The 72,089-nt window shown below is 37.2% G+C and overlaps 5 protein-coding genes across 9 annotated transcripts; 3 read left to right on the top strand and 2 right to left on the bottom strand.

The window, feature by feature from the left end:
• The first annotated feature begins 4,911 nt into the window (after nucleotides 1-4,911).
• Nucleotides 4,912-6,261, top strand: LOC142538758 (uncharacterized). The gene has a single exon (XM_075644056.1). It carries the CDS (start codon nucleotides 4,912-4,914, stop codon nucleotides 6,259-6,261), a length of 1,350 nt encoding a protein of 449 aa, XP_075500171.1.
• Nucleotides 6,262-7,309: 1,048 nt separating this feature from the next.
• On the bottom strand, nucleotides 7,310-10,398 carry LOC142539160 (uncharacterized). The gene is made up of 9 exons (XM_075644439.1): nucleotides 9,767-10,398; nucleotides 9,034-9,686; nucleotides 8,839-8,937; nucleotides 8,712-8,768; nucleotides 8,535-8,633; nucleotides 8,407-8,463; nucleotides 8,165-8,338; nucleotides 7,611-8,075; nucleotides 7,310-7,511 (listed from the first exon to the last, which is right to left on the bottom strand). Exons 2-7 carry the CDS (start codon nucleotides 9,506-9,508, stop codon nucleotides 8,274-8,276), a joined length of 852 nt encoding a protein of 283 aa, XP_075500554.1. The 5' UTR covers nucleotides 9,509-9,686; nucleotides 9,767-10,398; the 3' UTR covers nucleotides 7,310-7,511; nucleotides 7,611-8,075; nucleotides 8,165-8,273.
• Nucleotides 10,399-22,237: 11,839 nt separating this feature from the next.
• Nucleotides 22,238-25,231, top strand: LOC142541133 (protein GRAVITROPIC IN THE LIGHT 1). Its single transcript, XM_075647733.1, has 2 exons — nucleotides 22,238-22,916; nucleotides 24,311-25,231. Exons 1-2 carry the CDS (start codon nucleotides 22,289-22,291, stop codon nucleotides 25,096-25,098), a joined length of 1,416 nt encoding a protein of 471 aa, XP_075503848.1. The 5' UTR covers nucleotides 22,238-22,288; the 3' UTR covers nucleotides 25,099-25,231.
• Nucleotides 25,232-36,471: 11,240 nt separating this feature from the next.
• LOC142541132 (uncharacterized) lies at nucleotides 36,472-48,504 on the top strand. 5 transcript variants are annotated; one of them, XR_012819241.1, is made up of 10 exons: nucleotides 36,472-36,629; nucleotides 37,683-37,931; nucleotides 38,013-38,228; nucleotides 38,316-40,695; nucleotides 40,809-41,569; nucleotides 41,715-41,899; nucleotides 41,968-42,079; nucleotides 42,183-42,233; nucleotides 46,501-46,592; nucleotides 47,027-48,504. XR_012819241.1 is itself a non-coding variant. In XM_075647732.1 (8 exons), exons 2-7 carry the CDS (start codon nucleotides 37,725-37,727, stop codon nucleotides 42,047-42,049), a joined length of 3,831 nt encoding a protein of 1,276 aa, XP_075503847.1. In that variant the 5' UTR covers nucleotides 36,472-36,629; nucleotides 37,683-37,724; the 3' UTR covers nucleotides 42,050-42,055; nucleotides 42,183-48,478. The 5 variants fall into 5 exon arrangements, 2 of the variants coding, with proteins under 2 accessions (XP_075503847.1, XP_075503846.1); XR_012819242.1 differs by having other exon boundaries at nucleotides 41,968-42,055; nucleotides 46,501-48,504; XR_012819240.1 differs by having other exon boundaries at nucleotides 46,501-48,504.
• A 13,288-nt stretch (nucleotides 48,505-61,792) lies between these two features.
• On the bottom strand, nucleotides 61,793-63,834 carry LOC142538757 (uncharacterized). Its single transcript, XM_075644055.1, has 3 exons — nucleotides 63,288-63,834; nucleotides 61,972-63,215; nucleotides 61,793-61,849 (listed from the first exon to the last, which is right to left on the bottom strand). Exons 1-3 carry the CDS (start codon nucleotides 63,832-63,834, stop codon nucleotides 61,793-61,795), a joined length of 1,848 nt encoding a protein of 615 aa, XP_075500170.1.
• Nucleotides 63,835-72,089: the final 8,255 nt, after the last annotated feature.

The raw sequence follows: 72,089 nt of genomic DNA, 5'->3' as shown, positions 1-72,089 counted from the left end.
ATTCTTCTGACATTTGTACACTGTAGACTCTGAAATGCGGCGTTCCACTACGAGTTGCAGTTTTTTTGTACTATTTGTCGGTTGTCATTCTCAAGTGATGATGTGTACAGCTGAGAGATCAGCCTAAAAAACACTCTGCTGGAAAGCTCATAACTGATTGATTCAACTGATCAATTTCCAATTGATCAGTCAGTTTGATTCTGCTCAACTGATCAGTTTCCAACTGATCAGTTCGACGTAGATAAGATTCAGCTGGCTTCAGTTGATGTTGATAATGTACACATTAATCTTTAGCTATTGGCAACTATCAGTTGTATGTTTTTAGTCAGTTAAGTTCATACTCCTTTGATCAGTTATTCCAATAAGTTTAAACTCTTAGTTTGTCAAACTCTTGAAGAGCTGCGATGGTCTTGAGTCTCTTTGCTGGACAAACAGCTAACCGCCTTGGACATGATCTCTGTGTTGCCAAGCTGGTCAAGCTGATTCAAACTGGACTCAGCTGATGTTGAACCGCATTGATCGTCTATTTGATCTGATATGGCAGTTAAGCGGCGGCATACTGCTGATGATTAAGCTTCACTTTAATCATCCAACATCTCAACATAACTGGGCTTCGTCTGTTGATCAGCTTCAACTGGTAGGCTGGCAGCTGAAGCCTTGTCTTCCGATCAGTTTTGTTGAATAGGCAACAGGTAGGACTCATACCCCTGCAGGCTGATTAAAGCCCAAAGCTCTAAGTCTAGAGAAGTGGCTACAATGTTAGTTGCAGAGCCAATCCTCTCAACTCATTGCAACGAGCGTTAGATAAACATTTTCAAATAGTTTTGAAAATAATATAAAGTACTTTTAAATAGCATTTAAAACTATTTTAAAGTAAAATAATTTTAGTCAGTTTTCAAATTTTCTTCTTAGAACAGCTAGCTCTGATACCAATTGAAGGATCGTGTGCGGGCACCTTTGAGGTACTTCAAACACAATATTCTCCAAGAGCTGCAATAGCTTGTGTTCTAAGAATGTGTACCCCAATGAATTAGATCGAGTTTGGTGTCAAACCAAGCGGAAAACACTCGAAATAATTCTTCGTTAAGAAAAACTGAGAGATTTTAAAAGCTTTTAACTTGTGTAAACTGATCGACTGAAATACGGGGAATCAGTTGTGGCTTCTATCAGTTCAGCTATGGACTTAACTGAACTAATATCAGCTGAACTGATCAAATCAGTTTAGAATACATTTAAACAGTTAATACACAAGATATGTTTATGGATTTTTTTAGACTTCAACTGCTCCTACATCACCCCTTCTACCACCTCGGGTAGGTTCCACTAGAAGACTTTGATTTATATAAAATCTTGTACAAACCCACCCAGCTTAGGACTTACCCAATTCCTAACTAAATCTTAGTCTAGACTGAAGGCAACACCTTTCAGTTAATACTTGTTTAATGTCTGTGTGTCAAAGACTACATACACAAATTTTACGTCTTTGTGCAAGACTATATTTGAGTGGTGGTGTGTGTGTGAGAGAGAACTGATCTCTGAAAACAACCCGAAAGTTGTTCTCACACACTAAAGGAAATAAGCTTCTATACTAATATGATACAACTTGAATTGTTCCCTTGGCTGGGCTGATTGCTTCTTTGTAAGTTGATAAGCAATAAGTGTGCCATTTCTTTTGTTTTTCCACTATCTTCTTGTTGTTGATGGTCTTGATCTGTATTTATAGCAGCAATGCGACCGTACATCAAGACTCATCACATGTGATCGTTGCAGTTTGAATGTGTTCCTTGAAATCTGTGTCTCGACTTTTCCGACACCCATTCTGGTACATTTTGTCTTTAAGTTTTGCTGCAACGTCCATTATTGTACTATTGATTGTACAATTGATTTTCCTTAAAGTATGCAGCTGGATTCCACCTTTGATAAGCTTGTCGTGTTCTGCAAATTGATTGACTCCAAACTGAAGCTTTCAACTGGTCAGCTGAACTCGTCTTGAGCTGGTGAGGTGAAATCAGTTGACTCGTCAGCTGAACTGATTTCATTGATTCAGTTGAACTGGTTAGTTGGGCTCTTCGTCAGTTGAACACTTCATCAGTTGGCTGAGCTTCTGAAGGTCTTCTGCTGAACCACATATCAACTGGACAATCAGTTGAACTGCTCTTGATACTTCAGTTGTACTGGTTCAGTTTGAGCGATCAATTTGCGCTTTCAGTTTGTGTCTCGATAGCTTCAGTTTTGGCTTTGTAACTGATCAGTTCGAGGCTTGATCAGTTTCAGCTTCCTGCACACTTAGGTAGATCTTTATTAACAAAAATAACAAGTTTTGTTAATTTCAAAATCAAGATTGCGAACATGAAATGTTCTAATACAATGGGTGAAGGACCATACCAGTCACGATTTCCTCGGGGACCACACAAAAAGAGAAGATTCTCTTATAAAACAAGCATGTGATCCAATCACTTTATTAGTCGATGATGAAGCATCAGTAAAAGACGATTCCAGTAACTAGTAAAAGACAATTCAACCACCCATAAAGACAAGTCACTAACTAGTGGTCAAAGGATGAACACTCACAAGATGTTGTCGACTACAACTGGCAAAATAATTAACAAGATTTGAACTCCAAATTTCAAATCTGCCAAGACTTTTTATATATATTAAGACAAAAAAAAAAGATGAAGACATCATTAAACATCTTCATTTTTATCTCAAAATAAACTTGTAATAGCACAGTTCTTCTCATATATCATTTTCAAATTGAACCAGTCTACTAGATACCCTAAGGTAAGAAAAGAAACAGGGTTGTGTTAGGTGTTTTTGAAGGAATCTACGTCAGGAACCATCTATTGCGACCGTGGTTGGACTGTGAGGAGCAATTTATAAAACTCGATGGATACCGATGAGACTCCGCTCAAAAAGATAAACTGTTTAATTTATTATCTGGAAGCATGATGAGTCATTTAAAAAAATCAATCATCTGAAATATGATATACGCAGAAATTTTTTTTTAAGTTGTATGTTTTTGAACTATACGTTGTTAAGAACATGTTCGATAATCTAACAATGTCACGGAAGGATGTTTTGAAAAAACTTTAAATGATTAGAAAATTCAAATAAACATTTGGAGAAACAAAAAAGAGGAGAAAGTTATGTTGGAAAAAAAATAAATTATTAATAGTTGGCCCAAGTACGGATCCATTGTAAGATATAATCTCCTCCTTCTCAGTGGGCCAATTAAAAAAATGGGATTAAGACATGAAGGATTTAAAACATAAGGAGTCTGACTTTTTAAAAAAAAAAGAAGAAGTTGACTCTTGATTACTAAATTAAACCTTAATTAAACTTCTAACTTCCTAAATTAATTGTTCTCTTCTCTTTCTTCTCATTCCATGCACATTTTCCCCAATTATCAGCTTCCCAAATTTAAAGAACTCATCTACCCCATCTACTGCTTCCGTGTTACATTAAATCGAAATTGACCAGTGTTGTTGCTCAGGTGTTGTTGCACTCATTCCTCAGATCCAGATCTAAATCTACTCCCGCATATCTTGCCCCATTCGTCTGTATTTGAAGACCAACTCGTAAAAAAAATCACAGTAAGTTTTCTCCGTTTTCTTTGAACCCAGTTCATTATTTTCTTCATGCAGCGATCGACCAAAATTAAGATCAATAATTTTTGTCGTTCATTGTTTTCTTCATCGACCAAAATTAAAATGAAGATTTTTTTTCCAACCAAAATTAAGTTGGTCGATCAAGAAGAATTATTCCTGGTCGATCAAGAAGAAATATTTTCATGGTCGACCACACTCTAATTGATCGACCAAGATTGGTCGATCTGGTCGACCAAACTTTAATTGCGGTCGACCAAGAAAAATTTCTTGATCGACTTTGATTTTTCTTGGTCGACCAACAATGTGCGGACAAGTTTTTTTTTTTGTTATTAAAAAATTTTGCCCATTCTAATTATCATATTTGTTGGTGTATTTTGTAGATATGCCAATAGTTATTGTTGTTTATTTCGATGGGAAATGGGAAGTGACGGAGCGCTTGGTATATAAATGGAATCCAGGGCCCAATGCAAAGTTTGTTGCTATTCCAGTGGATGATGATATTTGTTATTTTGAAAATTTAAAAAGTGAACTATATAGAGCTGGGAAAATAGAAGACACTGCCAACTTGTGGTTGAGTTATCTTCTAGATTTGCCGTGCAACATTCAACCAATTTATATAGAGAAGGACCATGATTTGAAAGCATATTTGTATCTTGGTTGTCCGAGAAGTAGGACTGTGCTTCAAGTTGAAATTTAATGTGTTGCTTCTTTTGATTCTTTTGATAATGTGCACGCATATGGTATTGATGAAAACAATTGCAATATTAACGAACAGAGGCATTTTGATGATTATTTTCACTTGAATATTGTTTTTGTGGATCGTAATAACAGCAGTGATTTTTTCGACGAAGCACATAATGTGGATGCCATGCATGTGGATCGTAGTAACACAGACGAGTTATATGATGAAGCACGTAATGACGCAATTGAGGTCGAGGCAAATTTGGTTCAAAGCAATGACGCAAATTTGGATGCGGATGTGGATATTGATAATGACACATTTTCATTCACGGATGGTTCAAACTTGTTTGTTGGTCAAGAGTTTTCAAACCGAGAAGTGGTGAAGAAAGAGCTAATTAGAATAAGTTTGGAAGCTTGCTTTGAAATTGAGACTGTTAAAAGTAGCCAAAAAGTGTACGATGTAAAATGTGCAGTGTCTGATTGTAAGTGGAGAATCTGGACCTCTTTGATTAAGAATGATTCACGTGCATTCTCCGTTCGAACATATTGCAATACACACACATGTGGTTTGACTGGGAGATGAAAGAGAATCCGTGGAGCGAGTTCTGCTGTTGTTCGTGATATGTTGGTGGATAATTTCCAAGGTCATCCAGTGCCAATTGTACCAAAAGCGGTGATGACGATGATGCGCAATAGTATGAATGCTGATATATCATACTACAAGGCTTCGAAAGGGAAAGAACTAGAAGACAACATGTTGAAAGGTGATCCTACGCAGAGCTTTACTAAATTGACTTGTTATTTGCACATGGTTGAGCAGATGAATCGAGGAAGCATAACAGACATATTTGTCGACGAGGAAAATCGATTCAAGTATATGTTTCTTGCTTTTGGTGCATGCGTTAGAGGATATCGAAGTATGCGAAAAGTTGTATCAATTGATGGTATGTGGTTGAAGGGCAAGTATAATAGTGTTTTACTTGTGGCATCAGCACAAGATGAAAATTATCACCAATATCCTTTGGCGTGGGGAATCGTAGATGTCGAGTGTACTTTTTTGTGGAGTTGGTTTTTAACGAAGTTGTTAGAAGTAGTACCAGACGAGGATGAATTGGTGATAACTTCTGACAGGCATCAAGGGATCATTAATGCGGTTTCTACTGTCTATAAAAATGCGTATCATGGTCATTGTACGTGGCATTTATCCCAAAACATGAAGACTAGATGCAAAAAGAAGGGTGCAACCGAAATGTTTTTGCACATTGCAAAAATTTATAAAACTTTCGAGTTTGATATTGCATACAATGATTTTAGGAACAGATATCCTGAGGCAGCGCAATATTTGGACGAGAGAGACTCACTTGATAGATGGACTCGAGCATATTGTCCGAAGACCCGTTACAATATTATGACGACAAACGGGGTTGAGTTGATCAATGCTAGACTACTTGAAGAAAGAAAGCTGTCAATCATTGCACTCTTAGATTCTTTGCAAAAACTGGCCTCATCTTGGTTTGCCCGATATCGCCACGCATTAATTGCAAGTAATACTAACTTAACCCCTACGATCGAGGGGATTCTTCGTAGCAGGTTCACAGATGCCCAAGGAATGCAAGTTTTTGAATTAGGACGTCTGGAGTTTGATGTTAGGAGTCATGGACATTCGGCCATAGTGGACCTGGAATCAAAAAGATGCACATGTCGAGTTTTTGATATTGATAGAATCCCATGTGCTCATGCCATCGCAGCCAGTTGGTTAGCGAAGATTGATTTATATGATATGTGTTCAGAGTACTATTCTACAATGTCATGGTGCATGGCTTACTCAGAGACTGTGTATCCTGGTCCGGAAGAAAATGAATGGCCACGCAACATCAATTTTTCATTGGTGTTGCCTCCTTTGTTAGAGAAGAGAGTTGGCCGAAGAAAACAAAACAGAATTCCTTCGATCGGTGAATTCAGCAAGAGATAGCTTGAGGGTCGACCGAAGTTTTTTTTTTGGTCGACCATGAGCCTAATGGTCGACCATTAGCTTGATTGTTCGACCATTAGGCTGATGGTCGACCATTAGCTTGATGGTCGACCATTAGTTTTCTTTGATCGACCATCAAGCTCATGGTCGACCATTAGGTCGACCATTAGTTCTTTTAAAAAAAATTGATATTAATAATTTTCGAAAATATGTAACATAATTGTGAAATCAGGATAGTTGTATGTAAATTAAAACACATAATCCTGAAATTACGATTCATATTTTTTTTAATGTAACTTAGTTGTGAGATCGTGAAATTTCGCTTCATATTTTTTGAAATATAACAAAATAGTTCGCTTATGATTCCACGATTAATAGGTACCTTAAAACATATAACATAATCATATTTTTTAAAACGTAACAAAATACTGAGATTGTGATTTTGTAATTCATATGTAAATTAAAACACATAACATAATCCTGAAATTACGATTCATATTTTTTTTAATGTAACATAGTTGTGAGATCTGACACGTGTCAATTATTACATATAACATAATCGTGAAATTGCGCTTCATATTTTTTGAAATATAACAAAATAGTTCGCTTGTATTTTTTGAAATATAACAAAATAGTTCGCTTGTGATTCCACGATTAATAGGTACCTTAAAACATATAACATAATCATATTTTTTAAAATGTAACAAAATACTGAGATTGTGATTCTGTGATTCATATATAATTTAAAACATATAACATAATCTTGAAATTACGATTCATATTTTTTTAATGTAACATAGTTGTGAGATCGTTACACATTTGGTTTTTTAAATGTAACATGTTTGTTAGATCGTGAAATAATATTATATGATGAATCGTGAACCCTTAAAACCTTAAACCCTAAAAACTAAAGCACAATGGTCGACCAAAAAGACAGTGGTGTTCGACCAACAAAAGCGGTTGGTCGACCAAACAAGCTATTGGTCGACCAAAAAGCTAGTGGTCGACCAAAAAGGATAATGGTCGACCAACAAAAAACCCCAAATAATTACATAAGAAATAATGTTCCAATAATTACATAAAATTGTCCGATACATCACAATAATGACCAATCATTAAGGAACATATTACAAGCTAAAAAATATCTAAACTCATATACTAATCTATCATCTAAAGTTAGTACTACTTGCGCACTCTTCCTAGACAAACAGTATCCAGCAACTGCTAACACAAATGCTCCAGAATCTTCACTGTGAAAAAGAAAAGAAAATGAGAAGTTAATATTTACTGTAAAATAAAAAAAAATATAAAGAAGTTATTATATTATAAATAGAAAGTTGACAACGTACTGTATAATCTTAGCACGGAATTCATCATGTAGTTTTATATTCCATGTCCTCTCGGGGTGTGGGTTGTTCCCAACAATGGATAGCAGACGAGCAACGTTTATAAGTATAGGCTCTATTTCTTCATTCAGATCTTTGAATTTGGGATCGTGCTTTCGCTGCAAGTCATATATAATGCACTTATTCACCCCTGTAACGAGTTTTAGCAAAAACCAGCGCCCATCTCTGTCGACAGGGATGAGAATTCTTCGTGCCTTTTCCCACGAGAGACAGGGCCATTTTGGATCACTACCTTTGACTTTGCTCACAATCCCTGCCAGATTTATGTTGAAATCGATATCTTTAGCTTCGGCCAAAACTGAGATCGCAGTGTAGAAATGTCTGTCCATCAACGAATCATCTAGCGACATCACTTCAGGATGTCGGATCTGCATCTAAAGCAATCCACCGGAGAGCTTCGCCGATGTGCTGAATTCAACATAACAAAAGTTTTTCATTTTTTTAAAATAAGTTCTCTAAAAATTTAAACGTTATAAAAGGTTTTTTAAAAATCTTACAAAGATAGTGACATGCGAGTTTGTGATCGCCATGGGCCCGTAGAACGACTTCTCATATTCGGCATAAAAACCTCGAATCCTACTTGGCGAACGGTCGAGCATCGATGCCCTAACTCACGCCAGCGAGTTGTTTACCTTCTGTGTCACGGTCTCCGAAAGTGGCCTCATTGTCATCTATAAAATGATCAATTGTAACAACTTTAATGCAAATATGAATAATAAACAAGGTATAGTGTAATAACCTCTCGACGTGATCGCCTCGCCTCCTGACATACGCGCATCTGGAGTCACTTGAATATCTAAAAACAAAAAGTATATTGTTTAATATACTATCCATAAATATAAATATAAAAAAAGTGCATTACCTCACCTTCTGCGGACTCCTCTGTAATGCCTGGAATGTTAGGCTCAAATATCTGTTGAGTTTGGCTATTACTGCCAATTTCCCTACCCAAATTTTTATCCACACCTAACAGCGTACATTAAACAAATTAAAATAAGAACAACTTTAATGCAAATATGAATAGACAAGGTGTAGTGTAATAACCTCTCGACGTGGTCGCCTCGCCACCTGACTTACGCGAATTCGGAGTCACTTGAATATCTAAAAATAAAAAGTTTGTTGTTTAATATACTATACATAAATATCAAATCAAAAAAGTGCATTAACTCACCTTCTGAGGACTCCTCTGTATTGACCGGAAGGTTAGTCTCAAATATATGTTGTGTTTGGCTAGTACTGCCAATTTCCCTAGCCAGATTATCATCCACACCTAAAAGCGTACATTAAACAAATTAAAATAATAATGAGAATTGTACTAAATCATTCTATTACATAAACATAAATATAATTAATAAAATTAACTCACCAAAATCTGCCTCGGATGATTTCCTCTTCTGCCCTCTGGTATAGGCTATGCTATAATCTCTGTCCTGTTGCACTGGCATGTTAGACCTCATCTCAGCAAAACCAGCTCTAATCTGTTCAGTCAAACTCAATCTCAACTCATCGAGACCAAGATTGAAACTCGGTTTCAAGTCAACTAGAGCTTGATTTATATTCCTGATAGACGCTCTGGTCTCAATAAATAAAGATGAGATGTTAACATGCATAGACGTAACGGAATCCTCCAACGCAGTCAATCGCCGCTCGGAACGATGCTCCAAGGGTGATGGGCGACGGGAAGGATTGAGTCCAAAGTGGACTCTAGGACCCGTACACATAGGAAAACTGGTGCTAGAGCTGGATCTATTGAGATCACCAGGACGGGTGCCGGAAACGTCAGGAGATTCATGTGCAGGAGGCGTGTACTGGACATAAGGAGTTGAATGTGCAGAATGCATGTGGCTGGACTGAGGGAGACTCTAGAGGGTGCTCGCTACATATGACTGTCTGACCCTGCCTCCAGAGCTCGAGTACCCGAGTGATCACCGCATCAGGCGCAGAATCAACAAAAAGCCCGGTCGTATAATACGGTGAAACTAGCTCCTCAGGAGTAGGAGTCAAAAATCCAAGACAATCCTGCATATAATTAATAAAAGATCAAATTAATTAAAATTAATGTCCACGGTTATTTTATCAAATCAATTCATATTACTTACATCTATAGCACAATCACCAAAGGCTGCAGCGATTTCAACACTAGTTGGGGCACGGTTTGACGGCCACGTGTTAGTCACCCACGGAAACATCCTGGGCAATATCAAACCGTCCACATCTCTTCTCCATGCAAACTTTTGTGTCACGCTCGGATAACATTCATAAGCGAGGATCCATAACATAAATTTCAAATAGTGTTACTGGTACAAATAAAGATAACAAATCCACTTTAACATTCAAAAAATAATATATCTGCAGAGGCAGAACAAAACCACCGACAAGGAAGCTGCCCTCAACTTCTTTCCGGCCCTGTGCCTCGGTGAGGTTATTATATCGCCCTAAAAGGTTCTTCTTCAAACATCGGACCGCATCCCGATAGGCTACTCTACCTCAAGGATAATGGTTGAACCTATCCAAATCATCTACAAGCCTCAAGTATTTAGGGTCGATCTTCATCGTCTTTTTCATAGTCGCCTCACCGAATACGGCACAACAAAAGTATAGACTAGCCATATTTATCTTTTCCATGTATATAACAGTCTCGTTCTGCTCTTGGACAATAATTGTAGAACCCGTAAATTAGACTACGTATAAGTCATGCATAATTCTAGTGTTTTAAATTAAAATGATTTTATTGCATTAGTATTTAAATTCTTTCCTTTAAATTTAATTATTTTACGCAGTAGTTTAATTGTTGCCTTTTCATTTAATTAAGTGAGGCCAGACTGGAGTTGGAGTTTTGAGATAAAATTTAATATTAAGAAAACATTCCCAGAGTTTATTTTAGCTAACTAGTAAGTTAATTTAAGGTAAAAGAATGTTTAAGGAATTATTTAAGCAACTTGAGTTAAGTAGGAAATAAGTTCATTTATGTTCCATAATTAATGTGTTATTTCACAAAATTATTTAATGGGTAGATAAGGCTCTAAAGATTTAAAATACACTAACTAAGCAATATTTTTCCCTTTTATTTTACTCAATTTTCGGCCACCCCTAGTTGATATAACATTTCTTTGACAATTCACCACCTTTGACTCATTCCTTGTTATTTCTTAGTATGATAACCCTTCATTTTTTTTAATCACCATTTAATTATTAATCCATCATTATCCTAGCCTTGGTTGCCATGAAGAATCGGTCCTTTACACCTCCATTATCCCTCAAAGAATATTTGATATCAAACCATTTCAAATTCAAAAGGGAGCAAGACTTGGTCATGCCATTTGAATCCCTTTTATATTGCAACTCCCCTCCAACTCTCCTAACCATTATTCCCCCTCCTCACCACCGAAATTCAGAGAGAATTGAGAGAAAAAAATCGTGAGAAAGCCTTAGGAAAAAAAACAAGAGAGAAATTGAGTAGAAGCAAGAACAAGAAGATCACTTTGTCTCCTCCGCGCCGCGTCGTCGTTTCGTTCGTTTTTCTTTCAAAACGAAACAAGGCATGTATATGTTTTTATTTACTCTTCAATCAAGCCATATTAATATTTTAAAACATCATACTCATGATTTCTTTGAAGCAAAAACCGAATACATAAGAAGCATTTTTCGAAAATCATGTGCAGAATTTTACGGTCACTTCATTGCTTCACGGTTTTGGGTATTGTTTGATGGTTTCAAGTAGTTGGCTCGTGTCCAGGCTCCCAAGGCTGCATCTAGACATGTGCTAGGACATGTAAGGATGATATTGGTCCAATAGTTCAAGCCCATGCATACTGGAAATCGGATATGACAGCAACTCCCTCCTAGTGTCACTTGTGGTTCGATTTTGTCACCTTTCTGTCAAGGGGAGAGTTTCTGATCTTGGCTGCCCTAAGGGCTTATAGCCATGGTTAGAACACCCCCCCTATCATGTCTAAGACATGACCAAGTCGCCCTTTCGAGGCTTGGTCCATGGTGGAATCGGTTTTCAAATCAAAACAAGAACAGCCCCTTCGATCCCCATTTCATTTCTGCATGTGTCCCTCGGTTTTTGGTGGTTTGGAGTGGACCTTGATTGGCCTCTGGCCCTTAGCCCTGGTTCAAACCATACCCCATGATGTCTAGATCAAGCCATGGTCAACCATATGGCCACTGGTATGATGCATGACAGCAACAAAACAAAATTTCATAAACATCACCGTACATATTTTTGAGTTCTCGGTTGAAGCTTGGTGTTGTTCTGGGTGTTAGATTGGATTGTGGTTGGCCTAGGGCCCTTAGCCATGGTTCACGCCACACCTTAGGAATGTTGGTAAGAGGCTTTGGTCGGTGGTTCAAGCCCCAATGACCAATAGTCTCGCAAACGAAGCGATGTAAGTACAGGTGCGGTTGCTGGAATTTCTGGACAGCAACTTGCTGCTTCGGTTCAGAGGCTCGTTCGAGTTCTTGGTTGGCTTTTAGCCTATGGCCTTGGATTGGACAGTGCCTCATCGAGTTATAAAGGTCATGTTTTTGGCCGTTTGTGATTCGGTTAAATTTAGAGGTCGTACGAGAAATTACAGTGCGATGTGCCAAATTGACTCTCGAAAGAGCGTTTCATGTTTTGGCCTCCATTCACTAAAATTTCAACTTGCATCATTTTTGGAGCATTATTTCATCATTTTAGATGTATTTTAATCATGACTAAATGATGGTTCGGTGTTGGTTCGGGTTGGCACGGAGTCATGATTAAATACAAAGTCGTTGGGCGTAATTGTCTCGTTTTTGGATTCAATTACAAAGTTTGGTCAAGAAAATCATTTTCATATTTTTTCATGTTAAATTTAGGTCGCAACGAGCCTGGAAACGATCCAATCCATGTGGTAAAATAATACAGGATATTTAATTATGCCATTTAATTATATTACGTGCACAAAAATATAAAATGTTCATTTTTGAGATTTATGCGATATTGCTTGTGGCCATTTCACTATCATGGGATCATTACTTCACCCGGTGGTCACTTATCGGTTCAGTTCAGTTCCACCCAGTATACTGTGGCATTAGTCTGATCAGACGATCATTACTTCACCCGGTGGTCACTTACCGGTCAGTTCAGTTCAGTTCAGTGCAGGGGTCACTTGCGTAGAACATAATCTCAACAGAAAATTATTACATGCTATTTCATTACAGGGCTCTATTGAGCAAGCATTTCACTTTTGATTTTCAGTCAGTTATGCACGTATTATAATTGCTCATGATAAGTTATTTTCACGTTATGCCTCATGACATGATATTTTTACTCTAATACAATTTTATTATATTACTTACTCGTTATTTATGATCTATGCATGCTGAGTCTTTAGACTCACTAGACTTGATTGTTGTAGGTACTGATGAGGTCGGGACCGAGGGCGGGGATCAGTGAGCTAGCTTGGATCGGCATTAGTGGAACCCGAGGACTTCATTTACAGCATTCACCATTTTTATGCTCAAATATTTTTATCAGTTGTTGAATTACTTTAACTTGTTATTTTGCGAACAATAATTTCTTCCGCTGCTATTTTGAACATTTAACTTGATTTATCAGTTTATTTTATGAATTAGGCATTATAATTACTTTAAAAATAAAATTTTAAATTTTTTCGCAAATTTTCAAACACGAATTTTCGGGCCATTATAGCTGGTATCAGAGCCAGGTTCTGTAAAGGGTTGTACTACTACTGACCACGAGAAGCTCATGGAGTCACGTCTTCGGTCTGTAAGTTTTACATTTACGCATTTTATTTAAAGCATGAAATATTCGGACAGCATGTTTTCATTAAATATTTTACGTCCAGATTTTTATTGTTCAGTATTTAAATTTAAATAAATTATGCATGTTAGTTACGTATGGGTTATGTATGGAACAGTATGCCCCCTAGACGCATCCTTGAGTGCACTAGAGAGGATGAGCCTCGCCAGGAGGATGGCATGAACCAGAGGCAGGAGAGGGACTTACCACCTCCACCTCCACCTGACACGAATGCCCAGATGCTAGCTGGGATGACTCAGTTCTTCGCACAGTTTTCGGGGAACCATGCTGTGGCAGCCAGGCCGACAGGGCCCGAGGCTACTTATGAGAGATTCATGAAGATGCGTCATAAGGAGTTTTCAGGGACGACGGACCCCATGATTGCCGAGGGCTGGATCAAATCCCTCGAGGTTATCTTCGAGTTCATGGAGCTTGGAGATGCGGACCGAGTTCGTTGTACCACCTATTTATTCGGAGGAGATGCCCACTTATTGTGGGAAGGAGCATCAGTAGTTTTGAACTTGGATACACTGAGTTGGACGCGCTTCACGGAGGTATTTTACTCCAAATATTTTACTGATGAGGTGCGTTCCAGGTTGACCAGGGAGTTCATGACCCTCAGGCAGGGTGATCTGACTATTACGGAGTTCGTCCGTAAGTTTGAGAGGGGTTGCCACTTTGTGCCCCTGATCGCCAGTGATGTTGTAGCCAAACTGAGCATTTTATGGATGGTCTGCGGCCGATCTTGCGTCGCGATGTTAGAGTGGCAGGCCCTACTAATTTTGAAGTCGCGGTTTCCAGAGCTCTTGCTGCAGAGCAAGATCAGATCGACATTGAGCGGGACCGCCAGGGTAAGCGACCAGTCCCAGTACCACACCGCCATCCTCCTCCTCAGCAGCAGCATCAGAACAAGAGGCCTTTCCATGGCCCACCCAAGAACAGAGGACAGAGGCAGCAGCATCAGGGATGTGCATTCCCAAGGACCTTTGAGCACCCAGTCTGCCCCAAGTGCTCACGCCGCCATCCTGGAGCATGTATGTATGGTTCAGGGAAGTGTTATAAGTGTGGTAGTCCAGACCACTTACTTCTGCAGTGCCCTCAGAGGAACCTGCCTACCCAAGGCAGAGTTTTTGCTCTCCATGCCACGGAGACGAACCCGGAGACCATGCTTATGACAGGTACCTTTAAGCTTTAAGTTTACATTTGGGATTTAATATTTTGGGTTAAGATTTTTGAACATAGAATTGCAGTAGGATTGCATGCTCTACTCACTATTATTTTGGGAATTTAAGTTGGAAGAACTTTGAACTTTGCATGTTTATAAGTTAGTTCTTGTGATTATTGGGTTCAACTTAGAGTTCCGATCTTTCAGGGAGAATTTTTATATTTGGTTCCGCTACGAAGGCCTTGATAGATTCAGGGGCCACTCACTTATTTTTTCGGAGGTCTTTGCTAATTTCCTCAAGGTCAAGACCGTTGGGCTAGATGTAGCCTATTCAGTAGTATTGCCTTCTGGTGAGGAGATGGCAGCTACCAATGTGATCCGAGACATAGAACTTGAGCTCCATGGCAACCTCGTTTATGCGGATCCGATCGTGTTGCCGATGCCGGAGTTTGACATCATCCTAGGGATGGACTGGCTATTGCCGAACAGAGTTTTGATTGACTTCCAGCGGAGATCTGTTCTAGTCCAACCGCCTGGAATGACGCAGTTCTTATTCGAGCCGGACAGGTACTTTCCCTTACCGCGCATTATTCCTTATGTCAAGGCTAGGAAGCTCATGCATAGAGGGTGTCGGGCGTTTTTAGCAACTTTTATATATGTCCCCGAGGCACCCAGTCAGTTAGCCGCAGATGTTCCGATTGTTAGAGACTTCTTAGACGTTTTTCCTGAGGACGTCTCTGGTATGCCACCCGAGAGAGAGGTGGAGTTTTCTATTGAGCTTATGCCAGGTACGGCTCCGATATCCAAAGCACCGTACCGACTAGCACCGACAGAGATGGCAGAGCTTAAGAAGCAGTTTCAGGAACTTCTAGACAAGGAGTTCATTCGCCCGAGTTTTTCACCATGGGGCGTGCTAGTCTTATTTGTAAGAAGAAGGATGGCTCTATGAGGCTTTGCATTGACTACCGGGAGTTGAACAGGATTACAGTGAAGAACAAATACCCACTTCCAAGGATTGAGGATTTGTTTGACCAGTTGCAGGGAGCTTCGATATTCTCCAAGATAGATCTGCGTTCTGGTTATCACCAGTTGAGGGTGAAAGATGCCGATGTTTCCAAGACTGCTTTTAGGACTCGTTATGGCCACTATGAGTTCCTTGTGATGCAGTTCGGTCTGACGAATGCGCCAGCGATCTTCATGGATCTCATGAATCACGTATTTCAGTCGTATCTTGACCAGTTTGTGATAGTATTCATAGACGACATTCTCGTCTACTCCAAGAATCAAGAGGATCACAGCAGACATCTGACCACAGTGTTGCAGACCTTGCAGAAGCATAAGTTATTCGTAAAGTTCAGTAAGTGCGAATTCTGGTTAGAGAAGGTGGCATTCTTAGGCCATATTGTTTCCAGCAGCAGTATTGAGGTAGACCCAGCGAATGTTGCAGCAGTCAGAGATTGGGTTGTGCCGCAGAATGCATCAGAAATCCGCAGTTTTCTTGGGATAGCAGGATATTATCGGAAGTTCATTAAGGGATTCTCCTCTATTGCTGTTCCACTCACATCATTGACCAAGAAGAATGTGAAATTTGTGTGGAGCGATGAATGTCAGAAGAGCTTCGATACTTTGAAGCAAGCTCTTATCTCAGCACCAGTTTTGGCCATGCCGTCAGGGCCCGGAGATTTTGTGTTGTATACCGATGCTTCGAAGCTCGGTTTAGGCGCAGTGTTGATGCAGCATGGGAAGGTGATAGCATATGCTTCTCAACAGCTGAAAACTCATGAGAAGAATTACCCTACCCATGATCTAGAGTTGGCCGCCGTAGTTTTTGCCTTGAAGATTTGGAGGCACTATTTGTATGGAGAGAAGTGCCAGATCTTTACCGACCACAAGAGCCTCAAGTATTTCTTTACGCAGAAGAAGCTGAACATGCGTCAGAGGCGTTGGTTGGAGCTTGTGAAGGATTTTGACTGTGACATTAGCTACCACCCGGGTAAAGCTAACGTAGTTGCAGATGCTTTGAGCAGGAAGGTCGCAGTGATGGCTCATTTGACGATTCAGAGACCTCTTCAGCTGGAGATGCAGAGGTTTGATCTAGAGTCATATCCTCAAAGTAGAGTTCATCGTCTATCTACTTTGACGATCCAGTCTTCCCTTATTGACCGTATTCGCAGTGGTCAGCCAGCAGATGAGCAGTTGGCACAGTGGAAGAAGAGAGATGAAGCCAAGGGCAGTATCTTGTATTCAGTTAGCGACGGTATAGTGAGATACCGAGACAGGATGTGGGTTCCTAGCAGTGGTTCTATCCGAGCAGATATTTTATCAGAGGCCCACATGTCACCGTACTCTATTCATCCAGGGAGTACGAAGATGTACCGAGATCTGCAGTTATTGTATTGGTGGCCTGGGATGAAGAAGGACATCAGACGGTTTGTATCCGAGTGTCTGACTTGCCAGTTAGTGAAGGCGGAGCATCAGAGACCAGCAGGTTTGCTCAAGCCTCTTCCTATTCCCGAGTGGAAGTGGGAGAATGTTACCATGGACTTTGTGACCGGATTGCCGAAGTCAATCAGAGGATCAAATGCTATCTGGGTGATTGTAGATCGTCTTACCAAATCAGCGCACTTCTTGCCTATTAAGACGACTTTCACCATGATTCAGTATGCAGAGTTGTATATCCGGGAGATAGTCCGACTTCATGGTATTCCAGTTTCTATCGTATCTGACAGAGACCCCAGATTCACTTCCTCATTTTGGAAGATTTTGCATTCGGCTATGGGTACGAAGTTGTTGTTTAGCACAGCTTTCCACCCTCAGACAGATGGGCAGTCAGAGCGAGTTATTCAGATCTTGGAGGATCTTCTCCGTGCTTGTGTTATTGACTTCTCAGGGAGTTGGGAGTCGAACTTGCCATTAGTAGAGTTCACCTATAACAACAGTTTCCAGTCGTCTATAGGTATGGCACCGTATGAAGCACTGTATGGCCGTAAGTGTAGATCTCATGTGCATTGGGATGAAGTAGGAGAGAGAGCGGAGTTGGGTCCAGAGATTATTCAGCAGGCTGCCGATGTAGTAGTCAAGATCCGTGATAGGATGAGGACTGCTCAGAGTCGACAGAAGAGTTATGCAGATCAGAGGAGGAGAGATCTAGTGTTTGCCGTTGGCGACCATGTTTTCGTGAAGGTAGCACCTATGAAGGGTGTCATGCGATTTAGGAAGAAAGGAAAGCTCAGTCCGAGATTCATTGGACCATTTGAGATCCTCGACAGAGTTGGGACTCTAGCTTATCGTGTGGCTCTTCCGCCGAATCTGGCCGGAGTACACAATGTGTTCCACGTCTCTATGCTGAGAAAGTATATGGCGAATCCTTCGCATGTCTTGAACTTTGAGCCGTTGCAGCTTACTCCGAACATGTCTTATGAGGAGAGACCAGTGCAGATCTTAGACAGGCAGGAGAAGAAGCTTCGGAACAAGCTGGTGAAGCGAGTGAAAGTCAAATGGCTCAACCATTCAGAGGATGAAGCTACATGGGAGTCTGAGCCAGAGATGAGGAGTCGTTACCCCGAGCTATTCAGTAAGTTTTAATTTCGATGACGAAATTTCTTTTAAGGGGGAGAGTTGTAGAGCCCGTAAATTAGACTACGTATAAGCCATGCATAATTCTAGTATTTTAAATTAAAATGATTTTATTGCATGAGTATTTAAATTCTTTTCTTTAAATTTAATTATTTTAAGCAGTAGTTTAATTGTTGCCTTTTCAGTTAATTAAGTGAGGCCGGACTGGAGTTGGAGTTTTGAGATAAATTTAATATTAAGAAAACATTCCCAGAGTTTATTTTAGCTAACTAGTAAGTTAATTTAAGGTAAAAGAATGTTTAAGGAATTATTTAAGCAACTTGAGATAAGTAGGAAATAAGTTCATTTAGGTTCCATAATTAATGTGTTAATTCACAAAATTATTTAATGGGTAGATAAGACTCTAAAGATTTAAAACACACTAACTAAGTAATATTTTCCCCTTTTATTTTACTCAATTTTCGGCCACCCCCTAGTTGATATAACATTTCTTTGACAATTCACCACCTTTGACTCATTCCTTGTTATTTCTTAGTATGATAACCCTTCATTTTTTTTAATCACCATTTAATTATTAATCCATCATTATCCTAGCCTTGGTTGACATGAAGAATCGGTCCTTTACACCTCCATTATCCCTCAAAGAATATTTGATATCAAACCATTTCAAATTCAAAAGGGAGCAAGACTTGGTCATGCCATTTGAATCCCTTTTATATTGCAACTCCCCTCCAACTCTCCTAACCATTATTCTCCCTCCTCACCACCGAAATTCAGAGAGAATTGAGAGAAAAAAATCGTGAGAAAGCCTTAGGAAAAAAACAAGAGAGAAATTGAGTAGAAGCAAGAACAAGAATATCACTCCATCTCCTCCACGCCGCGTCGTCGTTTCGTTCGTTTTTCTTTCAAAACGAACCAAGGCATGTATATGTTTTTATTTACTCTTCAATCAAGCCATATTAATATTTTAAAACATCATACGCATGATTTTTTTGAAGCAAAAACCGAAATACATAAGAAGCATTTTTCGAAAATCATGTGCAGAATTTTACGGTCACTTCATTGCTTCACGGTTTTGGGTATTGTTTGATGGTTTCAGGTGGTTGGCTCGTGTCCAGGCTCCCAAGGCTGCATCTAGACATGTACTAGGACATGTTAGGATCATATTGGTCCAATAGTTCAAGCCCATGCATACTGAAAATCGGATATGACAGCAACTCCCTCCTAGTGTCACTTGTGGTTCGATTTTGTCACCTTGCTGTCAAGGGGAGAGTTTCTGATCTTGGCTGCCCTAAGGGCCTATAACCATGGTTAGAACACCCCCTATCATGTCTAAGAGGTGACCAAGTCGCCCTTTTGAGGCTTGGTCCATGGTGGAATCGGTTTTCAAATCAAAACAAGAACAGCCCCTTCGATCCCCATTTTATTTCTGCATGTGTCCCTCGGTTTTTGGTGGTTTCGAGTGGACCTTGGTTGGCATCTGGCCCTTAGCCCTGGTTCAAACCATACCCCATGATGTCTAGATCAAGCCATGGTCAACCATATGGCCACTGGTATGATGCATGACAGCAACAAAACAAAATTTCAGAAACATCACCGTACAGATTTTTGAGTTCTCGGTTGAAGCTTGGTGTTGTCCTGGGTGTTGGATTGGATTGTGGTTGGCCTAGAGCCCTTAGCCATGGTTCAAGCCACACCTTAGGATGTTGGAAAGAGGCTCTGGTCGGTGGTTCAAGCCCCAATGACCAATAGTCTCGCAAACGAAGCGATGTAAGTACAGGTGCGGTTGCTGGAATTTCTGGACAGCAACTTGCTGCTTCGGTTCAGAGGCTCGTTCGAGTTCTTGGTTGGCTTTTAGCCTATGGCCTTAGACTGAATAGTGCCTCATCGAGTTAGGAAGGTCATGTTTTTGGCCGTTTGTGATTCGATTAAGTTTAGAGGTCGTACGAGAAATTACGGTGCGATGTGCCAAATTGACTCTCGAAAGAGCGTTTCATGTTTTGCCCTCCATTCACCAAAATTTCGACTTGCATCATTTTTGGAGCATTATTTCATCATTTTAGATGTATTTTAATCATGACTAAATGATGGTTCGGTGTTGGTTCGGGTTGGCACGGAGTCATGATTAAATACGAAGTCGTTGGGCGTAATTGTTTCGTTTTTGGATTCAATTACAAAGTTTGGTCAAGAAAATCATTTGCATATTTTTTTCATGTTAAATTTAGGTCGCAGCGAGCCTGGGAACGATCCAATCAATGTGGTAAAATAATACAGGATATTTAATTATGTCATTTAATTATATTACGTGCATAAAAATATAAAATGTTCATTTTTGAGATTTATGCGATATTGCTTGTGGTCATTTCACTATCATGGGATCATTACTTCACCCGGTGGTCACTTACCGGTTCAGTTCAGTTCCACCCAGTATACTGTGGCATTAGTCTAATCAGACGATCATTACTTCACTCGGTGGTCACTTACCGATCAGTTCAGTTCAGTTCAGTGCAGGGGCCACTTGCGTAGAACATAATCTCAACAGAAAATTATTACATGCTATTTCATTACAGGGCTCCATTGAGCAAGCATTTCACTAATGATTTTCAGTCAGTTATGAACGTATTATAATTGCTCATGATAAGTTATTTTCATGTTATGCCTCATGACATGATATTTTTACTCCCATGCAATTTTATTATATTACTTACTCGTTATTTACAATATATGCATGCTGAGTCTTTAGACTCACTAGACTTGATTGTTGTAGGTACTGATGAGGTCGGGACCGAGGGCGGGGACCAGTGAGCTAGTTTGGGTCGGCAGTAGTGTAACCCGAGGACCTCATTTACAGCATTCACCATTTTTATGCTCAAATATTTTTATCAGTTGTTGGATTACTTTAACTTGTTACTTTGCGAACAATAATTTCTTCCGCTGCTATTTTGAACATTTAACTTGATTTATCAGTTTATTTTATGAATGAGGCATTTTAATTACTTTAAAAAGAAAATTTTAAATTTTTTCGCAAATTTTCAAACACGAATTTTCGGGCCATTATAATAATCTTTCCCTCCAAATCACCCAAAACAATCTCAGCATTACCGGGAAAGTGTGTGGTGCCAAATACACCTCTATCTGGTAAATCTTCGGGCTCTATAGCGCAATCGAGACCCGTTATTAAACAATACTCTAACAAATAAAATCTAACAGGCCTTTTGCGCACCACCATCCACAAATCATCACTACTAGTATCAAGTATCATGTTACTCATTAAATACCATAGAATTTGGCTGAAAATGTTAAAATCTCTATAATACCTAACTAAATTACCAAAAGGCGACTGCTCGAAAAAATAGGTTCTCTCATCGTTGTTCAAATAACGATGAATCTTCTCAGCAGTCTCTTTATATCTAGATTGAATTGTCAATTTACATCAAAAAATGGCATCTCTGCCTAGTTTTCTCGGCAAATAGACATGTGACAAAAAAAAATTACTTAGTAAAGTTAGGAAAAAACATTTGGTCGACCATAAAACCACATGTAGTCGACCAAATAAACAAAGATGGTCGACCACGTTTTATGGTCGACCAACTATTATGGTGGACCAATTTTTATGGTCGACCATAAAACGTGGTCGACCATAAAATTTTTACTTTGTATGGACGACCACATATGGTCGACCATAAAAGTTGGTCGACCAATTTTTATGGTCGACCATGATGGAAAACCACAGTCGATTACGCACACACACGCAGCAAACATAAGTCAAAAATACGACTAAAATTCAGAAGAAAAAAATCGAAATAAACACGAAATTTACCACATTTTCGTTTGTCATTCCTTCGATTGAGATTGCGAAGCCTCGACGGAAAGGTTTTTCCGAGAACGGATTGGTTTAGGATAGAACAGAGTTCTCTGCTGGTTTTTGACAAAAAAATATGTTTAATAATATGTTTTACAAATTTTAAACTTAAAACATAGTTATTTATGGATTTTTTTTTTAAAAAAAACACAAAAAAACTCCTTTTTCCTTAATTTTCCACTCCTCAGTTACCTTACATTACATTCTGGAGCACACAAACGGAATCAATGGCGAACAAAGTGTCTAATTTCTCTGATCTTATACAACGCATGACCGCATCCAGTTGCCTCCTCCACTCCATTTCCGCCATCGCCTGCGATTTTGAAGACTCTGACTCAGACAAGAACAAAGAAGAGGAAGACCATGATGAAGAAGAAGAAGAGTACGAAATCGCTCAGAATCACTTCAATGTCAGCTGGGATGGCGCTAAAGATGAGGATTCGGCCGCCAAGGAGAGAGTCGTCGAATTGGAGACTCTAATGGGCCAAGTGTTCGACGCAGTTTCGGCGGTCAAGAGGGCCTACGTTAGCCAGCAGGAGGCGCACTGCCCTTGGGATCCGAACAAAATGCGCGACGCTGACATGGCGGTGGTGGCGGAGCTCAGGAGATTGGGGATGCTGAGAGAAAGGTACAGGCGCAGCAGCTGTGGAGGGAGAATGCGGCCGTCGGCGGCGACGCTGAGGGAGGTGGTTGCGCCGTACGAGGCTGCGCTGGAGGAGCTGAAGACGGAAGTGAAAGCGAAGCAGGCGGAGGTGGATAGGTTGGGGGAGAAGCTCAAAACGGCGACGTCTTTCAATGCAGGGAGGTCAAAGGGGAAGTCAAACCGCCGAGTCAGCGGCAGCTCCACCAATCAGGGTTAGCGTTTTTCTCTACTTAAAATGACTAATATGACCCCACATACACCAAAACATGCCTTTTCTATGTCTAAATTGTTCGAAAATTGAGCTGATCCCATCACCATCACGTTACCTTTTATGCATGGGTAGATTTTTTATTTATAGACAAGTTAATTTTATTTATATTTATAATAAAAATTAATATATTTTTTTATAATTGATTCAAATAAAAATAAAATTGATACAGTTTCACATAAATTTTTGTATTATTTAAAATAGATGAAAAACTTTGGTTCGAACCATCACACATGTTTATGTTAAATTATCAAGAAATTTAAACGAACTTGTGGAAACACGCCCGAGTTTTTTTTTATAATTGATAATGATAATTCTTTGGGGTGGTGTGACTAGTTTTTATGTCTACATGGTTTTCATATAAATATCTGAAATTATGTCATGTGTGATATGAGAACTATGGTCTTATATATTGTATCTCTATGTTTGTCTATCGTATAAATCAATGTTAGATTAATGATTCAATATCATGATTTGCATTGGAAGTTACCATTTGGTGCAAATAATTATACATCCTTTTCATATCTCATGTTTGGATCAAGTTATATAAATGATTAGAATCATAATGATTTTTTTATTTATATATATATATATATTGATTTATCATCTTTCTATCATATATTTTTCATTATCGAATTACACGAACAAAAAAGTGTCTTATATAATGGACTTCTAAACTTCTAATTATGGTGTGAGCATCAGTAAGATTATTACAAGGGGGAAAGAAGTTTTACAATCATTTGGAGTTATGTTGTATCAATGCACTAGGATGTCCTAATTCTATTGACAGTCTGAAGAAGTTCACAGAAATAATTCGATTGGTTGATTTTGTCAGATAAAATATGGTTCACAGGGAGTCACCATTTACGGGTTTTCATTTATTCTCTTTTTTACATTATATTATTTCCTTAAAAAAATGATAAAAAGCTACAAGTTTTGTCATAAATAAAATATTATGTATATTTTTGAAAGTTTTCCATATTTGTATTTTTTTAGTTTTTATACAAATTTAAATGTATCACATTGTTGCCAAATAAAAGTATTCACCAAAAGAGTGAAATTTAATTATATTTTATGTTATATAAAAATATAGTATTTAATGCATACAGAATGTATGTGCCAAGATGACTAGTTCATAATAACATAGATACTTTTCTGCTGTTTGATTTGAGGACAAATTAGTAGCAACTCCCTCTGAGAAATTACTTGTACCCATTTCTTGTTTTGTTTCATCCTTGTGGGCGACTCGAATTCAAGCTATAGAAATATGAACTTTTTTTTAGAAGATTTTCCTAGCAGTTCAAATGAGGTCCAACTCCATTATTTATTCTTGTGCAGTTGCGGCAGCTCCAGCTGTGGAGCTACTTGAAGCAGCAATGAGTTTGGTAAAAGAAGCATCGAAATCCTTCACATCTCTTCTCCTCTCCCTGATGCGGTCGGCTCACTTGGATATTGCTGCTGCTGTGAGATCTATAGAAACCGCCTCCACCACCACCATGAACAATCACACCGCCGCCACTACATTTATGGACTCTACAGTTGGGGCAAACCATGCAAAGTATGCTCTGGAATCTTACGTGAATCGAAAAATGTTCCAAGGCTTCGACCATGAGACGTTTTACATGGATGGTAGCCTCTCCTCTATACTCAACCCAGGGCAGCACCGTATAGACTGCTTCACTCAGTACCGCGACATGAAAGCCATGGACCCCGTTGAGCTCCTCGGCATTTTACCCACTTGTAGATTTGGCAACTTCTGTTTCAAGAAGTACCTTTCGATCATTCACCCCAAGATGGAAGAGTCGTTGTTTGGGGACTTGGAACAGAGGCGTCAGGTGTTAGATGGTCACCATCCAAGGAGTCAGTTTTACGGGGAATTTTCACGCTTGGCTAAGGCTGTTTGGCTGTTGCATTTGCTGGAATTTTCTTTCGACCCGCCCCCGACTCACTTTGAGGCGAGTAAAGGGGCGGACTTTCACTCACTCTATATGGAAAGCGTGGTGAGAATTTCTGGGAATGGCAAGGGCTCAATGGTCGTGGGGTTCCCGGTGAGTCCGGGTTTTAAGATTGGCAATGGGACGATTATCAAAGCCCGGGTTTATCTGGTCCCAAAGAACGACATTTAAGGTTCATTGTTGACGAAATGTTGTTAGAAATGCAGCATTAAGCATTTCACTTAGTACACGGTCCATTTGCAAGTTTTTTGTTTCATCCAAATTTTATGTAGGATCTATAAATGTTACAAGACTTAATATAAGAAAATATTTCTATGCCTACAGCGTAGATACAAAGACTATAGCTTGAAAAGTATACGGTATATACGTATATTATGAGTGTTTCATTTTATAGAACTTTGTTTTAGATAAAATATTAATAATTACAACAATTTGGATAAAAAAATTATTTTAAAATTCAAGAAATGTGATTAAATATATGTGATAAGATAGTTTTGGAGATAAATTTTGAGTGGGGTTAAAAACGATGAGGATTTAAAGGTATTTTCAAGAAATTAAATAAGATTTTACCAAATTTTAGTTGTTTTAAAAAAGTAAATTAACCCACTTTTTAAATATCTTATTCGAATGTGTCCAAAAAAAAAGTATCCTCATATATTTTATAACATTTCAAACATACATCCATTTACATAATATATAAATTCATTAATAGCCAATTATGTTTATTATTCTTTTAATATTGTTTCATTTTTAGCAACGATATTTATTAATTAACATAAATACGTGATATTAATATTATCGTTACTTTACATAATAATAATTATATTATAATTGTATAGATATTATTGTAATTAATAATAACTAATTAATTATCATTCTAAATCCAAAATTTTCAGAATGATTTATTATGCAGAGATTATTTACAAAACAATCAATGATTTACCGAGGGACCATATCAGAAAATATAAGTTCATAAAAAATCGCTCATAAAATCCTTTACACGCTATCTCATATCAAAAACAGACGAAAGGTTACAATATGAACTTATAAATTATTGGTTAAACTCGAACATCTTTGTTTTAGCCAATAATAAATTTTTCTGAATTTCAGAGTTAAATAAATATAAACCATATTTTAGTAAGGTTAAGATCTAACATAAATTATTTAGCCTATCATTTAGGCTAGAAATAAAAACTAAATATTTAAATACTAAAAATTAAATAAAGATAAAGACTTAGAATTTGTACAAAAAAATCTGAGAGCTTTGTTATTTACACGAAAAAGAGAGAGAAGCGAGCAAACTCGAATTTGTTCCTCTAAGGGCACAAACATCTCTAATATATAGATAGTAGAATGAGATTCCGAAATCCGGATTCTAAAATAAAATATAAACATTAAATGTTTTTATGAATGCAAATAATATATTACATAATGGAGGTATGTAACTTCTTCACATGATATGTGGTGGTATGTCACTTTATCACATGATTGTAGGTTTATCTTGTCATTTGATATTATCTTTTAAATATATCATCAATCGAAAATTCAAGAATATCTTCTTCCGGTTCTTGAGCATCTTGTATTTGCATAAGTTTGGTAAACTGAGTATCACTTGATCCAGAAGCCATTTATCTATCAAATATTGAATCTGAACAATCTATATTTTTATAGAGGTCCTTCATTTCTTCAATATATAAGGCAATCATTTTTTCCTCTAATAAATCTCGGTAAATTTCTTAGTGATGATTTTGAAGGGACTGATAGAATCTTGTCCTTTTTCTTGTTCTTTGGAAAATTCTTGTTTATATAATGTAATTTTTTCCTTCAGATAATGGATATTTTCGAACCCATAAAACTTTCTTGTTTCAGGATCATCTCTTGGCATATTTTCACAAAAAAGAAGAGAAATATGTTTGATAAAATATGATTTTGAGTGTCGTACATTACATGAGTTTCAACATTCATATTTTTATCCAAGCTTTATGATCATAAAAAAATGGAGATTGTTTGGTCTGGAAATGCAATCAATCTTATTTGATAATAAAAAAACTTGTCATTGCGTTTCTAACATATTTACTCAAGTGTGCAGTTGATAGATATCAATTTGGAAGTGAGATGTTGCTGAAACAAAATTCCAGCAAACCTTAGTTTCTGGCAAGGCGAAGTTTTTTTAATATCTCATAGCTCAATGATTAAAATGACCAGCCGGCAAAACAGTTAAACAAACAACTCAAAATTCTACAAATCATGATCAGAAGTTGAGGTCTGAATCTGTAACGTCCAAAAGTCAATCCACGTAAACCACATGTATGCAAATGATTTAAATTGTTTAATTATTTTATTTAATTGATTTTAAATGCTTACTTGATGTATATTATATGAATGAAGTTCTAATTGCATGATTAAATGATTAGATTGCATGATTTCATTAAAATTGAAAATTTTATCCGAATATTCGATAACAGGCCGGGGAAATGAGATTGGGGACGACCAAGATAAAATATTTTCAAGGCTTTTTAATAGGATTAAATATGATTAAAATTTTCTAAAAATGCTGGTGCCCAAATTATTCTATGAGATAAGCTCGATTTTATCCAGGAAGCCAATTTTGGGCAAACGAGGGACTTTTAAATGATCAAAATTATTATTTTTGAAAACTAAGTTTTGCAAACTTTTATTTTACAATTAAATAGTTGTTATTGGACCTAATTTATTTAAGATTAGTAGGCTCAATTGTCCCTAAACACGAAGGTCCAAAACCTAAGCCCATTAACGTGCAAATTTCAAAATCTATAAAATAGAAACCTAGGGCTTTTGGCACCATTCAGCCGTCCAACACACACAACACACATAAATTTTTGAAAATTTTGGAGAGGAGAATAAATGAGTTTCGTTGCCCGTTCGTGTCCCTTCATAACCCACACCAACGATCGCATATTTGGGCGTTCTAAAACGCAAAGACACGCTTCTAAACTCTTTTGATGCACCATTAAAATTATAATATGCATTTTTTTACATATTTTAGCATGAAAAATATTTGAATACAAATCGCTTAACGTTTTGATGAATATTTTCAAAATTTTGATGATTTTACGCTTGTTTGAAAAACATTGTGATTCCTAAGGACATGCTGCCAATAGGATGTGTTTAAGGGACAGGAAAAGAGTCGTTAGGGGACAATATGCACGATGGAACCGAGCTTGGCAAGGAAGGAAACAAGCTAGGGTTTTCAAGGAGTGGTTGGGCTTCAAGGGCTTGGCTAGGGAGGAACCACGCTAGGGCTCGACTAGGGACGGGGCAGGGCCTGTACGTGGCTTGGGTTATAGGCTAGGAAGGTCCTTGGAAGGCTGGACTCGACGAAAGCAAGAGAACGAGGAGTCCGCAAGCCCTAGGAGTCCCACCCGTGCATGAGTGCGGCTGGTCTCTTCAAGAGGGTGCGCGGCTCGGCTAGGGTAGGCTAGGCTGGTCCAGTAGAGTCTAGGGAAGGTAGTTCGTGGTTGAGGATGGGCCTGGTGCAGTCGTGGTCCATGGTGGCTCGGTTTGACGAGGGCCGTGACTTGGGGATCTAAGGGGAGGAGCGCATGGTTGGTCTTGTGGCTAGGGGCTAGTGCGTTGGGCTAGACTAAGGTTCGATGAGGGTCTGGACAGGGGTAGGTCTAAGTTGGCTCGGTGGTGGCTCGAGGGAATCGAGACATGGCTTTACATGCATAGGCTAGGGTTCGGTTTTGAGGCTAGGGAGAAAAGTAGTTCGAACCATGGTCCTCAGGGGTCGATTCATGGTTCACGAGGGTAATTTAGGTATGAAAAGTCTATGGTTAAAGTTTGAAATTAATTCAAAATTTAAACGCTTAACGGTTTAGTAATTAAGGAATTAAATCAAAAAACCCGATTTTACGTTAAATAAAAATATTAGAAGTCAAATTGAAGCTTATATAATTATTTGGGATAGGTTGAATTAATAAAAGTGAGAAAAAGTCAAAATGGAAAATTTTGAGTTCAAGGGCAAAACGGTCATTTTACACTTGAGTAGTACAAAAAGGGTTGGAAGTGTCCCGAAGAATCATAACGCATGCTAAATGATAGTTTAAAACGTTTACGATGAAAATAAGCTTACCCACAGTTTTACCTTTAGAGTTGTCTCCAAAACTGATGTTTGGACCAGAATATTTGATCAGTTGGGATAGCAATTCAGCATCTCCTGTAATGTGTCGCGAGCATCCGCTATCCAAGTACCAAATTGATTCTTTTGTTGTACCTGTTACCTGCAATCACACACAATTTCCACATTTATTTGGGTCCTAAACTGATTAGTCTTTTAGGAACTCAGACTTGGATCAGTCCAATTGACTTTCCAGTTGTTGTGTTCTAAATTATTTTCCCCGACTTGTGTGCGTTAGATGTGTAGTGTGTGGATGAAACATTATGATTGTCAATCTTTTTCAACTGCTTGTACACCCGATATTTCTTTTAAACTGACTTATAGTTGTAGTAATTGTAATAGTCATCCTTAGAGTTTTGATTCTTGTGGCTGTACTTTTTAAGTGACCAGCTCTTCGAATCACTTTGAAATCTTCAGGCTATATCCAATTCCAAACCGTTTAGATTTGTTCTTATGTTCAATCGGTTGAACATTAAGTTTATTTGGTTCAAAGATTTCTTGTACCACTGTTGATTTCACAAAGTTAAGGTATTTCTCTTGGTGCTCATTCAACTTTGGCAGTATATCACTTGCAGATGTTTCTCAATGCTATTGAAGCCCAAACCAGTTTTATCAGCAACTGATTTTTGCAAACTTTGCATTTCAGTCAGAGTGGCTGATGACTTATTCCAAGCCTGAATCAAGTCAGTTTGTTTTGAAATCTCCTTTTTCAACTGATGAATCAAGGATCGGTTCTTGATCATTTCAGCTTTTTGCTTTGCAATCTCCCTTTTCAGACTCAACAATTCAACCAACTCATCAGTTGCAGTTTTGTCGTCTTTGGGACCAGTTTGCTCAGCTTTGGCTTTTTCAAAAGAGCGAGCAAGTTTATGATACTCATTCACCATGTCATGAAAAGTGGCAATGAGTTCTTCTCGTGTAAAATCAGTAGAACTGAAGCCAAATACATGTTCACTTGTTGACTCTAGTTCTGCATCATTTGCCATCAAGCACCTAACTTCTTCTTCATCATCACTGGAGCTGCACGATCTCTCTGACTCTAGCTTTTCACTATTAGTTTCTGCTCATTTTGATTTGCTTTCTTCAGCTAGCAGGATTTCATGCTTCTTCTTGAATGATCTTTTATCATTCATATATCTTCTTTTGTATTCAACTGATTTCTTCCCTTCTTCAGTTGAATGTTTACTGTCCTTCTTTGGTTTTGGAAAGTTAGCAATAAAGTGTCCTTGCTTTCCACAGTTGAAGCATGAGTTTGGTTCTTCCTTAGAATTTTTCTTCTTATTATGTCGTTGGAATGAACCTTGGTTTCTTTTCATGAATTTATCAAATTTCTTCACAAATAATGACATAGCGTCATTACTTAGCTGATCTGCAGTTTTATCAACCGAACCAGTTGGTTCCAGTTTGTGAGCACTAAGAGCAGTTGTAACTGCTGGTGTAGAAGGTTCTCCTTCTCTTGTTTGCAGCTCGAACTCATAAGCTCTGAGATCAGCAAATAAGTCATACAATTCAAACTTATTCAGATCATTTGACTCTCTCATAACCGTGGTCTTGACATGCCATTTCTTAGGAAGACCTCGAACCACCTTCAAGGCTTTGTTTGAATACACTTTTTCAAGTACATTCAGTTTATTTATAATGCTGCTAACTCTTTCATCGTACTCATTCACGGACTCTCCAGTCTTCATTTTAATATTGTGAAACTTCTGAACAACAACTGAGAGTTTATTTTGTCTGCTCATTTTCTTCGCACAGCTGGATCAGTTTCTCCCAAATCTCTTTCGTTGTTCTGAACATCTTTATTTTACTGAAAGTAATTTTATCCAATTTCTTGTACAGAATATCTTTGGCCACATTATCCAATTGACTTTTCTTTTATCTTCTGTTGTCCACTCTTCACATGGTTTGTCAATGAGATGTGGTGCACCATCAGTTATGGCAACAACAGTATTTGCTTTCACTATTCTCATTTGTCCATCAGTTATGACATACCACATATCATCGTCTTGTGCAGCTAAGTGAACCTGCATTCTTATCTTCCAATTATGAAAATCTTCTTTGGAGAACATTAGAATCTTATTGAAAGAAGACATGATATTCAGATGTAAAGATGAAAATATTGAAACAAGATTCAACTACTCTGATACTACTTGTTAGGATAGGTTGGTCGTGATAAAGTGTTTAGAAGGGGGTTGAATAAACACTTGACAATTTTCACAACTTTTCGAAGGATGAATCAGTTTAGTGATAAATTAAATTCGGGAATCTTGTTGTCAATGTCAATTAGTTAACTAATGAAAGTGCATAAATAAACTGAATGACAGATAGAATAAAACTAAGAATAAATGACGCAAGATTTTTGGATGTTCGGAGACTTCAAACTCTCCTACGTCACCCATTCTATCTCGAGGATATGATATTTACTAAAAGACTTTGATCTATACAACTCTTTGTACAAACCCTCTTCAGTTTGGACTTAACACTGTGAAAATTGAAACTCTTAGTATCAATACAATTTTATCAGTATTCAATTGATGTAATTTCTAAGCACAACCGATCTCTAAAAGATCGAATATTACAACAATGAATGTTTGTGCTTAAGCTCAAAATATAGCCTGAAAGCTATGAATAAATCTAATAAGCGAGAGCTTCTTGTAACTGATAATAGTTTGTTGGGTGTTCTTTGATAGCTTGTGGATAACTGGGTAACTTCGTAACTCTTTCTGAGCTGATCTTCTCGGCTATTTATAAGCTTTGCTTCCAACGATAACGTTGAATGCGTTTGAATCTTTATATCCGTTAAACACGTCAACATTCTTCTGACAATCGTACACTGTAGCTTTTTTGAAATGCGGCGTTCCCACTACAAGTTGCAGTCTGCTTATGTACAAATTGTCGCTTGATAGCTACGTTCCTTAACTGATGACGTGTCAAGCTGATTTATCAGTTGACTCTTTATAGTCGATAGGAATAACTGATCGTCCAGTTGACTACACAGCTTCAGTTAGCTTTGAACACTTCAGTTGCCTTTACTAAATTGCGCATTAATCTTCCGTTCAGGCAACTATCAGTTACACATTTTTCGTTCAGTTGTCTTGATCAATTCTTCAACCTTTTCACGCTCAACTTGTCAAACTCCAAAATTATGATTCCAACAGTAGTCATTAATTTTTTTTACTCATATTGGTAATAGATTCGAAATTTAAGTGGTTCAACTGCTTGTGGCACAATCAATGGGTCACTATTATAAGCAACATACTATGTAGAGGAGGGAAGATGATTATCTTTCCAGCTTATTCTATAGGTGTTTTGTTCTCTTAATCCGATTAGAATGATATCACCATTACTAGATTTCACAATGTACGTGTGTTGGTGAAATTCAATAGGGTAACCTTTATCACCCAACTGCTAATGATAATCAAGTTATAGCACAAGTTTTCAACCAGCAGGACATCTTTAACAATGACTCTAATGTGGATAATCTTATCCTTTCTCACGATTTTACCATTTGAGTTTTCACCAAATGTTATTTTGGTCATTTGCATTCAATCACTTCTGAAAAAAACTTTTTGTTTCCAATCATATGCCTTGAGCATCTGCTATCAAGGCACCAGGTTGGCTCTTCGATCATCTTTGCCTTCTGTACCTATCAACAACATAAAATATATTTGGTACCCACATCTAGTTGGGTCAAGATCATATTAATCATTTCGGGACCCACACTTAAATTACCCTTGTAGGCATGCTAGTGCGTGTGTCCAAAAAATTCAAGCGGTCACGTAAAGTTGCGTGGAGTGCTATGCAGTGTTCTAGATTTAACCAGATGTTGTTTAGGTCGTTTTTCCTTACTATCCAGTGTGTACATCTTTTTGAACTAGTCTGCAATTAAAGTATTGTCTTGGTTTTCTATTTTGAACACTTTTTTTCTAGATTGAAACGGATTTTTCCTAGAACGAACGGGTTACCCTGTCTAATTACATTTAATGTTGGCTTTAGCCATGTTTTTCCATATTTAGAGTCTTGATGTTCAATATATCTTATTCTTCTATGCTTATCCTTGTTCTCATAAAGCACTTTTTGGTCTGCTTGGATTTTGGGCTTATCAATTTCATATATCGCACTGGATCGGACAAAGTTTATCATATTATGCTTGCTTCTGTCTAGATGTGATTGAGCATTTATTTCAACCGAAGCCTAGGCCATTTTATCACAACTTACTTTTGTTTTTCATGCATCTTACTTAATGAAACTGAAGATTGGTTCTATGTGTTGATTACCTTTAGAAATTTTTTATTTTCATTTAAAGTAGCTTGGAACAGTCTCTGCATGTTATCATTTTTAGTTGCTAGCAGACTTAGTTTCACCTTCAAACCGTCGAGTTCTTTTTCGCTGCAAACAACTATATGCACTCGACTTATTTTTTAGACTTACTTTTTCTGACTTTATTTCCTCAAATGTTTGAGACAAAATCTTATACTCTTTGGCCATCTCATGAAGTGCGATAACAACATCTTCTTGTGTGAATTTACTAGATCCGAAATCAAATGCCTTGCCATCGTCTTCTTCTTGTTCTAAATCTGCCATCAGGCACTAGATCGGCTTTTCATTACTTCCACTTGAGATTGTTTCTGATCTAAAAGGCTCGTTCTCTGAGTATGCCCATTTGCTCTTGTTCTCCTCAGCAACAAGTACCTTCTGATCTTTTTTCTCGAAAGTTATTCTCATTCTTCGGCAATCTTTTCTTGAACGATTTCGTCTCCTCTTTTTTGGGCATGTTACAATCTACAAAAAGTGGACTTTATTGCCGCAGTTATAACAAGCTTGACCATGGTCATTTTTATAATATGGTTTAGTAAATTTAGATTGATTTTTGCGCATAAATTTACTAAACTTCTTGATGAATAGAGACATGGCCTCGTTGCTTAGTTGCTCAGTAGAATTCTTGAACGTTTGGAACATAAACGGTCGAGTGGTTTGACAGAAGCCCTTGATGATCTTTGAAGATCTGATAAATGTTATTTGATGTGAGGGCCGTTGAGCAGTAGAGATTTCGTAAAGATAAAGATTGATCGTAAATCTTTTCAGAGAATGTTTCAAGTATGTAAAATCTCGTAGTTGTTAAATTTCTCCGTGTTTGAAACCCTTCTTGGCATTCTCTCTTTATAGTACTTCTGGCATCTTCTTGTTCAACTTTCGATTGTAGCGCAATAAATGAGTATAAATGCAATAGTATTGATGTCGCCGTCCTTTCCTAATTTATAGTACGCTTTAATTAATGAGCAATTTTGCACATACCAAATCTGAGAAGAAACGACCACTAACAACAAAAAAGTAACTAGCTCTGTGTGTAGACTTTTAAGGAAAACAATCTAAACTTCTAATATCCTATTGTCATGCATGATTAGTCTATCAGTTTTTTTGATAAAGTGGGTGAGATACTTATATGACACGTGGCTTGTATATGAAGACGACTTTACTCAACCGTTTATAGATGTATTTCAATAAGATGAATAATTGAGTAGCTCTTAAACCATATACTTGTATGTTTAAGCAGTTGGGTAGATCAAACATACTGCTGATGATAAAACGGTTGAATAACTTTGTATCTTGAGACCCTTGAGACCATTTGAATGACTTCTTCGGAATCTTCAGTGGGGGGTCGAGTACTTGTAATATATTACAAATGCAACTTGATCTAATACAATAAATTATTATTTTTTATTACCAAAATTAAGGGATATAACTATATTAATAATGAATATAAAAAATGAATTAATAATTATAAAAATAATAATTAACATGTTAATGGAAGGGAGTTTATTGACTACACTTTAGAAAAGAAGCTCATGTACAAACAAAGCATGCGCAAAGTTGTGATTTTTATATTTTAATATGAATGTAGAATTAAACTAAAACAAATTTGACATGACTATTGACACCAAATATTCCATGACATGCTAAAATCACAAATTTCTTAAAAAACCACCACAAAAATAAAATAGAGTGATATAATCTAAATAGTATAACTAAGAGTGCAAAAAATGAACCCGACTCGCAAATCTGATACGAGTCGGCACAAAAATATAGGGTTGAAGATTTTCAAGTTCGAGTCAGATTGTGTTGGACTCACCCGAAATATGACCCGAAAAAATTGGGTACGTTTGGGTTTGAGTTCAAGTTGACCTGAATTGAAAATCAGGTTATCCGTCAACCCAAACCCACCAACCAATTTATGTTTTTTTTTCAAATCTTGACTCATACAAAAATGTGTAAAACAATGGAGAAGTAGTGTTTAAAACTTGAAAGATATTTGTGATGCTTGAATGTTTTTTTAATTGTGTATTGATTATTATAAATTTTTGTTGTGTAATAATTTTTTTGTGAAATATTTGTATTTTCTAAACAATTATTTCTTTTTTGGAGTAACTAATAGTTTAGATAATTTCAATCTTAAACTTAAATAATCCATGATTATAGTTATCATGAGAGAATTTTTTTGTCATGTGTTTAAACTAAAATAATAATAATAATAATAATTTATTATGTTTTGAATTTTTTATTTAATTATTTTGGTAAAGATGCAAAGTAAAAAAATAGACTAGGTTGGTCGGTTTGGATTGGATTCAGGTTGAAATATTTTTTTTAATATCCTTGTTTTCAGCCCGACCTGAACCCACACGAGCTATCTGAATCGACACCCCTAAATATAACACAACTTATTCCACAATTTATAGACATGTCCAATTTATAGACATGTCATGATCGTTAATTTCTTTAAAAACCATGACAAAAGTAAGAATAGAGTGAAATGAAATAAATAGTAACAAAAATGAAGGGATGTTATTTACAATAACTCAAAATTCGCGCGTTAATTGATGAACAATCGAAACGGTTGTATTTATCGATTGTACATTTCACTAACATTTTGCGCATCTCATGCCACGTGCCACAATCCAATACGAGGATATAATATTTAGCATTAATTGAATATTTAAACTTTCAATCTCGCGCCGGTCATCGTTGTCAGAGTTTCGATAATCTTTTTGCGAACTCTGTGAGCTCTGATGACCTCCCATCGACGAAAAGTTTTTATATGCTTTTGGCAAAAATCCGACATACATTTGAGTCTTTAAATCATCTAATAATGTCTTTAACAGTGATTCACATTTTTTATTTTACGAAATGTCCATTTTCATATGAGATTGTCCAGAAATGTGTGCACCTTTCTCCATTTCTTTCACCATTTCTCCATTTCATACCATATTTATTTATTTATATTATATTAATTTATTAAATTATATTATTATTATTATTTGGTTAGCATGAATGTGTGCGCTGTAGACCCTACGAACCCTCACTCCCCACTATAAAAGGCACCGCTTCCTCTCATCTGCCCGCATTTCACTTCTCCACAGTCGCTTTCCTCTCCCAGTGTTTTTCTCGTTCTCTCCAGGAAACGTCAGAAAATTCTCAAGTTCAGCTTGGGGATCGCGCATCCAGGCTTTTTAATTGATGATTAAAGTCTTTGGACAAGGGTTTTGAGGTGTGTAACAGGTTTTTCCCCCCTAAATTTTATATATTTGGGCGTGAATTTTTCGTCATTTCTTGATAAAACTGATGTATGAAGATATGTTTTGAGGAATGGTTCTGCTTGTTTGTTAGAATGTTTTTTTTTTCTTTTTTTGTTGCATTTCTCAGCTAAGTTATTTCAGGTTCATTTGATATTCCGATCTATTTGTGTTTTGTATATTTGGGAAATTACTGGGTGTGGATCTATTTTTTCGGCTAGTGATTTGTCATGTTAAATTAATATGAATTTATTTGTTCTAATTGTTTTATTTTTTTTTCGCTGGAGAGAGTAATCCTTTAAAGTTTGCTCATTTCTTTAAAATTGATGTGTCTGAACATGTTCAACTCTTCCTGCTTCTTTGATTTTCTTCAAAAAAATAATTTTTAACTCGGACCAACATTATTATTTATTTATTTATTAATTTTTTTCATTTTTTTAACTCGGACCAACATTATTATTTATTTATTTATTTATTAATTTTTAACTTCAAAAAAAAAAAAAAAAACAATTTCTGTATTACATTTTTACTCAATTTATTATATCTTTAAATTTTAAAATAAATTGTTGCATGACATCGACATCACATTCACCAACTCGATTTCCATAAATCTTTCCCATTTCATAAAACTTCAAAAACAAATCCATACATCGCCCTATGTATTCTCGTTTTCCAATTCATGTAAGTACTGCCTGCTAGCCAAAACAAAAGAGGGAGATGAGAATGGCTGCAAAATTTAATCATCTCTCTCTTTTGTTTATTACAGTTTTGTTTTCATTATATTATTTATATGCTTGTACTGTTTTACCAGCATACGTGGATTGTGAAACAGAAGATCGTTCTACTTGGTGATACAATTCTTTCAGTAATTTGTAACTTGTTTATTTTCTGCATTAGTTAATTGGCTATGTGATATTCGTAATAATAATTTATTATAATGTGGAATTATTCTATGATATCTATTATTGTATATTTTTTTATGCATGTATTAATATTTTAATATATTAATTTTTTATTTCTTTGTTCAGGCATTGAAGCTTGTCGCCGTCCAAGATTTTACTTGAGAATCCATGGGTTTTGATATAGAGTGCATAATAGACATTCAAACCTATCCAGGGGAGTATTTTTGTCCTGTTTGTCGTACGCTAGCATATCCAAATGAAGCATTTCAGTCTCAGTGCAGTCACCTATACTGCAAACCTTGCTTGGCACACATTGCAAATGGTAGCAAGGCATGCCCTTATGATGGATACTTGGTGACCGAGTCTGATTCTAAGGTTTGTCGCTCCTGCCTATACATTTGAATGACAGACACCGTTTCTTGCATATTTTTCTGAAGCTATAAATTTTTTTGGCAGCCGCTAATAGACAAGGATAGATCACTGGCGGAAAAGATTGGAAAGGTTAAGGTTCACTGTCTATTCTTCAGAAGTGGTTGCACATGGGAGGGCACTCTATCTGATTGTACCTCTCATTGTTCTGAGTGTTCCTTTGGAAGTTCGGCAGTTATATGTAACAGATGTGGTATCCAAATTGTTCATCGCCAAGTACATGACCATGCACAGAGCTGTACGGTGCGTGTATGAAGCATTTGTTCTTCGCATTCATATGAACTAGGAATCTTGGTTAAAATGAACTCTGACATCAACCTTTAATTGCAGGGAGCGTATGAAGCAAAACAGGCTATAGGGGGTGCAACTAGCTCTGGCACAGCTTTGTCCACACCCATTGCAACTGTAAACCTCACTGTAGCTCAATCTGGCCAACCACTTTCTCAGCCCCCGCCCCAGAATAGTCAGAATGTTGCTGTTAGTCTGCAGCCTGGACAAAACCCCACTCAGCAACCTATTGCTAATCCTCAGGCTGTTTCTGTACAAACAACAGAGCAGTGGTATCAGCAACAGTACCAGCAATACTATCAGCAATATTCCGGATATGATCCTTACCAACAGCCTCATCAGCAATATTATTCCCTTCAGCAAAACCAGCATAATCCACTGCATGTGCATGGTCAGCCCCAGTCTCATGCATATGCCCAGCCTGCTGCCCAGACCCAGTCCCAGCTCCAGCTCTATCCTGTCCCTCTAAACCAGCAGCAGCCCCACTTTCAACCACCAGCCCAAGGAATAGCACAATCTCAGCCACCTGTGCCACCTCAAATTCCAATGCAGGTACAAATTCCTTCTCAAGGGCAAACCCAGTTGCATGCACCCAACCAAACCTTTCCTCCTGATTATCAAGTCAACCCTCAAAAACAACCTTCACATCTGATGCTTCCCCGGGCTCAAATACCCCCCCAAATTCTTCTGCCGCCACCTCATAGTCAACCTGACCAGCTTCCGCTTAGTCTCCAAGCGGTGAGCATGCAGCCTGCTGTCCAACATCCTCAGTTGCCTCCTTATTTTCAACCTCCTTTGCAGATTCCTCAAGCTCATGCTTCGCAAACTCACAGCCAACCCCAATTTCAAAATCAAAATTCAAACCAGTCTCATTTGCAGATTCAGCCGCAAGCTTCACATTATCAGAATCAGTACCCTCAAGTACGCCCTCCTCCACTCAACCAGCCAACTGTTCCTGCTGCACGACCGCGGCCTCCACAGCCTCCAGCTTCTAGTGTTAGTGGACATAATTCATATCAACAACCTCAGCTGGCCCATCAAATGCATTCAGGAGTATTGGATCAATCTCCGATAAACGTACGTCCCACAAGTGGGTCATTGCATCCAGTTAAATTGCAGGATCAGGTTCCTCATCAACCTGTTGTGATGCGGCCACCCCCTTCTCATGATTCATTCCCCCCGCCACCGCTGTCCGCAGTTCTGCTGCCACAAAGCCAGGTTTCGATTACGCCCCCAGCACTTCAGCAATATTCTGCTCATGCTCAACCGTCAAACCATCTCCCTCAGCATAGTACTGTCCTTCAGCCAGTTCAACTAGCTGTTCCCCAGCCTTTCTCACAACAGCAGCCTTTTGTTACTCCTGTTAGGGCTCTGTTTCAGCCGCAAGGTCTATTTCAACAACAGCAGCCGCTTCAACCTCAGCTACGCCCATACGGTCCTCCTCCACCTCAGCAGTCACAAAGTTATGATGGCAAATCTATGACGTCAAATGAGGGCATGCATGCACAAAACTATCAACAATCTTCTAGTGGCTTTGGAGCTGTGGTTCACACTGTACCTTCACAACTTGGTTCAACTCTGCCACCTGCAAATTCGAATTCTGTTGAATCTGCAATACTTGATGAGGAATATTTTTCAAGTAAGCATTCAAATCCAGGTGCTAGGGTACCAGGTCAGGGGCTTGTTGAAAAGGAAGTTCTTCGAACTGACGTTGAGCCTCTGAAAAAAGAAGCCATATCGAATAAAAAATTGGGACTGCAAGAAATGATTGCTGCTAGGGTGAAGGACGAGGTTAGTGGGAGCGCAACAGAGAAATTATCTGGTGCCATGTCCATTGAGGCAAAAACTACAGAAGGTGATGCCTCTAAAGAAGAGAGCCATTCTGTGGCAGGCTCAAATTTGCCACAACAGGTGCAGGACCTTGAAAGTCGGAAGGAGGTAGTTGCGGGTCTGTCTACTGATATTGAGAAGGTTTCCAAGAACCCTCCCTCTAAGCCTGAATTACAACTGAAAGAGCAACCTCCATTGACACCAAAGCCCCAAAGATTGGGAATTTTGCCGCATCCTGGGCATTCTCTTCCACTCCCTGTCCTGACATCCCATACTGGGAGGGCTTCTGGTTATTTTGGGCCTCCACCTGGAAGTTTTGAGAGTGATCTGCGTGGGGTTATTGTAAATGCTCCACAACTTCATCCTGAAGGTCAGTCTGGTCCCCAGAACCATTTTAGACCTAATGAAAGTGTCATGTTCAAACATCAAAACTCATCTTACCTGTCTGAGTCTGTTGGGAGGGTTCCTCATAGGCAGATTTATGGGCATGAGCCAAGTGTTTGGAGGGCTAATGGGGAAACAGAACCCAACTTTGGCTCACGGGAGCATTTGAATCCATTTCCGATGGAACCATTTCGGCCTCTTGAACAAGGTACTTTTATTGTTTAATCAAATTTTGCTATGATTCCATGGTGGATTTTTCCTGGAATTGTCCTCACTTCACTATTTTTGTGGGGTTCCTCATGGGTTCTTTTTCATATACAGGTTCAAAGACTGTTGATAAATCACAACCTGGGTCAAGTTATGGCACCGGAGGGAAATTAAATTCTGGATTAGATTCAAATTTGAGAGACCTGCCTCCATATCACGCTTCGGGTGGACAGGGTCATGAAGATGTCTTTGGACCTGGCCTTGAATCTGGACGACGTCATGCGAAACATTTGCCTCCCTGTAGTCCAGGAGGGGAGTATCTTGGCATTTCTCATGAATTTGGTGGATCTTCCAGATTTCCTCGGGGCACCACTGGCTTTCATGATATTAATGCCAGGGAAGTACATAGGTTTGGTGAAGGATCCAGATCTTTCAATCTACCTTCAGATCCAGTTGGAAATCCTTTTCATGATAACAGGTTTCCCCCTATGCCTGGTCACCCGAGGAGAGGTGACAGTGACGGTCAACACAATTTGAGATTCGGAGAGCATATGACTCGGCCGCTTCACAGCCATATCAAGAGCGATGATGCTATTGGAAAAGATGGGCCAGGACCAGGACCAGTTCCCTTAGGGAGGGTGGACTTCTCAGGCCCTGGAAATTTTCCTGGTCATTTTATGTCTGAGGCTGCTGGACGTGGTATCTTTTCTGGTAACTCCCATGCAGGAGAATTGGGTGGACCGGGAAATTTTAACCATCGAATACCATTCGGTGAATCTACTAGAGGTGACAGACCAAACATTCCACCTTTTGGGGTACCCGGTATCAGGAGCAACTATCCACTTCAGGGATTTCCTAATCCTGGAGGCTTTGCAGTGAGCATCGACTAAGTGTTTTTTTAATTGTGTCCAAGAATTTCTTATTTTTTCGCTTCCTACCTTGTTGATCTATTATGCATCTGTATGCATTTATTTTCCGCTAAACTATTCGAGAATCAATGTTTCTAATTGAAATTTACAGGGCGAGGTGGATTCTTTTGATTGGTCAAGGAAGAGGAAGCCTATAAGCATGGGTTGGTGTAGGATTTGCATGTTTGATTGCGAGACTGTGGAGGGGCTAGAAATGCATTCTCAAACTGGGGAACACCAGAAGATGGCTATGGATATGGTAAAGACCATTAAGCAAAGGAATAAAAAGAAGCAGAGGTAAGGAAGTGTGCTTGCTGTTTTGTTCTGCTGGATTCTTGTCATTATTTTATTTGTTATTACTGCAGAACTTCTGCCGGGCACATGGGTTATGATGGGGGAAGCAGGAGTACAACAGTTGGTACTAGTGGCCGTGGGAACAAACCTTGACTCCTGGTACTGGGTTTTGTTGCTTGCAGGGTATAAGATTCTTTTTAGCACTCATTCTAGTTATCGTATTGAATTATGAAATTTTGCTTCAAATTTTATAATTTGGCTTTTCATGTGTTTTTTTTATTCTCAGGTTGCTGCATTGTTTTGGCAATTGGTGCTGTTGGGATGAAGTTTTGTGGCAGTTAAGTTGTTTTTTATGGGCTTGACATCAGACTTTACTTTTGGGATAGTTTGGTGATGGATTATATGTCGTAAAAGTTGTGTTGAACTTGGTTTCCTTTATTTGTGTGTTATGGGATATTTTGTCTTTTCTTATAATGTATACCTTGTATTTGGTATTTAGCTTTATTTTTCATGCTCAGATTCCTTTTAAATTTTAGCATGGAATCAACGATAGGACCATTCAAACTTTACCTACCAAGTTAAAAATTTCATTTCAGATATTATTGCACCACTGTAATGGACTAAAATAGTAATTTTATCTTAAAACTTTTTGATGACTTGAAATAAAAAGAGAGGTAATTTTTATGAATACTATAGAGAAGGTCAATGCTCATATGTTGGTGAACTAAGCTACATATAGCTGCCTCATATGCTGTCTGAACTCCTATGTTCGGAAAAGCATGACCCATCTATTTATGAAATATATGACCGAAAAAGAAAATCTAACTACAAATCAAAACGCACAACTGTAGAGAACAGACAAGAATGTATCTGTACTCCATCTACTAATTGTTTATGCTCTGTAGGATATTTATGTGGTTGAATGTTTTTGCATTCCAGTATTATGGGCATGCGAATTCTCTCTAGATTTACAGGAAAAAAATGTTTATTTGATGCAATTGCTGCACCAAACTGTAAAACTATCATCACTGTACAGCAACTTCTAGTTTGACGTTGTGGATTTTAGTAGAGGGTAATGACACTTCTATGCTCTGCATATAGTATGCATTTTGTTTCCTGGTACCATCAAAACATATAGAGATGAGAAAATACATTTTGCAGAACACAGTTGGTGACAGCAGTTTAAGTGCCAACATCAGATCATGCAATGATCTTTTCAGCAAGCCATTTTAATGCTAGTTTGTTCTTTCACAATATAGCATTACAAGCACATTCGATTATCAGTCAAAAAATAATCTCCCATTGACTTCTTATGGAAAATACAGAACATAATAAAATGTCTACAGTTGCTATAAACTAGTATCGTATCAGATACACAATCCCTTTCATCGTTCATCAGTCCAAGTAAAACAGCCCTGTCCTAAAAAACGGTACACCTGTGTTAAATAGCTATACTTGTGGTGTCATGGGCTTACCATCTGGCATAGCTGTTAAAGGCGCACCCCTGGCCCAACCTAGGTGCTGGGAGTAGCCAGGCACGACCTTTGCGCCTGGGAGACCTCTTGCATAAGGCGCGCGTGTAAGTCGCACCTGCAGCGCGCTTTACATTTAAAAGGAAAAAAAGCCTGGCCTGCTTTTTTCTCACGATAAAAAAAGAAAACCTTAAAACCTAGCCCAAATACAGTACTTGTTTATGTGTTAAAATAACTCTAGGCCCAGTATAAAATCAACCCAAAAAGTGTGCGTTTTACTCCCTTAACTCTGCGATTAAAGTTGAACTCCCTAATTTTCGAAATTAATCTTTAGCCTCCTCCACTATTAGGCGCAGCATCTTTCTCTATTCCGACATTTTAATTTTTTTCCTTATTAATCGGATCTCTTCCTTCCCCAATTCAAGTCGTTATTTCTTTGCGCTCTATTTGAAAACACTACATATCTACTACCAGATTGCACAGTTTGAAATACTAAATTCCAATTCCAAAATCACTCCAAACGCTCAACTACTCTATCCTGCAGCTAAAATTTGAATTTTATAAAATCTAGCTAGGAAAATGTTTGATGTGCCTTACTTTGCTAAGGCGTGCACTTCCCCTTGAGTCTAAGGCTCCAGGACACTTTGTGCCTTAAAACAACTATGCCTTCTGGTGTATGAATAACTATATAGTATAAAGTATTGTGAAATAAAATATCATGTTTATTGCATTGAAGAAGAAAGCCTTCAAACCTGCATAACAATATAGGATAAAGTATTGTGAAATAAAATACCATGTTTAAGCCTTCAACTTCAAACCTCTCTATGTAAACATAGTGGTAGTAGAGAACCTTGAAGTTTTTGTTTTAGCATGCCAGGTATTAAACTTTGTGGACAAACTGTAATAACCTAGTTCAGTCTTCTTTGTTTGTTAAAACGTCGAAATTATCCAATGTGTTTGTACGCTTACCACTAAAGTCTTATTAGGATATGTATCAGGTCTCATTGGCCATTTACATTTTCGATGATGATGATTTTGTTGAGTGTATAAATCTTGGCTTGAACTGTTGTCATTGTTGGTAACTGGTAATATATCTCCCAAAGGGGTTATGTTCCTCATTTTCGGGTGGTTCATTATACAGATGTAAAATGCTGTGACCATCACACATTCTTCTTGGGTTTATGAAATTCCTGCCGAAAACATGCTGAGGGTATTAAGTGAGAGTTTACCTAGATATTCTAAGTTGATGAAATCTAAGAGGAAGTTGATTCCATTTTAATGATTGGTTGATCGTATGTTTTGTAGGAAATTGAATATTGTGGTCATATATAATTTTGTGCCATAGTTAAACATTTAATGATGCTTGTTTAATGTCTTTCCCCTACGAGTTGTATTATTTATAAATAATGAGTCGGACACGAAGAAGCTGGGAGTGGCACTCTAACAACACAAATTTAGATCTGATCTGGAAATAAAAATGATGTGCACTGTAACATGAAAAGAACCATAGATGATTCATTCCCAGTGATCATATTATCACAGTTTTTGATCCATGAATTCTATTAGTTTCATCGCTGCTGCAGTTTTACCAAATTGTCACTAGTTGTCTTAATCGTCAATTTGTGTACTTCTGGTTATTATTTTGTCTTTCAACAAAAGTAAAAATGAATACATTGGCTTATGTATACAGTCCTTGCCTTTTTATTATGAAGGTCCAATCAAACTTCAAAGATGGATTTTTTTGTCTGAATTTTTCATTTTTTTCTGTTTTTCTACTCCAGTTATTATTATTTTCAAGCATCAAGATCGGCATCTGCATTCTGAACATCTTTATAAGAGTATTATTTAACAGCTCAAGTGTTAAATATAGACAAATCATTGTAGAATAGCTTTAACTAAATTGTTGAGGGATCTTAGTTTTCCCATATGATTGGAAAAAATGCCTGAGATAATGTTGAGTGCAAGTTCATGTTGACCATAACATTTATTGAGACTGGAAATTCAAGTATCCATGTAAAACTTCAGTTAATGTGAAGCATAATTTGATATCAGTTATTGTCTAGAGTTCTAATGGAGTGTACTCTGCAACGATTACTGCAAAGAACGTAGAAATCGTGTTATATATTTTATTAGGTGGGTGTCAACTGTTTTGCTTCTTTGAGTTTTTTGCTTGGAGGGCTGTGAGTACCTAGACTTTTCTGACATATTAGATTTGTTGATTGAGAAAATGAACGTGCGCTTTTCCTAGAAGGTGCAATAAGATTCAATTTTGGACTCTCGGGTTAAGCTAACTTGATATTAGTCTGATTTGATATTTCTCAAAGATGATGCTTATAATGAGTTTGAAAGCAGTCCAAAGTACACACTGATTTTGGTTTGCATTGCAAGGACTTGAAGCTAACAACAAAATAGATACTTATGAAACTGGATCATAGATTTTGACTTTGATCTTGAGAATTAAAGAACATCTGGTTTTATTTGACTCTGGTCGTAGCATTGTACCTTTAAAAATAAAAAAACTTTTAGGAGAAACAACTTATCACTATCTCAATGATAAAGCAGATGTATTGGACCATGATAAGAGATCATTGGAGTAAATTGAACTTTCAAATGTTGAGCATCATAATTGTTACTCGGACAAGGCTTCTTAGATGCTCTTATCGAAGTTGTTTGAACCAAAAATAAGTTTTGTTTATCATTGATTAAATCAGTTTTGTACCATTTGGATTCGTCAGCCAATGGTAATCTTTGTTATGCTTGTAAGATATTTTGGCTGTGAACCGATTGGCCCTGCCCTAAATTGAAACGGTAATGAAATAACTTGAGATGAATAGCATGGTATTTATGGAATTATACTGCTTACCACTACTGGACAGTGTACATGAGGTTAGTCTTGACAATATCGTCAAGGGTTCTGGTTGGATGGACCTAGGAAAATCATTTTTATTGTTTTCGGAAACTGTTATTGAAGAGCTTTCTAGTTGTTTATATACTAGAAGGATATTTTTCATTTCATTTTTTAACATATACCCTTGTCAATTGAGACCTTAATTCCTAATCCTGATGTTAAAGTTATATTTTTGGAAACATTTGAAGTTTAATTGTTTTTTGGTTGAAATTTTTGTATCATAGATCATTTCCATTCGACCTGTTTTTCTTCGGGAAGCAGAAGAGAAAAAAAAGGGCTGAGAGTTAAGCAGAATGGTTGCTCAATTCGTTTGTTGGTAAGAATATGGTTGGTGTTCAGTTTTGCTCACATCTTAATTTGTGTTACTCAATTATGTCTTGACTTTCGTAATTTTCCCTGTATGTAACATTCTCGATTAATTTTCTAATATGACCCAGAAACCTATTATTCATATATTTAGCTGTTATAATATTAATATTTAAATATTAATATCCGGGCTGTAGATGCTTGTTAGGTTGTAGTCTCATACTTCAGTCTTTTGTCAATCAGAAACTAGGAGGAAATAGGGTTTTAAGAATGATGAAAAGAACCTATTTTTAGGGGATAAAGTGATTTTGGTGGTTTTAAAATTTATTCATCGAGTAATGTGGATTTAGATGTTGAGAACTAGTTAAATTTTGAAGCAGACCTGCTGAGAACTTCGTGAGCTTCTAAAGTAAAATGTGAATAAAATTCAGAATTTTTCTGTAGGTTTCTGAAATGGAGGGGGCTTCACTGGATAACTGAGTTTTGGAAGCTGACTGATAAATTTAGATTATCACATTTATTAGCAATCCTTCACTCTGTATTTCATCATTATATCTCTCTGGGTTCATATTCACTGGATTACTTGAAAATTCCAGTGGAAGCTTTTCATCTGTTCACCCTGTTTCTTTCTATCGAGACATCAATTACAAGAGAAGGCTTCATTTTCATTTGTTGGAATTTCATGTGGATATGAAGGCCCTTAACTTTACGATTATTAGAATGTAAACAACAATGCAGGAACTTAAATCATATTAAACTATTTTCCACTTCCAAAGGATGACTTCAAACGGATTGTCAAGTACGATTTTCATAAACACACATTTATAGAAATCATGTCTGAAATTGCTGAAATCCGAACCAGACATTTCCAGTAAGCTACTTAGTTGATTGCTTAAATGTCGTTTTTTAATCTTGTTTGGCTTGACCTGCTGCGACGAAATTATGCACAAAATATCCTTTGTTTTATATATGCTTTTTTTGTTTTCTTAGTTCTAGTCAAATGAATATTCATCTGTTTGTTCATGTCGATGTAGTTAATTATCAAACCTTATTATGTGTCTGATTGTTATAACTACTAGGCCTACTATACCAACCTTACTTCTGATCTATCTGATTTGACAACAATTAAAATTTTCGCCTCATTGTTTCACTATGAGGTAATAACGTGCTTCCACCCTTAGAGAGAGATCTTGGGTTAGTGACAGTCTTTGCTTTTCCTCTTTCCATGCTTGAATTCGATCAAGGGTATAGTTGGAAATCACGATAAGCTTGACCTCACTTAATTTTAAAGGGATAGAGAACTAGCAGAGTGATATAGTTTCACATTTATTTGAAGAAATCTGGATCAAGAACCTGTGTTTGAACTCCACCCAACGGGTCTGCGCTATAGGATATGTTTTCATGTATCATACGTATAATTTCATGAAATACATTGATATTTATAACTTTGAGTGCTTTTTTTCGAGGATTTTTGGTTCCATTCTTAGCGAGCATAGTTAGAAACATTTAGATCCTAGATGCAACCTTTTCAAATAAAGCCCAGGAAAATCTGAAGGGGGCGAAGAGAGGTACCACCACACCTCTCCCCAGGACGATATTTGCACCATGAATGGCGAAGCACTTGGTTAACTAAGAACGCGACTAATCTGTGTGTTAACCGGTGAGGTTTTTGGAGGGTGTTTGTGTGTGCTCTGTGTGTGTTTTTTTTGTAGGATTCAGTTGAAGAAGTGCAGTGGTCGAAGCACCAATATTCAGCTGAAGCTGTGGAGTTTGTTGGATTACTTTTGATAATTATACTCTTTTATTTCTTGAAATTGTGAAGTTGAGGCTTATTCTATGGATAAGTCGTGTGTGACGTGAATATTATAAAAAGACTAAAGGAATTGATTTATTAAATTATGCGTTAGGAAGTTTCTTATTCATTATAAGATTTGAATAAATTATGGCAAAAATGTGGTATTTTTAACCAGTATAAATTTGGTACCAAATAGAAATTTTCCTTTTTCTCGTAAAGAACTTTTTCAATTTTTTTGTCGTTTTTTGTACAGTTAAAATTGATTTTTTTTAATTATAACTATTTAAAACTTGATGAACTACCGGCCGTAGTTGAAAATGGCATGTCTCACTGAAGCAATCATATTTAATTTATTCAGTTAACTGTTTTTGTGTGAAAGAGTATATATTTATTTTTGGAATTGTTTGCAAACATTACTTAAATTTGGTTTAAAAGAGGGGTTTTTTTAAAAATAATATTAATTTAAAAAAGATACATTGAAATATAACAAAATTTGGGGTGTTATAAAAATATTACAATCCGGAAATCATATTTTCGAATTTAATTAATTTTTTTTTTAAAATTACCACTCACGGATTCTTAGAGTCCGTGACAACTCCAAGAATGGACTCTAAGAATCCGTGGCAGACTGTCACGGATTCTGAATCTGTGACATAGTCATGGATTCAACGAATCCGTGAGCTCCACCTCTTTAAATATATGAGGTGCGCACCTCCTTCATTCACCGTGAGCTCTCTTTCTTTCTTCTTTTTCCTTAATTTTATTTTGATCATCGAGCACCTCTTTCGATCACCGAGCATGTCTCTTTCCAGTACCGGTCTTCAGAAGTTTTCATTTATTAATTAGCGTAAGTCTTCGACATTTTTTCAGAATATTAAGAAGTAACGATATTATTTTTGTTTTTAATATTTATTATTGTTCATTAATTATAGTAGTTTTAAGTAAGAACAATAGTTATAATATTAATTGTATTATTGAAATTATAATACTATAATTTATAATTATTGAATTACCGAACACGAACGCATCATAGTAGTTTTAAGTAATAATAATAACTATACTTAATTTAATTACAAATATTATAATATTAATTGTATTATTGGAATTAGTTGTAATATAAATTATATATTGGAATAATTATAATATTAATTGTATAATATTAATTATATAATTATATAATAATGAAAGCATCACGTAATATTTATAATAATAATGGTATTATTGAAATAATTATAATATTAATTGTATAATAATAACTATACTTAATTTAATTACAATAAATATATACGTACTAATGTATTTATTATAATAATTATTACTAATGTATTTATTGTAATTACATGTTATATTTTTTATAATAAATAATTATTACTAATATATACATTTTATAACAAATAACTATTACTAATAAATAATTATTATTATTGTAAACATTTTATAATTATTACTATACTTAATAATTACATGTTATAATAAATAACTATTTTGTAACTATTATAATTATATGTTATAATTAATAACAATAATTATTATTAATGTATACGTTTTGTAACTATTACTATACTTAATAATAATTATTACTAATATATTTATTATAATTATTTGTTATATTTTATGAAGTATTATTGATTTTTAAAAGAAATTATTTAATTTACAGTAATTAGTTTTATTATCAATTAGTCATCAACATAGACGAAAGTTGAAAATAAATTTCGTTTATTATAAAGTATGTAGTTAAATTTTGTTGATATAAAATATAATATTTGTTAACTACTGAATTTTTTGTTTGCAAGATGGCTGAAAATACGGAGAATGTGTTGTATTTGCGGGGTAGACATATATCAATTAATATCAACGCTGAAAACATGGATGCAATAATTCCGCCACGCCGGTCTGACAAATGTCTTTGGAGATTGCTTAATGCTGGGATTCACCTCCGTGTCCGCCTATGTCTTGCACGGATGGGCTTCTATGGTGTCATTCAGTGTGGTCCAATTAAATATTATGATAATCATTTGCTTACAGCCATTGTTGAGAGATGGCGTCGTGAGACACACACATTTCACCTTACCGTAGGCGAGGCAACAATCACCCTGCAGGACGTTGCCCTTATTTAGGGGTTGAATATTGATGACATTCCCATCACTGGTGTAGATACTACGTACAACAAACATACCTTACAACAGCGCTGCACTATTGGTTGGGTTTTACGCCCACATCTTCTCAGATTAAAGGTGCACATCTTTATCTGATCGCTTTGCTAGACCATTGCCTAAATAATATGATTAATGATCAAATCACTGAAGAGGACGTGACACAATATTCCCATTGTGTTGCATTAATGATCATTGGTGGATGTATGTTTCCGGACCCGGAAGGTGTTGCTGTGAAACTTATGTATTTGCAGTTTCTTGAGGACATAGAATTAGTGAATACGTTTAGCTGGGGTTCTGCTGTGTTAGCATATCTTTATAGAGAGTTATGCGACACATCAATGAGATTAAAGGTCGATTTGTGTGGCCCTGTTCAGATATTGCAGGTATTTTTACACTTCTACGGTCATTATATTTGTTGTACTTAATTTTTCTTATCATTTGACTATTTCTGTTGTATGTTATTGCATATTTGGGTGTGATATAGAATTACTCTTCTTTGCCCTGATAGAGCGCAACAGGTATCTATTTCAGAAGAGGTATCTATTTCAGAAGAGCAGGCTGTGAATGTGCTTCAGGGTCTACCATTCCTACCATACGGCGCACGGTACTAATAAGAAATAATTAACAATTATTATTATTATTTTGTTATTTAGTTTTAATGAAACTATTATGTAGTTTTATAAATTGCAGGTGGAGACGCGGATTCTTTGGACACACACGGCCCATCATTCGGTCCGTATAATGAGAGATATGCTTGACAGGATGGTAGAAGGGCAGGTAGATATATAAATTAGTTGTTTAGAGTTTGAAATTTTTTACAAATTCAGTCTGAATTATATATTATCGACTTGATAATCTTTTTTTCATTTTATTTGCTTCAGTTTCTATGGACAGTTTATGATATGGAGTCCCCGGAGGTTGGCAGAATTCTTGATGGAAATAGAATTCATCTATGTCGGTCGGCATGCGCATTGATCAATTTTCATATAGTTGAGATGCATAGACCAGAGCGCTGTTTCCGACAGTTTGGAATGCGTCAGGGTATTCCGCCACCTGCTACTAACTTCGACAATTTCCATAAACTGACGCGACAAGGCCGGAACAACTTTGATTGGGCGATATATCACAAAGATTTTGTAAAAATGTGGAATGACATATATAATTTTGTGATTGATGGGATTATATCATACCTGGTACACCCACCAACACTGTGGACTATGTTGGTTGGTATCATCGCATTTCACAAATAGTGCTCTCGCCGCCAGTGGTACCTTCAAACATCATGGGCTACCATCTTGTCGATGCAAACTACTGACATTTTAGCGTAAGACATGTTCAATTTATCTACATATGTACGTAAATATAATTTATTGTATTAAATATATGTTACATAACATATGCATCTATGTCACAGACACGTCCAGCTCATGTGCAATATCCACCGATGTGGACAGGAAATGAGTTTGAACCCGGACCATCATCTTCAAATATGACATACACTACTCCGCCAGTGGTTTCAAGCTTTCCATCGTATGACGCTGGTTACTACACTCCATTTGCTGGAAGTTTTACACAATTTTTACAAAGTGACTTTCGACCGGGTATGAATGAGAGTCGGCCTACATTTAACACGTCGCCCATACCATTTAAACAATATTCTGATACAGAAGGGTATGAGGTTGGTGAGAACATTGCCGATACCAGTACATCAGCAGTGTAATGCCCGAACTTTTTAAAAAAAAAAATTGAAAAAAAAAATAAAAAAAAATTAAAAAAAAAGTTACTGTTCACGAGGTTACTATTCAAGCGCTAGTTTTGCGAAAGTTTGGCGCTGAGGCGTTAGAAAGTGGCGCTGCGGCGCTAACAGATGCGAAAATTGATTTTTTTAAGCTCACTTTGACTTCCACCACTCATTCTCAATCATTTCCTTCTCCTCCACGCAAATCCTCCTCCATCTCCTCTCCATTTCTACATTTCTTTCTTCAATCTATGGGGGATTTGTTCAAGAAAATTATGAAATGAAGTTAGATTTGTGATCCTCTTGTCACGGGCTTCACAAGGATGTAAGTTTTTCCGATTTTTGTTCAAGTTTGGAAATGGATTGAAGTTTAGAATTGATATTTGAGTTGATGTTTGAGATATTGAGATGTTGAAGATATTGAATTTGAGTTGGTTTGCATTTAAAATGGATATGTGCATGGTTTCTTGTTTCTGTGCAAGATCGGTTTTTATACCTTCAGTATTTTGAGTATATGGGACAGTGGTTTTTGGATTTTGGAGTTATGGTCTTCATCAAATTTGTAGACAATCGAATTAGCTTCGATTTGGTTCAAGAATCACTCAATTCCATGAAGAAATGAAAGAGATATGCTATATTTACTAAACCTGGTCTAGAATCCCGAGTTTGTGTACATGCTTTCTGTTTATTCGAATTCTGGGATTTATTGGTTGGGAATCTGGATTTGATGTTCAAATGAAAGTTATAGAACATTGTCTTGTCTTCGAAATGATATAAAATGGGCTTGATTCCATTGAGTATTGAGGGAGTTATGCTCGAAATACTAACCTATGCCAGATTTGTACTGATGCAGAATTTCGAAACTTATGTTCTATGTTTCAGATTATGAACGACTGAGTAAATGACTTTATTTGACAAACGTTTGTGAAGAAGAATTGTTGGGCATTGAGTTTTATTGCATATTCAATTTACAGATCTTGATTTGAAGCTGTAACAAATTAATTATGAATTTTGTACGAATATTGCTCTGTTTTGATAAGTAATCTGAGTTCTTGATTTATGTATTGAAGATTCGGTTGAAGTATTGACTTGGGTTGGCTCAAGATTATTTAATTTAAGTTGGTTGATAGAGAATCGAGTAAACAGCGAGGGTTTAAGACTTCTCAACCATATATTTTGATATCTTGTTTGTAATATTCGAAAGGTATGTTATGGACGGTAACATACGAGGTAAAAATATCATTTTTATTTTAAATTGAAAATTCGATGGCTTGATGAATTACTTGTGATTTGTTGATGATTGATCTTTTGAGATGAGCTGATTACGATATTGACTTGATGAGATTAAAATGCATCATTGCATTGCATATTGAGCCATTTTTCAATTCAGATTTGATATGGCGGAGGTCGCCTTGATTTATTGATTTGTTGGATGTGTGGGGCTATAGTTGAGTTGGCATAGTGTATGCGGAGGTCGCTGCTATGGCCTGAACACTCTCTATAGGCGCACCATAGTCCTAGGGATTGTAGAACACAGCACCCCACCCCGAGCGGATGAGTCGGTGGATGTTGCTGGGTGATTCTATTCCCTTGGGTACCCTATGACCAGATGATTCACTTGATCTTGAGATTTATTGATAGCCCACAGCTTCTGATCATACATTGCATTATATTGCATCTTAATGAGTTTATATGAACTATGTGAAATTTTAATTCTCATATGTTATTGATTGTATCATACTGGGTTTATACTCACCGGCACGTCGGCTACCTCTTGTTTTCATGTGCTTGACGGTAGGTGTGGTGAGACTTGGATGCTAGAGTCCAGCTCCAGGCGAGGAGATACGAGTTAGAGTGGGATTCTCGGGTCTTAGGAGCTATTTGATGATGTTTGGATTACTTTGGTTCACTATTTTATTTTGGCATGTAAAATTTATATTTCAAACATTTGTGACCTTAAATTATATTGAAGATGTTTATGTGGATTTGTGAACCACAAATTATGTATTTTACTCAATCATTTGGTCTGTTACAATTTTAATTATTAGTATTAGATGTCGGACCCGGGGCCCCACATTAGGTGGTATCAGAGTGTAAGATATTTGGGAACAGGGTAGATCGAGTCAGTTCGAATTGCTTGATCATGTGATATATTTTCTAGCATTTTCACTGTGCCGTAATGTGAAATACATGATCATAATTGAGATATTCTATTGTTGAGCTTTATTCGAGATTTTTGAGATTATTGAGTCTCGAGAGCCAGAGATGATTGATACAAGATTGAGATGATTATGATATTGTGATTTTATATGTGTTTGATCTATTATATATCAGAAATGACTACTCGAGGTAGAGGTCATGGTAGACCTAGACAGAACATACCAGTGGCACAAGATCAAGGCAGTGCTACTCATACTCAGATGGATATAACTCCGACTCCGATGGAGATACTGTTAGCCAGATTTCAGTCTTTGCACCCACCGATGTTGAAGGGTACAGAGAATGCATTAGAGTGTGAGAACGAGTTGGAGAATATGGATAAGTTATTTGAATCTCTTGAGTATCCAGATGATCGTAGAATCAAGTTAGTTGTTCATCAGTTATTAGATGTTGCTAAGAGTTGGTGGATCATGACCAAGAAAGCTTTAGAGGGTCGAGGTACGATTGTTACCTGAGATATTTTTAAATCTGAATTTTATCAGCGTTTCTTTCCTACATCTTACAGTAAAGATAGGGGAGCCGAGTTTGCAAATTTGAAGCAGGGAAATCTGAATATTGAGGACTATGTTGCTAAGTTCTCGAATTTACTGAGATTTGCTTCTCATGTAGCATCCGATGAAGAAGCTAAGGCCGATCATTTCATAAATGGTCTTAATCATGATATATTTACCCTGGTTAATACTGGAAGGCCTAACATTTTTGCTGAGGCTCTTGATCGAGCCAAGGGAGCTGAAACTGGAATAATTAGGCAGAGAGGTTCTCAATATTCGCAACGACCCCAACAGCCACAGTTCCGACAGCAGTTCAGACAGGGTAATACTGGTGGTAACAGTGGCAACATAAGAGAGCAGTTCAAGGCTAGAGGAAAACAATTTAAGAGGCATGACAGTAATTTTTCGAGTTCTAGTGGATCGAGACAGTCTGGTTCAGTTCAAACCAGGCCCGACTTGTGGTCAGTGCGGTGGTAAACATTATACCGATCAGTGTAGAGGAGTTTCGGGAGCTTGCCATTTGTGTAACCAGGTGGGACACTATGCTCGAGTGTGTCCTAATCGTGGCAGTGATATATCTCAGAGTGAGGGATCATCGAGACAGACACCTCACCAGAATCGCCAGACTCCTACAGTTCATTCCTATCAACAGTCAAATCGGTCAGATCAGAACAAACAGAGTGGTAGCCACAGAGTAGGACAGCCACCTAGACAGCAGGCCCGAGTTTTTGCACTCACTGAGGATGAGGCACATAATGCTCCAGATAATGTCATTGGAGGTAATTGTTTTCTCTCAAGTTATCCTGCTTATGTTTTGATGGATACTGGTGCGCCACATACTTTCATAGCTGAGCACTTTGTCTCCTTGCATTCATTGCATTCTATGCCATTATCATCTACATTATCTATTTCTACTCCACTGGACAAAGTGATGAGGTCAGCTGAAATGATAAGTGGTTGTGAATTTCGTTATGAGGATAATGACATTGAGCTTGATTGCATTGTGTTGGAGATGTCTGATTTTGAATGCATAGTTGGTATTGACATGTTGACAAGATACAGGGCTACTGTAGATTGTTTTCAGAAGATTGTTAAGTTTAGGCCTGATATGGCAGGTCACTGGACGTTCTATGGTAAGGGTTCTCGAGCTAAGATTCCTTTGATATCTGTTTTGTCGATGACTCGTTTGTTGCAGAAAGGAGCAAAATGTTTCTTGGTTTATGCAATTGATATTTCAAGGTTAGTACCTAAATTTCCAGATATTCCAATTGTTAGTGAATTTTCAGATGTATTTCCAGATGAAATTCCAGGATTTCCTCCAGTCCGAGAGATTGATTTCAACATTGAGTTGATGCCAGGTACACAGCCTATTTCTAGAGCTCCTTATAGGATGGCACCAATTGAACTAAAAGAACTAAAGGAACAACTTAAAGATCTATTGATTAAAGGATATATAAGACCAAGTGTTTCACCTTGGGGTGCTCCGGTTTTATTTGTGAAGAAGAAAGACGGGTCTATGAGGCTTTGTGTTGATTATAGACAGTTGAATAAAGCCACCGTAAAGAATAAGTATCCTTTGCCAAGGATTGATGATCTTTTTGACCAGTTGCAGGATTCTTTAGTATATTCTAAGATTGATTTAAGATCTGGATATCATCAGTCAAGAGTTAGAGAGGCAGATGTACCTAAGACTGGTTTTCGTACCAGGTATGAGCATTTTGACTTTTTGGTTATGCCTTTTGGGTTGACCAATGCACCTGTGGTATTTATGGATTTCATGAACCGTGTTTTTCAAAGGTATATAGATCAATTTGTTGTGATCTTCATTGATGATATTCTTATTTATTCAAAATCTGAATTTGAGCATGCCGAGCACTTGAGAGCTGTTTTGCAAATTTTGAGAAATGAAAAGTTGTATGCTAAATTATCCAAATGCGAGTTTTGGCTGGATAGAGTGGTTTTACTTGGACATGTGATTTCGAGTGCTGGTATATCAGTTGATCCGAGTAAAGTTGAGGCAGTCATCAATTGGTCTAGACCGACATCAGTTCCTGAGGTACGTAGTTTTATGGGTTTGGCAGGATATTATCGCAGATTTATTGAATGATTCTCACGGATTGCGAGACCAATTACCCAACTGAGACAAAAGAATGTACCATTTATTTGGTCACCGGCATGTGAGGCTAGTTTTGTTGAACTTAAGCAGAGATTGACTAGTGCTCCAGTTCTGACTATCCCATCAGGTGTAGGAGGATTTACAGTGCACACTGATGCTTCACATCAAGGACTGGGCTGTGTATTAATGCAGCATGGCCGTGTTGTTGCCTATGCTTCAAGACAGTTGAAGCCACATGAGTCTAAATACCCAGTGCATGACTTGGAACTAGTAGCAGTGGTTTTTGCCTTAAAGATTTGGCGTCACTACTTGTATGGGGAGAGATTTGAGATATTCACTGATCATAAGAGTTTGAAATACCTCTTTTCACAAGCGGAGTTGAACATGAGACAGAGGCGTTGGTTAGACTTGTTGAAAGACTATGATTGCGAGATAAAATATTATCTAGGCAAGTCGAATGCAGCAGCCGATGCTTTGAGCAGAAAAGTATGCAATATGTCCTTGATCACTAGCAGTGTATCTGATCTAGTAGAAGACTGTTGTCTTTCTGGTTTGGATTTTGTTGTAGATACTCAACCTGTAAGAGCATTTATGATTCAGGCAGAACCCGAGTTGTTTGTAAAAATTAGAGAGGCCCAAAAGTTATATCAAAGCATTCAGAAATCAGTTGAACTCGTCAGATCAGGACATCGATCAGAATTTCAGGTTAATAATGAGGGTATTTTGTTTGTGAATGATCGTATTGTAGTTCCTAATATTTCAGATTTGAGGATACAGATTTTGTGTGATGCTCATTACAGTAAATTCAGTGTACACCCTGGAAGTAAAAAGATGATCAATGATTTGAAGAAACAATTTTGTTGGAAAAGAATGAAATCTGACATAGCAGAATTTGTATCTCGTTGTTTGAATTGTCAACTAGTGAAAGCAGAAAGAAAGCGACCAGGAGGTCTTTTGCATAGCCTTAAGGTTCCAGAATGGAAGTGAGACCATATCACCATGGACTTTGTCACGAAATTGCCGAGGTCGTTGAGGGGATGCGATTCAATTTGGGTTATCGTTGACAGATTAACCAAGTCTTCATGTTTTATTCCTTATCAGATGACATATAAGCATGATCAGATGGCCAGATTGTACATCAAAAAAGTTTTGAGATTGCATGGTGTGCCTAAGTCCATTGTATCAGATCGTGATCCCAGATTTTCTTCTCATTTTTGGCAGAGTTTACAAGAGGCCCTTGGTACTCGTTCGCATTTGAGTACATCATATCATCCTCAGACAGACGGTAAGTCAGAACGTACTATTTAGACATTATAGGATATGCTGAGATCTGTAGTGATGGATTTTGGTATTGGTTGGCAGGATTCGTTACCACTTGTCGAATTTTCTTATAACAACAGTTATCAAGCGAGCATTGGAATGTCACCATTTGAAGCACTATATGGCAGGAAGTGTCGATCTCCTTTGTATTGGGACGATTTATCTGAAGCACCAATTGTAGGACCTGATATGATAAAAGATATGACAGAGAATGTGAAATTGATTCAGAGTCGTATGTGAGCTGCTCAGGATAGGCAGGCTAAGTATGCGAACATCAGGAGACGACCGTTGATTTTTGAGAAAGGTGACAGAGTTTTTCTGAAAATATCTCCTTTCCGTGGTACAGTTAGATTTGGAAAGAAGGGTAAATTATCACCGAGATTCATAGGTCCGTATGAGATTTTGGAATGTGTTGGTGATTTGGCTTATAGATTAGCTCTTCCTCCAGCATTATCAAGTATTCATGATATTTTTCATGTGTCTATGTTGAGGAAATATCATCCAGATCCTTCTCATATACTTCCACCCGACGAGGTTGAGTTAGATCAGACTTTGAGCTATATTGAGAGACCGATTCAGATTCTAGACAGAAAAGATAAGCAACTCAGAAATAAATTGATACCGTTGATTAAAGTACAGTGGAATAGACATGGTGTCGAGGAGGCAAATTGGCAATTAGAAGAACATGAGACATAAATATCCAGAGTTATTCAAATGTAGTATGCTTCTATTCTCGATCTTATTTTCAGTATTGTTCATTATATCGTAGACTTGAAATTGATGATTTGATTTCGAGGACGAAATCTATTTTTAGAGGGGAGGAATTGTAATGCCCGAATTGTTTTTTAAAAAAAAATTTGAAAAAAAAATTAAAAAAAAAGTTACTGTTCACGAGGTTACTATTCAAGCGCTGCGGCGCTAGAATAGTAGTACCTAGGCGCTAGTTTTGCGAAAGTTTGGCGCTGAGGCGCTAGAAAGTGGCGCTACGGCGCTAACAGATGCGAAAATTGATTTTTTTAAGCTCACTTTGACTTCCACCACTCATTGTCAATCATTTCCTTCTCCTCCACGCAAATCCTCCTCCATCTCCTCGCCATTTCTACATTTCTTTCTTCAATCTATGGGAGATTTGTTCAAGAAAATTATGAAATGAAGTTTGATTTGTGATCCTCTTGTCACGGGCTTCACAAGGATGTAAGTTTTTCAGATTTTTGTTCAAGTTTGGAAATGGGTTGAAGTTTAGAATTGATATTTGAGTTGATATTTGAGATATTAAGATGTTGAAGATGTTGTATTTGAGTTGGTTTGAATTTAAAATGGATATGAGCATGGTTTCTTGTTTATGTGCAAGATCTGTTTTTATACCTTCAGTATTTTGAGTATATGGGACAGTTGTGTTTGGATTTTAGAATTATGGTCTTTATCAAACTTGTAGACAATCGAGTTAGCTTCGATTTGGTTCAAGAATCACTCAATTCCATGAAGAAATGAAAGAGATATGCTATATTTACTAAACCTGGTCTAGAATCCCGAGTTTGTGTACATGCCTTCTGTTTATTCGAATTCTGGGATTTATTGGTTGGGAATCTGGATTTGATGTTCAAATAAAAGTTATAGAACATTGTCTTGTATTCGAAATGATATAAAATGGGCTTGATTCCATTGAGTATTGAGGGCGTTATGCTCGAAATACTAAACTATGCCAGATTTGTACTGATGCAGAATTTCGAAACTTATGTTCTATGTTTCAGATTATGAACGACCGAGTAAATGACTTTATTTGACAAATGTTTATGAAGAAGAATTGTTGGGCATTGAGTTTTCTTGCATATTCAATTTACAGATCTTGATTTGAATATGTAACGAATTAATTATGAATTTTGTACAAATATTGCTCTGTTTTGATAAGTAATCCGAGTTCTTGATTTATGTATTGAAGATTCGGTTGAAGTATTGACTTGGGTTGGCTCAAGATTATTTAATTTAAGTTGGTCGATAGAGAATCGAGTAGACAGCGAGGGTTCAAGACTTCTCAACCATATATTTTGATATCTTGTTTGTAATATTCGAAAGGTATGTTACGGTCGGTAACATACGAGGTAAAAGTATAATTTTTATTTTAAATTGAAAATTTGATGGCTTGATGAATTACTTGTGATTTGTTGATGATTGATCTTTTGAGATGAGCTTATTATGATATTGACTTGATGAGATTAAAATGCATCATTGCATTGCATATTGAGCCATTTTTCGATTCAGATTTGATATGGCGGAGGTCGCCTTGATTTATTGATTTGTTGGACGTATGGGGCTATAGTTGAGTTGGCATAGTGTATGCGGAGGTCGCTGCTATGGCCTGAACACTCTCTATAGGCGCACCATAGTCCTGGGGATTGTAGAACACAGCACCCCACCCCGAGCGGATGAGTTGGTGGATGTTGCTGGGTGATTCTATTCCTTTGGGTACCCTATGACCAGATGATTCACTTGATCTTGAGATTTATTGATAGCCCACAGCTTCTGATCATACATTGCATTATATTGCATCTTAATGAGTATATATGAACTATGTGGAATTTTAATTCTCATATGTTATTGATTGTATCATACTGGGTTTATACTCACCGGCACGTCGGCTACCTCTTGTTTTCATGTGCTTGACGGTATGTGAGGCGAGGCTTGGGATGCCGGAGTCCAGCTCCATGCGAGGAGATACGAGTTAGAGTGGGATTCTCGGGTCTTAGGAGCTATTTGATGATGTTTGGATTACTTTGGTTCACTACTTTATTTTGGCATGTAAAATTTATATTTCAAACATTTGTGACCTTTAAATTATTTTGACGATGTTTATGTGGATTTGTGAACCACAAATTATGTATTTTACTCAATCATTTGGTCTGTTACAATTTTAATTATTAGTATTAGATGTCGGACCCGGGGCCCCACATGCAGCCCAAACAAGTACGCATGGAGATGATGAACCGATGTTAGGTCGTGGACGTAGAGTAATCAGAAAACCACCGTATGGCACTGGGGGCATCGTTACCATCGATATTAACTATTTATTTAGATATGCACAATTACTTACACCGTATTGTTGTATATTTTTCAATTTTTTAATTTTTTAATTTTAGTTACAAGTTGTTGCTGCAACATATTTTTTCAACATTCGTTTACAATTTTTGTATTATTGACTTTTAAAAATTTAGGAATGTATTGATTGTGATTTATTATTCTTTTACGAATAAATTTACGGTTAAAGTTATAGTAATGAAAAAAAATAAGCATATTATTCAACAAACTACATATTAAAAAAATCTTCATAACAATACAACACTGAATTGTCATAACAATACAATACTGAATTGTAAAATCTACGTCACAAACATAATTATTTGGCACCATAACTCGATCTTCTCACATGCATCTACCTGCAATGAACAAGAATTATTAATAAATACAAAATTTTAATACACAATTTTGTAATTACATTAATAACTTCACATGTTATGGTTTAAAAATAAGGTACAATACGTTATTGTAGATCTTTTACCTCCCACGTTGTCTCTCCCTCGATGATGGCTGATCCATCTCGTTTCTTATGCGTCCTGAGATCTCTACCAGCCTGCCTCCTTTGTCGACGAACTCTATTGTGTTGTAATTGGAATGTAGGTTCATCCCAATATTGTTCATCATGAATAGGGTAGAATCTTCCATCGTATGTGTTCACGTATTCGCTAAGTGTAAACCATGGTTGTACAAGCTGTGTGGGATTCAAACCAAACCATTTTGCTGCACATATAACATGTGAACAAGGAATTCCAAATATTGCGAATTTACCACATTTGCAATCACGCGTAGAAATGTTGACAGCTTGTACGTGATGTTGCCGACCAGGTCTTCCTCCTGTTGCGACGGATGCTGTTTTATCCCTTTGGTCAAATCTTAAAACTCGATGTTCAATTGACTTTTTTGACCACATATCAAATTTAGAGTACGCAAAGTCGGTCCATGGTTGATTTTTTTCCAGCATCTTATCACTTCGCGCTCGCCGTTGAATGAAATATTGCACGCATCGCTGTAATGTCAGCTCCACTATTGCAGTTATTGGAAGACGTCGAACCCCTTTCAATACACCATTAATACACTCAGACATTTTCGTCGTTATTATCCCTCGTCTCCATCCCCCATCATGAGTCAATGAACATTTTTCTTTTGGAATGTTTGACAAATAGATTAAAGCTGCTGCATTATTTGTTCTAATTGCCTCCATTGTCGCATTAAATTTTGCTACTTTGTGTTGTATCCCTGCTTCCCAACATAAGTCTTTAAAGTGAATGTTTTTGAACTTACTGTTGAAATTAGAGCAAACATGCCTCAAACAAAAACGATGAACACCATGAGGAGGCTTAAAGTTAGGGAGATCTTGCACTGCACTTGTTATACCCGCATGTCTATCAGATATAAGACACACACCATTACACCCTCTGGTAACATGTCGTGCAACATTCCTGAGGAACCAATGCCAAGACTCATAATTCTTTTCATCAACAAGCGCAAATGCTAGCGGCAAAACCTGGTTATTGGCATCCAAAGTTACTGCTATGAGTAGTTTGTGCTTATATTTGGTGTACATATGCGTACCGTCTACGCTGATTTTGTTGCGACGATGTCGAAAACCATCTACACATGGTTTGAAGGCCCAAAATACAAAGTTCAAAATTTTATGTGGATGGTCATACGGTCGACGATGCTTCCATTCTACAATAGTTCCTGGATTGTACTTCGACAAAGCTCCTATATATTTAGGAAGCAAAGTTACAGAGCTTTCCCATGTGCCATAGATTACCTCCACCGCACGTTTCTAACTTTGCCATGTCTTAGCATACGATATATCATTCCCATATTTTCCTTTAATACTTTCTCGCACATATTTGATCTCGTATGCAGGATCACAACGCACGATTCCCAAAAGTGTGCTGGCTATCATGTTTATGTCAAGGTTGTGGTGATCTATACCGACTTGGGTAGACATGCATGTGTGATCATTACCATATTTTGTGATCATGAAGTAGCCTAAACTTTTTGTGAACGATGCTCGAAGTCCCCACCCACAGTTGCCACCTTCGGACCAGTTCTTGCATTTGACCTTCCAAATTGTCGGAGAACTTTGGACAACGATATATTTACGTCTCAAAACCCGAACAGAAAAATCCCTCACTGAAGCTATTAAATCACCTTTGCTCTTAAAAACCATTTTTACATCGAGCTCTGGCCTTTCAGGATTGTAAAAGTTTGTTCGTGAAGCAGAAGGAATACCAAATGAATCTGGAATTTGTTCGTCATAGACTTGATTGAAAAATTGAGGAATTTCACATAAATGTTGCTCTGGTGCCATATGAATGTTCTCTGTCATTGTTGCTCCAGACATTAACACACGCGCCGATGTCCCTTCATTTGCATTGTCAATATGATGAGCATCTCTCCGTCACTTGATGTAGCATAAAAATCATCATCGACATTCATAACATGATGCGAACTGTCCCCAAATAAATCATCTTGCTCATCCATGTGTTCTGTAATTGGGGTGGGAATATTTGCAGCCTTAGCAGAACTATCAAAATGTCTGACATTTGTGGTATTTTCTTCAGGAGCCCATGAATTTAAATCCAATTGGCCTGTTCTACTAGAACCCCATGCAACATCAACTCCTGATGGAACTGTGATATAATGATCCCAATCCCCTGAGGTAAAATCCAATTCTCGTATTCTATTCATCCCCCATGCATAGTCTTCTTCAGTGTGAGTCGTGATATGGTGATCCCAAGGACCAGTGTCGATCCCAGAGTAAGTCTGAGCTGACTGTTCATTGACGTGATACATAGAAGGTCCCTCTTCATTTAAACCTAATGTTCCCAAACCTTGCGTTATTACCGGCATGACTGCATCAAAATCGTAATCTCTTACGTTCTGTAACACCGGCGATGAATCAACATACAAGTACATGCAATCCAGTGTCGGCAACTCAAACATAAATTGTAGACTATCATCATCTGTGATATAGACATGATCTTCAATGTAACGAGACAACGAGCTATAACAATATTTTGTTGACAATTTGATGCAAAATTTTGATGGGTCGATCTCCAGCTTGCGATGCACATAATTCACCAGTTGGGAAAATGTAGTAGAGCGAGGGATTTAATGGGCCTGGTCGCGGGGATACTATATTCAACCCTACCATCTTCAATAATGACATAGCCACCTACGTAAAGTAAGGCCCTGACAGTATCCATGTCTGCAACCAAAAACTATGACATAATCTATACAATCATAAAAAATTTTAATTATGAGTTTCTTACACATATATTAAAACTATGATATAATATATACAATCATAATAAAATTTCAAGAATCACTTACAAGTTTTTTTTTATTATTATTAAAATTTATATTGTCAAATCATTTTTATTAAAATTTATATTTAAAAATACCAACGTTTGTTTTCATAATAATAAAAAATTTGTGAGTTATATTAAAAATTTAAGTTTTTAAACATGTATTATTAAAATTTTCAAATATATCAATTTTTTATATTAACAATTAAGTGTATCAATAAATTTTTAAAAAAATAAACATAATAAACATAAACAAATGAAAATTTTACAAGATAAACTTATATTTGTCAAAATTGTTTTTCTACATAAGCACGTGAAAAAAATATTCTTAAAACTTAATTTAATTACTAAAATAAAAGTTTAATTAAATTAATTATAAATATATCATTGAATAAAAATATATTATTATTATTATTATTAATTTAATACATGTACTGTCAAAGCATGCAACTTTAATATAATTATAAAGAGTCATTTATATTATTATTTTTTTAAAAAAAATGATAAATACATGTTACACTTGATAAGTAGGCGTGATACATTAATTTTACAATTAGTTTTTTTCTCAATTTATTTTATTACATTAATGTAATTAATACACTAAACAGTGACAAAATCTTTAATATTAAATCATTCTCATATTTAAATAATATAATATAATTACATTTAAAATACGAATTTTGAAAATTTTTTTATCAACAATTTATATTTATTATTAATTTATTATTAGTATTCATAATAGTAATTTTTAATAATATTAATTTTTAATAATAAATTATTATTATTCATAATAGTAATTTTATAATATAATAATAATAAAAATATAAATTATAACAAAATTATACATTATATTACAATACAACCGAAAAAATTTATAATTACATTAATAAAACATAAATAATACAATTAAAATCTAAGAAATTATTTAAATTACCTTTTCAAATGTGGTTGTACGGAATTTATAAATAAATCAGCGAACGATGTTCAATATCTGCAATAAATTACAAACATTATCAGAAATATTATACAAAAATTATCCAATATAAAAATAAAAAAAAGATATTCGACTGAGTCTCGGCGCAATTCTCCCAAATTCTGATACTCAGCACAATTCTCCCAAATCAAATTCTGAATTACTGAGACTCGACGCAAATCTCTAAAATTCTGTTATTCGACAGAATTTACTCAAATCAAATTAGAAATTCTAATAATCATATGATCGACGCAATTTATAAAGGGAGGAGAGTCACGATTTCTAAAAATTATAACTAACAAAAAAAACCACGGAGCGAAGAAAACAAAAAATTGCGTAGGAGAATGTCGAATTTGTGCCGAAGGATTTTGATGAAAGAATATTTGTGCCGAAGGATTTCGATGAAACAATATCAAATACTCGGAGCAATTTATAGGAAGGAAAAGAGGAAATGGACGGATGCAATGAATCCGGCACAAACTATACCGGATTCTGAATCCGGCACAGACTGTCCCAGATTCAGACACAAAAAATAATTTTTTTTGTCACGGATTCAAATGAATCCATGACACACAAATTATTATTATTTTTTAAATTCTGAATCCGCAGTTTCAAGTTCCAGATTGTAATATTTTTACAAACTAAATGAATCCATGACACACAAATTATTATTATTTTTTAAATTCTGAATCCGCAGTTTCAAGTTCCAGATTGTAATATTTTTACAAACTTTTTCCCAATTCTACAATATTTTAATACATAAGTTTTAAAAATATAATATTTTAAAAAAAAGTCCTTTAAAAGATGTAGTATGTATGAATGACTGGAATTGAAATGTCGAATATTTTTTGAAATCTAAATGTATTTGTTTCAGCACAATGGTTTTTTGTCTGGACTCACTGTCTTTAAAATATATATAATATTTAACACTTTAAAATTTGATATCACGTAGAGTTTACCTGGTCCGAAACGATTCATCCGAGCTCGTTTCACGAAGTCCGAGTTATTTCTACTCGGAAAATAGATCCCACAAAATGGAAATGCCTGAACTCTTTCCCTTCTGCCGCATTCGCATAGAATTCTCTAACAACTGAAACTACCACCGCCTTGGGTTGAGTCCCAAATTGTTCCCATCCACGTCGTTCCAAATCCACAAGAGGCCCTAGATGTCTGTCCTCAAATTGTCTACGGAATCCTCTCTCGGCTATAGGGTTTATGTGAATCTTAGCATGATCGTATCTAGCCCTAGCCGCCTCACTCACAAACCGATGTCTATCAAAAGATGAGGATGAAGAGGAGGAACCGGGATTACCTCGTTGTTTCTTTGGAGCCATGGTGGTGTTGATGGAGATGGTGGGTGACCGGAGAGAGATGTGCTTGCTTCCTAAGGGAAATTGTGCCTTGCCGCCGGAAACTTGAGTGGAGATTGTTGTACCTGCACAAGAAAATCGAGAGAGGGGAGTGAGGTAGAGTTAGGGATTTGGGGAAGAGTTTTCGCAGAATGAAAAGGGGAAAGTGAAATCGCGTTTTTAAACGCAGGCGCGCTCGAGTGGTAGAAAAATACCGCTCGAGCGCCGAGTTCTCGGAATTTTTTTTTTTTGGGGCAAGCGTTCGCGCTCGAGCGGTAAATAATTACCGCCCGAGCGCCGAGCTCTCTGGAAATTTTCGTTTTTTTTTTTTGGAATAAAAACAAAACAACAGTAAAAGAAAATAAAACATACTGACAAGAAAGAAAAATTAAATTAAATGCAAGAGAAGGGAAAGAAAAGTAGTTCTCAATTTACAGTCGAGAGCTAGACTGTCGGCCGGTCTCAGTTTGAATTGTCTTGGAACCGGGTGATTCCAAGTTGTGGCTCAATTATGCCACCCATGTAGTGCTTCAGTCGCTGGGCATTGACCGTGAATGTCCCATCCTTCCCATCGTGCAGTTCCACGGCTCCCGACGGGTATATTTTAGAAATCACGAATGGTCCAGACCATTCGTGACTTCAATTTTCCAGGAAACAGTCGCAACCGTGAGTTGTAGAGTAGAATATTTTCACCTTCCTTGAATTCCCTCTCGATGATCCACTTGTCTTGGGCCTTTTTCGTCTTCTCCTTGTATGACAGTGCAAGATCATATGCCAGGTTCCGGAATTCCTCTAACTGATCCAGTTGCAGCAGACGTCGTTCACCTGCGTCAGTAAAATTAAAGTTCAATGCTTTTGTGGCCCAGTATGCTCGATGCTCCAACTTTACAGGTAAATGACATGCTTTACCAAACAACAACCTATATGGTGTAGTGCCTATAGGTGTTTTAAAAGCCGTCCTATATGCCCAAAGCGCATCATCTAATCTCACTGACCAGTCTTTCCGACTGACACCTACAACTTTCTCCAAAATCCGCTTTATCTCTCGGTTCGACACTTCCACTTGACCACTCGTTTGGGGGTGATATAGGGTAGAGATCTTGTGTGTGACACCGTATTTGCTCAAGAGTTTTTCAAATAGTTTATTGCAAAAATGGGTGCCACCATCACTAATGATTGCTCTTGGTGTCCCAAACTTGTTAAAAATATTTTTCTTTAAAAATTTCAGGACAACTTGAGCATCATTAGTGGCATACGCTTCTGCCTCTACCCACTTAGACACATAATCAACCGCAACCAAGATATATTTTTTCGTGAACGAACTAGAAAACGGTCCCATGAAATCTATCCCCCATACATCAAAAACCTCACACTCAAGAATATTGTTTAACGGCATTTCATGACGGTTAGAGATGTTACCTGACCGCTGTCATTTATCACAGTTTAGCACATAAGCACGAGCATCTTTAAAGAGGGTTGGCCAATAAAAGCCACATTCAAGTACCTTAGATGCCGTTCTTGTTGGTCCAAAATGACCACCTACCTCACGGTCATGGAAATGGTTGAGGATTTGCCCAAACTCCTCCTCTGCAACACACCTTCTTATCATGGAATCTGCACAAATCATAAACAAAAATGGTTCCTCCCAAAAATAGTATTTCACGTCAGAGAAGAATTTTTTTCGTTAGTGAAACGATAGATTTGGTGGTGGTGTGCCTGTGACAAGAAAATTAGCGAAATTTGCATACCAAGGGCAGTGTCTCACCTCAAATAGCTGCTCATCAGGAAACCAATCATTTATAGCTTGATCTACACAATCATCACTAATCAGCTCTAACCTAGACAAGTGATCCGCTACCACATTCTCGACACCTTTCTTATCTTTTATTTCTAAATCAAATTCTTGCAATAATAAAATCCACCGAAGTAAGCGTGGCTTTGCATCTTTTTTAGCAAGTAAATATTTCAATGCCGAGTGATCTGTGTAAACAATTACTTTGGACAAAACAAGGTATGAATGAAATTTGTCAAGCGCAAATACTACTGCAAGTAATTCCTTTTCAGTTGTTGCATAATTCAATTGAGCCTCGTCAAGGGTCTTACTTGCGTAATAAATTGTATGAAATACCTTGTTTTGACGCTGGCCAAGCACAGCCCCCACCGCCGTATCACTGGCATCGCACATGATCTCGAAGGGCAGATCCCAATCCGGTGCCACCAAGACAGGAGCCATCACCAAGCGCCCCTTCAAATCCATGTACGCCTGTAAACAGTCAGCATTGAAATCAAAAGGCACATCTTTCATGAGTAAGGAAGATAGAGGTTTGGCAATTTTTCAAAAGTCTTTGATAAACCTCCTATAAAAACCGGCGTGGCCTAGAAAACTTCTAACTCCCTTCACTGAGGCTGGTGGTGGTAGGTTCTTTATGACTTCAATTTTAGCTTTGTCCACCTTAATTCTTTGTTCCGAAACATTGTGCCCTAAAACAATTCCCTCTTGTACCATGAAATGACATTTTTCCCTATTAAGCACCAAGTTCATCTCCTCGCACCTTCTCAACACGGATCTCAAATTCTGCAAACTCTCATCAAACATTGCACCAAAGATAGAAAAGTCATCCATAAATATTTCAAGGAAGGGTTCAATCATATCATGGAATATAGCAGTCATGCAGCGCTGAAATGTAGCAGGTGCATTACAAAGAGTAAAAGGCATACGGCGAAAGGCAAAAGTTCCATAAGGACAAGTGAAAGTGGTTTTCTCTTGGTCCTCAGGTGCAATAGTGATTTGATTATACCCCGAATACCCATCTAGAAATCAATAAAATTCATGCCCCGCTAATCTCTCCAACATTTGATCAATAAAGGGAAGGGGAAAATGGTCCTTACGGGTGGCATCATTCAACTTCCTATAGTCAATACACACTCTCCACCCCGTAACAGTTCTTGTGGGAATAATTTCATTCTTTTCATTAGTGATCACCGTAATCCCACCTTTCTTTGGCACGCATTGAACATGACTTACCCAAGCACTATCTGAAATAGGATAGATAATACCTGAATCGAGAAGCTTAATAGTTTCAGCCTTCACTACCTCTTGCATCTTTGGATTTAGTCGTCTTTGAGGTTGCACGAGAGGTGAGTACTTTTCTTCCATCAAGATTTTATGCATGCATATCGATGGACTGATTCCCATGATGTCTGCCACCTTCCAGGCGAATGCCCTTTTGTGCTCTTTGAGAACTTGCAACAATTTTTTCTCCATAGCATCTGTCAAAGCAGCAGAAATAATGACATGCAAAGTGTTATTTTCACCTAGGTATACGTACTTTAAGTGCGGAGATAAGGGTTTGAGTTCAAGCGTCGGTGGTTCCTCGATGCTTGACTTTGGAGGGATCAAATCTCTGCGCTCTCCTAGATCTTCCAGTCTCATCCTCATCGGCCTTCTCCATGGATGGTTGGCATTAAAATATGCCACTATTTCAGCTTTTTCTTCGTCCAAGTCGTCATCCTCCAGTTCAGTTGTGAGGGTGGCTTCCAAATGGTCCCCAAGAGCATCCTGCACATAGTTAGACACGAGAGTATCAACAACATCAATTCTATAACAACTATCAGAATGCAGTGTGTGCTTAAGTGCATTAAAAACATCAAAAGTAATCTCTTCCTCGCCCGCTCTCAATCTCAACTTCCCTTCTTGAACATCAATTAGGGCCTTGCCAGTCGCAAGGAATGGTCTCCCCAAAATCAATGGCATCTCCATATCCTCCTCCATGTCGAGCATAACGAAATCACCAGGAAAAATAAACTTATCTACTTTCACTAGCACATCCTCAATAACTCCCCGTGGATACTTGACAGATCTGTCTGCCAGTTATAAAGACATCCTCGTTGGCTTAGGTTCCCCAAACCCAAGTTTTCTAAACACAGATAAAGGCATAAGATTAATACTTGCACCAAGATCACACAAAGCTTTGTGAAAAACAACATCACCAATCATGCAAGGAATAGAAAAACTCCCTGGGTCTTTTAGTTTCAGTGGGATTTTGTTTTGCACCAAAGCAGAGCAATTTTCAGTTAAGTTCACTGTCATGTGATCCTCCAACTTCCTCTTATTTGCCAATATATCTTTCAAAAATTTAGCATAACTAGGCATTTGCATCAAAGCATCGGCAAAAGGAATATTGATATGCAATTTTTTGAATACCTCAAGAAACTTACCGAATTGTGCATCTAGTTTTGCTTTTTTTAGTGCTGCAAGAAAAGGTGGAGGAATAATAATTTTAGGTTGTGCAGTGGGTGCTGGTGTAGAGTTAGAAGACTTATTTTTGGATGTTTCAGAATGCTCATCCAATTTTTGAGTTTTCCCTTTTTCTCTTGACTCTAAAACTTTCCCATTCTTCAACTCGATGGTCTTCACTTGCTCTTTTGGATTTGTCTCTGTGTTACTTGGCAAGGTGCCCGGCTCTCTACTTGCTATCATCTTGGCCAACTGTCCAATTTGATTCTCGAGCCCTTTTATCGATGCATCTTGGTTTTGAAGTATAGTTTCAGTGGATGAAATAAACTTAGACATCATTTGCTCCAGGTTGGACTTCTCTTATCTAGGAGGATCAGATCTATACATCGGTTGTTTCCCATATGATTGTCCTCTTTGCGGTCGATTCTGACTGTTTTGACCGCCCCATGAGAAGTTGGGATGTTGCCTCCATCCAGGATTGTATGTGTTTGAGTAAGGATCATTCCTCGGACGGTTGTGGACTCCCACTTGGTTCACTGGTGCCTCTTCATTTACATAGAAAGGACCACTGTCTTGACAGTCCTTAACATAGTGCTCTCCTCCGTATTTTTCACAAAATATCTCTTGCAGGCGCATCGCTGTCCCGTTTACGTTCATGCTGTCTATTTTCCAGTTGAGTGCTTCTAATTGTGCGGTGACAGCTGAAAAGTCAGT

The sequence above is a fragment of the Primulina tabacum genome, chromosome 3 (assembly GCF_025594145.1).
Source record: "Primulina tabacum isolate GXHZ01 chromosome 3, ASM2559414v2, whole genome shotgun sequence".
In the NCBI taxonomy this organism is placed as follows: Eukaryota; Viridiplantae; Streptophyta; class Magnoliopsida; order Lamiales; family Gesneriaceae; genus Primulina; species Primulina tabacum.
The sequence above is the reverse complement of the archived record's forward strand: the minus strand, read 5'-3'. Positions and strand labels throughout refer to the sequence as shown.

Coding starts and splice junctions, on each gene's coding strand:
- LOC142538758 (XM_075644056.1), top strand. CDS start 4,912: ATGTTGGTGGATAATTTCCAAGGTCATCCAGTGCCAATTGTACCAAAA.
- LOC142539160 (XM_075644439.1), bottom strand. CDS start 9,508: ATGCATTCTGCACATTCAACTCCTTATGTCCAGTACACGCCTCCTGCA. Junction 8,634..8,711: donor CGAGGCGACCACGTCGAGAG/GTTATTACACTA, acceptor GTACGCTGTTAG/GTGTGGATAAAAATTTGGGT. Junction 8,464..8,534: donor TACAGAGGAGTCCGCAGAAG/GTGAGGTAATGC, acceptor TTTTGTTTTTAG/ATATTCAAGTGACTCCAGAT.
- LOC142541133 (XM_075647733.1), top strand. CDS start 22,289: ATGGCGAACAAAGTGTCTAATTTCTCTGATCTTATACAACGCATGACC. Junction 22,917..24,310: donor CGGCAGCTCCACCAATCAGG/GTTAGCGTTTTT, acceptor ATTCTTGTGCAG/TTGCGGCAGCTCCAGCTGTG.
- LOC142541132 (XM_075647732.1), top strand. CDS start 37,725: ATGGGTTTTGATATAGAGTGCATAATAGACATTCAAACCTATCCAGGG. Junction 41,570..41,714: donor CTAATCCTGGAGGCTTTGCA/GTGAGCATCGAC, acceptor TGAAATTTACAG/GGCGAGGTGGATTCTTTTGA. Junction 41,900..41,967: donor AGGAATAAAAAGAAGCAGAG/GTAAGGAAGTGT, acceptor TTATTACTGCAG/AACTTCTGCCGGGCACATGG.
- LOC142538757 (XM_075644055.1), bottom strand. CDS start 63,834: ATGACAGAGAACATTCATATGGCACCAGAGCAACATTTATGTGAAATT. Junction 63,216..63,287: donor GTATGCTAAGACATGGCAAA/GTTAGAAACGTG, acceptor CTAAATATATAG/GAGCTTTGTCGAAGTACAAT. Junction 61,850..61,971: donor AGGGAGAGACAACGTGGGAG/GTAAAAGATCTA, acceptor TGTTCATTGCAG/GTAGATGCATGTGAGAAGAT.